This window comes from Nycticebus coucang, chromosome 9 (genome assembly GCF_027406575.1).
Source record: "Nycticebus coucang isolate mNycCou1 chromosome 9, mNycCou1.pri, whole genome shotgun sequence".
Classification (NCBI taxonomy): Eukaryota; Metazoa; Chordata; class Mammalia; order Primates; family Lorisidae; genus Nycticebus; species Nycticebus coucang.
In genome coordinates, this window is record NC_069788.1 from 46,414,302 (window position 1) to 46,485,520 (window position 71,219).

The following is a 71,219-nucleotide window of genomic DNA, read 5'->3' on the forward strand; positions in this document are numbered from 1 at the left end:
GGACTCAGGGACTTGACCCAGCAGCCCCATAGCTTCCCTGAGCCGTTGGCCACAGGCTCAGCGCTACACCATGGGCTCCCGAGTCCTGAGGCTTTGGATGTAGACTGAGCTGTTTACTGGCTCCCCTAAGTCTTGAGCTTACGGGTAACCTTTTGCGAGACTTCTCTGCCACCATAATGAGGTGAGTGAATCCTAATAATAAATCACTTCTCCCCCTAGTTCTGTATCTTTGGAAAACCCCAATACAAGCCCTCATAAAACCCCTAGTGCCGAGTCTCCTGCAGGTTTCCTGATAGACAGTATCTTATACAAGTCGGCACAACTTGTTGCTGGAGGAATTAAGCGTGTCATGTGTGGCTGCAGTGGGGAAGACCTTGGAAGGCTGCACTTGGTTTCTCCTGGACTTTCCCCAGATTCCTTTCCCCTTTGCCAATTTGCTCTGTGTCCTTTTACTATAATAAGCCCTAGCAGTAAATAAGACTATGCTCCTAGTGAATCCTCTCCCTGGGGTGGGCCTGGCGACCCCTGACAGAGCCCTTTCTTTGGCAAAAGTATCTGGTAATATATACCAGATACCAACTTATAATCATTTATGAACACATTTCATCAAAATGAATTTCTGTAGTCACATCCAAGAAGGTCAGTTAAAAAAGGAAAACTCTTTGAGCTTGGTTAAGGCTCTGCACTTTTGAAAACTGGTATCAGTCTAAGACTATTACAGCAATGAGTTTTCCTGATTGTTATTATATAACATTTGGACTTAGGTAGCACATTACACCATCAAATGATTGGAGCAAATATGATACTTGTCTTAATCTCAAACATCACTCCAAATAATTTATAAAAATTATAAATTGGCTGGGCACAGTGGCTTATGCCTGTAATCCTAGCACTCCGGGAGGCCGAGGTCGGTGAATTGCCTGAGCTCACGAGTTTAAGACCAGCCTGAGCAAAAGAGAGACCCTGTCTCTACTAAAAAAAATAGAAAAACTGAGGAAGAGGGTCGCTTGAGCCCAAGTTGGAGGTTGCTGCGAGCTATGATGCCATGATAATCTACCTAGGGTGACAGCTTGAGACTGTCTCAAAAACAAAAAATCATAATAAACTGTATCCTAAAAGAAGGTCCATGTCTGCAAAAGCTGATTTACACACATCTTTGACCCTGAAGTCCAGGATGTATTTTCCACTGTATGACTGACAAGGGAGAGGGTTGGGGTCATCTGGTGATCACGTAGATATGGGTTAAGTCAGCCTCTAGAACTTGATGGGAATAATAATATAGAAAGAACTACAATGTATTTTGCTCTTATGCCTGTTATTTAAAATTGGGCTCTTAAGTTAATTTTTACATTTATATGGTATATTCTGCATAACAGATGTGCTTTATCAGTCTCATATGACTTACAGGGCAAAAAAAGACTTAGAGTGTAAAAGAAGTTCAATGTCTATTCCATCTGGATTACCAGGAGTGATGGTTCCAATCCTTGCTGATGAGGGTACAGCATGAATTTGGGCATCTACAATGACTCAGAGGTCACCAAACCCTTCCCAGCATAGCAGTCACATGACCATCTCCTTCCTCGGAGGAAGGAAGGCAGACAGTGATATGGGATCTAGGTGGTTTATGATTTATGTTCATCAGGAAAGGACACGCTATGAACTAGAGAACTTGAGAAAGAGGAAGAACATTGAAGGGAAATGCAGAGACTCGGAGAGAGGTATCAGAGGCACATTTCAGTTGCACTGCCCTTCTAGGGGCTGGAGCTTGAATGTTGGAGGCTGCTGAAGATCAGAGTATCAGATATCCTTGCTCCAAGGGACATGTGACATTTGACATCAGTTCAGGGGCCCCATGAAGGACAAGGGAGGGAAGAAGAAGGAAGGGACTGGGAAGAGGAGAGGAAAACAGACAAAAAGAAAAAACAACGTACATTAGAAGCTAAATTCCTTTCTCTCTAGAGTCTCAGGAGAGTAAAACATTATGGAGAGGCTAAGTGTTGGCCTGATGAACAGTGGAAGAACATTTCTTGGGTTTCCTTCAGCAACGAGGCAGAGTATTGCTCACTGTGAACACCCATCCAAAAACTAAAACAGGACCAAGAGTTGGAAAAAAAGGGACAGATTCTGAGACTTTCTCCTCATCTGCAGGGCACTTCCCATAATATTGTGAACACAGCATTCTCATGAAATACTCCCCAAACTCATGACACAATGAAATCAATTGCACCCCAAGGCCAGGTGCGGTGGCTCATGCCTGTATTCCTAGCACTCTGGGATGCCGAGGATGGATTGCCTGAGCTCACAGGTTTGAGACCAGCTTGAGTAAGAGCGAGACCTCATCTCTAAAAATAGCCAGGGGTAGTGGCAGACCCCTGTAGTCCCAGCTACTTGGGAGTCTGAGGCAAGAGAATCCCTTGAGCCCAAGAGTTTGAGGTTGCTGTGAGCTATGACCTCACAGCACTCTACTGAGGGCAATAAAGTGAGACACCATCTCAAAATAAATAAATAAAAAATAAATAAATTACACCCCAAGAAGTTAGAAGGGAATAGAAATATCACCTCTGGTTGGCTGAGGTCTTTGTCATCCAGAAATGAAAACAAAAGAGATATTCAGTCTTTGCGAGAATAAACGGCAGGGTCTTAGAAAGTTATGCAAACATTTGCATCCAATTCCCCATGTCTTTGGCAATTAAAGCAGGGTCCTACCTATCTGTAGACTTTAGCTCAACCTAGGCTCAAAATAACACTCTGCAGAACAGGAAACCAGGAGTGTCAGGAACCTCATGGGGCACCTTTCTCCCTACAGGGGTTATTTTTGTCATATCATAATCTGACTTTGGTGGCCTCTTGTCCTCTGTGGTTTTGCTTTTTGGCTCCAACTTCATCACAGAAAAACAGGAAAGTAAGGCAGCAGAGTAACAATACATCTATAAATCACTTTCCACAACTTTTCTTATTTGGCTGGCTCTTGAAACAGAATTAAGAAGCTCCCTGCCAGGCATAAAGGCCTTGGCTCCTGTCAGCATCTCTCTGGGCTGAATGGGACTGGGCCTCTGGGAATAGCAGACCCAAATAAGTTCCATCTCAATTCCCCCCCCCCATACCCCTTGGGTGCAGTCTAACATCCCAGAGCCTGATCCAGTAAAAGGAAGAGGCTAACGTTGAGCCTGGACCCACCGTGGGGGGAGGAGTAGATGTGGAATGTGCCCCGAGGTCAGCCCATTAAGTCCAAGCTCATGGGCGGAAGGGAGAGGCCAGGTCTCATGGCTGACAACCAGGTGTGAAAATCATTGCCTTTCTGAAATTTTGTGACAAGGAGAGATGCCTCAGGTCAGGGTAAACACATGCGCCAGAATCACCAGATGTCACCTGCTCCCAGCCCAGACCATAGTCGGGGTTGATTCAGAGAAACAACCCCTGGGTGGTGTGGTGTCGTGTGGTGTGACCCCAATATGCAGAGACACAAGGCAAAATGAGTAGGCCCCAGAACCTGGAGTCTAGAGGGTTGCGGGAGAGTAACTCAGTCCACTCCATGGAGACAGGACTGTCCAAGCTGGGGTGCTCCATGTGGCAGGTGTAAGCATCTCTCTGTGTGGGGTCATCTCCAACATCACCAGGATCTGAAAGGTCCAGTCTCTGTCACGGATCAGATTGGTGGACACGACCTCCGCTCTTTCCTCCTGCCCATTGAGGAACCATTGGACTCAAATATTTCCTAGATAGAAAGAAATCTGTCACATGGCAGACAAGCAGGTTGTGGTGCTTGAGGGGCCCCTTCTCGGAAGGGAGACATTCACTTTAGGATGGACTAGGAGCGAGGAAAAGAATTTCGTTATGACTTTTGAGACAGGTAAAACTGTGCATCTAGGTATTTTCCTACCAAACAATTTCTATATATTTATTTATTTATTTATTTATTTATTTTTGAGGCAGAGTCTCATTCTGTTGCTCTGGCCAAAGTGCCACGGAGTCATAGTTCACAGCAACCTCAAACTCCTGGGTTCGAGCTATCCTCTTTCCTTAGCCTCCCAAGTAGCTGGACTACGGGTGCCCGCCACAACACCCAGCTAGTTTTTCCATTTTTAGTAGAGACTGGGTCTTGCTCTTGCTCAGGCTGGTCTCAAACCCCTAAGCTTAGGCGACCAGCAGCCTCAGCCTCCCAGAGTGCTAGGATTACAGGGATTTCTAGATCTTTAAAATGAAAATGTCATCTCTTAAACCATTTGGAGAGAGAAAATGGGAACAGGGTAGGGAAATAGAATAAGACATTGAAATGTTACAAGAACGACTTTGGCATGCATACTAAAGAGCAGAAAAGACTAGAGAGAGGGTGAAAGTCAGCACCCCAAGACCACTCGCCAGAACCGGATATGCCAGTAACCCATGCTCTGGAACAGAAATGTTCAGACAGCTGTGAAGCTATCCAACTCTGAAACTTTCTGTCTTGTTTAAAAGGATGCATAATTCTTCCAAATATTATCTTGGAATCAGTATATTCGGTTGATAATATTCCTTTGCTCTATCAGTTTGATTCTTTTTTTCTTTTTTGAGACAATCTTACTATGTCTCCCTGGGTAGAGTGCTGTGGCATCACAGCTCACAGCAATCTCAAACTCTTGGGCTTAAGTGATTCTCTTGCCTCAGCTCCCAAGTAGCTGGGATTACAGGTACCCGCCACAACGCCCGGCTATTTTTTTTGTTGTTGCAGTTGTCATTGTTGTTTATCTGGCCCGGGCCGGGTTTGAACTCGCCAGCCTGGGCATATGTGGGTGGCATCAGAACCACTGTGCTACGGGTGCCGAGCCTCATATTCTTATTGTAGAAAAGAGAAAAGGAAATGAAGTAGCCTGAATCATTCATTTAACTTACATGTCTCCTGTCCCCTAGCGAAAACAAAACAAAAACAAACAGGTAAACAACACAACGCTTATGGCAAGATCCACACACCCGTGGTCTTAGCTCCCTCCTGTTGGATTTAGGCGGGAGTCTGGCCCGTCCCTACTGGTTTGGCCACCATTGCACCACGAGGCTTCTCTGTGCAGGACACCGAGCCTGGGACACAGCCTCCCCGGTCCTCTGCTGCCTCAGTCCGCCCCTTCGGGGTCTTCTCTCTCCCGCGCAGGCCCTCACCTTCGCGCTTCGGGGTGAAACCCTCACTTAACTCCTAGTGGTGTCACACACCGCGTCCACGGCGCGCTCTCAGTTCCGCCCCAGCTCAGTCACGGCCCTAAGAGACCCCGGGCACAGCTGGATCGGAGGAACTGCTCTGGGTTGTGAACGTATCGCTCTGAGTCGCGGGGCGTCCCATTGAATTGGCAGCCTTGGCTCCCGCTCTGGTGCACACGCAGCTCTGAGCGCAGGGAGAGCCGGCGGGGCGGAGCCGGGAGGCGGCGGCGGCCACGTCCCCAGCGCCACCCCTCACCGCTCTCCGGTGCCCGCCCTCAGGCGGAGTCCAGTGGCCACGGGCAGAGCTGCGTATTTCTGTCCTTACCCGCCTCTCTCCCAGGTATCCACCTCTGTCCCAGCAGAGCGCCCAGTTACAGGTCAGAGGTGCCACTGACCGGGCTCTGTTCAGGGAGCGCTGACCCAGGCCCCACACAGGGACACAGCATGTCCGAAATAAAACCTGTGTTCACTAGGTCCTGAGTATTTTCTTTCTCTGTGTCCCTTCCGCATCTCCAGGCTCTTTGTCGCTCTCAATGAATAAACAAATCAATAAAATATCGTTGATTACTGTCTATATATTTTACTAACTGCCCCTTAATCTGTCTCAAAATATACATTATTTTTCTATCCCAACTGCTTTGAGTCTAATCAGGTGTCCTCAAAGGCTGTTGCAGGAGTCTTTAAATTGAAAGCTTAAAGGACTTCAAATAGATCATAAGGGGAAACTGCAGGTCTCAGTGGCTGCACCAGTAGCCTGGCCAGTTGCCTGACCGGCCGGCAGGCCCTACCCCAGTCCCACGGAGCAGGGCTGGGCACCGGGAGCCCAAAGCATCATGGAGCCAAATCCTGTCTCTGCTTGCTCCTCCTTTCCATCAGGAGCCTTGGGTGGGAGTCAAGAGGCCTTGAGGATCAGCAGCAGGAAGGGGAGGCTGTGAGGGCATCTGGCCACTGCCTCTGTGAAAGTTGATCATATTAATTGGGTCATTCTTGTCATACCCAACTAAATCAGAATCCAGAGGTCAGGAGGAAAGCACTGGGCACACAGCATTGCTCCAGGAATTAAATTCTCTGCAAGCCCAGCTGCTGAAACTACCTGCCCCAACCTGACGACCACTTTTACCTAGTAGCTGAAGTGACTTGCCCTGATTCAAACTAGTTTTAGCCATCAGTCAGAGTTTGCCAGCTCCCCAAAGCTTCCTTTGTGCCAATGAGCTTTCTTCGAAAAACAATACATAATGTTTCTCTTTCTAATAAAACCTCCAACCTTTTCTTTGTTTTTTTCAGACATACCAAAGACTGCCCAGTCTGTTATGTCCAAAATTGTGATTCTGCGCTTCTCAAATAAAATGTTAAATTTAGGAATTAGCCCCTATGTTTTGTATTTTGACTTCGACACCTCTGTCACTACAGAGATGGGTACACTTGATATGGGTGGACTGGACAGTGCCCTTGGCCTTCCTTGGTACTTTAGGTACCTCAAGTAGAAGCCGCACAACTGGCAGCTAGGAGAGGGGGTGCGGAGCTGCCCTAGGAATATTTCTCTCAGATCCCACTGAGTTTCTCTCAGCCGCTGAATTTGGCCCCATCCAGCTCGGAGTCTGTGGACATTGCCTCTGTCTGCCATCCGTGTTCTACTCCCTCACGTCTAATTCCACTTCAGTTCCGTGAATACATTTTCCCCACCTGCTTTTCACTCAAAACACATTTCTGTTGACCATGAAAATGGTTAAAATTTTTCCTTTTTAAAGCAAATGTCTTTTTCCTCTAGTTGCATTTACAAAGCATACGTATTTCACACAGGAGTCCCTCAAGCTGGTTTTTCTCTGTGGATATGAAAATACTACAGAGTGTGAAACTCTTAAAAATTGCCTGAACATTCTAGAATAGAATTGGAAAGCCACTGGTGTAAATAAATCATCTTCTTTCCAGAACAGGTCATGTTAAGGGTGTGTAAGCACCAGTTTGAGCCAGAGTGAGACCCTGTCTCTAAAAATAGCCAGGTGCTATGGCGGGCATCTGTAGTTCCAGCTACTTGGGAGGCTGAGGCAAGAGGATCACTTAATCCCAGGAGTTTGAGGTTGCTGTGAGCTGTGACGCCATGGCACTCTACCTAGGGCTATGGAGTGAGACTAAGTCTCCAAAAAAAAAAAAAAGAGAGAGAGAGAGAGTGCGTGTGTGTGTGTGTGTGTGTGTGTGTAAACACTATCAGGTGCAAGGAAGGCGGTGTGGGGCAGCCCAGGAAGGATGTCCACTGGTTGGCTGTGTGACCTGGGGAAAGTACAGCAAACTCTCAGAATCTCATCCTGTCCACCTATAAAAAGAAACACTGTTGTTATTACATACTGTCATATGTATTTTACCTTGAAGGACTACTGAGGAAATGAAATAAGATGTGTCTGGTGCTGTTCAATGGAGGTTAGAGCCCTTCCCCTTGTCAGGCTGTGGTGGATTAGGACACCTGGAAACAGAGCCAGGAAAAGGATAGAGTCCCTAGCTGACTCAAAGGAGCTGCCCTTGGGGCAAGGCCTAAATGCTTACAAAGAAGCTTTTGTTAAGTTAATGACAATCTAGTTCTTTCTGTCTCTTTTTTCTTTGGGAAGGAGAGCTGGAAGGCAAGGAGTAAACAACAGTGTAAGTCCTCAGGCCCCCTCTGCTGCTTCCCAGCTGGTGTGATGAATAGCAGCCTGGTGAGTGTCAGAACAGGGGATTTTCCCAGAGACTGTGAGCTACAGACCTGTTGCATCCATGATGTTACCTTTAGCCACAGCTTTCTTCCTGATTCAACAGTTGCTAGTGTTTTCTCAACAATTTCAGCTTCACTTTGATCCTTTTAGCTAAATGTGATGAAACATTTCCCTATTCTCCTGCCCTCCCCTGTTGCTCCTTTCTTTCTTAGTGTTGCAAGTTGAGGAAACCCGGAGATGGAGGCATAAGGACAAAATGGAGCAAAGTGTTGAACCTGTTTGACCCCAGTTCCCGGCTCCACATTTCACAGGGCAAGGAGCTTCTCATCACCTAGACTGTAGGGAGCTCTGGGCCCTTGGTCTTCCTCCCCATCCACATTTCTCACATGCTCAAGAACACTAATCTCATTCCTCTTATGGATCTGGACCCATCAGCCTCCACACCTCACTTCACCCTACCCTGCCCTGTCAGTTTTCACCCCAGAGAAGCCCCAAGCCCTGATTTCCAGTCTGTTCAGGTCAACTGCCACCCACTTCACTCCCCAGGACAGCTTCTCCTGTGCTCACTCTGCACTGGCTCTACCTCACCTCCTGGGGACATCACCCTGTCTTACCAGCTGTTTCCACAGCCCCCTCCTGCCAGCAGGAAGGTTGCAAACTCTTCAGCAGCAAGAAACTCCTTTAACCCATAATGGCTAGCATAGCTCCTGGCACACAGCAGGCACCCAATAAGTGTCTCTTGCATAAGTATTTTATTATTTATTTAATATGTACTTACCAAATACTTTCAACCTCCAAGAGTCCAACTTGTTTGAAGTTAGATGTAGCCATGTGATTTCCCTTGGACAATGAGACGAGAGAAGTGTGTTCTGTCTACTAGGAATCACTGGAAGCCAGTGGGTAATTTACTAAGTTCTCTTCATGCTACTGGGGAGATTACAGGAGCAGATGTGGATGTGAAGGTCTGTCAGTCTGGCTCCCCGAGTAGCATGATGAGCAGCGCTTGCCTGGTAAGTTACTTTGGACACATAGCACAAGCGAAAACTAGATACTGGGGTATTTGATACTCCAGCACAGCCTATCCTACTCTCACTATACAAAAGGCACAGAAGGGAACATACTCAAAGAGATTTCAAAAAAACAGAGAGGCAGGAAAATTGGGGAAATGTTTTATCATGTAAGGCAAAGGAGCAGAAATTTCAATATAAGGAAATACTTAATAGTGGTAGAGTTCAAAAAGCATCACTTAAGATAAGTGATCACTGTCCTGGTATTAAATGGTTATTGGGGCCCTTTAAAGTACAGGGCTGGGGTTGGTGGCTCATCCTGTAATCTTGGGAGCTTAGGGAGGCTGAGCCCCAGAATTCAGGCTGCAGTGAACTATGATCTTACATTTGCACTCCAGCCTGGGTGACAGAAGGAGATACATCATTTCTTAAAAAAGAAAAATTAAAAAAGGAAAAGAAGAAAAGAAAAGAGCAGCTTCATACCTTGTGCCCAACCCCTACCTCCTTCAAATTTCACAATCTCATGGCTGGGCCTCCCTGTTTCTTGAGGCTCAGAGTACGTGCACAGGTGGGGAGTCAGACAGGGTGAAATGATGTCTCCCTAGGGTACCCTTTGACTTCTCACTGCTGGCCTTCTTGGACAGCAGCATCTGCTGTGTGCTACCTTCTCCTTAGGCCTGCAAGGGATGTAACATGAAGAGACCAGGAGGAAAGGGACGAGGCTGCAACACTGAGCTGGGAGACCTAACCCCACTGTGTTTGTTATTCTGTAGATGACAAACTTTCTGAGTCAGAAGCCAACATGGGGGTGTCACCAGCTTCAGGCCCACTTTAAAGCTCCAGCCCTGGCTTTCTTTTCTTCCACACTGATGACTGATGTACCCATGACCCCTCCAGCTCCGGCTGTCTATGGTCCTGCTGCATTTAACAGTCAGCAAAGGGCCCCACACTTAGAAAGTACTCAGTAAACCTTGAAAATGTGAAGTATGATGACAAGGTGGTCCCATACTGGATGGTCTCTCTGCCTCAGTTTCCTTTCCCTCTTTCTACACTTCATCCTTCTTGAGAAATCCCAGAGATCAACACATACCTGTGTCTGTCAGAGCTAGATGTGTCTGATGCTTTCTCTCTGTGACTCCAGGGCCTTTACCCATCTCCTTGTACCCTCAGCTCCCCAGAGGCACATATCCTGGACCTGTAATGTGGGTGCAGACACAGTGGTTTCTGATCTGCCAGGAGTTAGGTCCAGAGAATGTTCTCTCTGCCCTGGGCACCGCCCCAGCCTATAGCTTGGGTACAGGGCTAGGATAGTTGAGGATGACTGATTGGATATGGTCTGTAATACTTAGTGCTTAGAGGCTCTGAGGATGGGATTTATGGGCTCTGGGCTTGGGAATTTAATAGTGATCTTGATTTTAAGACTTTTCAGAATTCTCATGACCCCTTTCTGTCTTTGAATGGCTGGATAATAATTATGTTAATTTCCTGCTGATGATTTTCTCATGTGTGGAGTGTGAAGCCAAAGGGAAAGCGAGACAGATAAAAGGTCCTCATTTATTTATTTACTGTCTCCTCACCTCACCATGTGACAGATGAATTACTGCACAAAACAGGGATAATGACGCTGTAACTGGGCAAGGACCATGTCTCTCTATAGCTTCTTTAAGGCTGAGTAATGGAAAGAGCATGGGCATTGGAAACAGGTCCAAATTTTCCATATTTATGGCTCTGCTATGATGTCATAGCTGTGGGACCTCAGGATCTCACCAAGCCTTACTTCCCACATTTTAAAAAGAAAATAAAACTGTGGTCTATGGCCATACCACCCTGAACATACCCGATCTCATCTGATCTCGGAAGCTAAGCAGGATCGGGCCTGGTTAGTACTTGGATGGGAGAAAATAAAACTGTGTCCTATTCCCTATCTTAAGAGGACTAAACAAAGCACTTAGCAGATACGAGACATGGTTGATTGTTCTTGCCTGTGGCTTCTCTTTCCTGACTCCCTCACTTAGTAAGTCCATCCTTTCTGTAGACTCCAGCTGTATTTACTTCTGTGTCTGTACCTTCAGCCCCCACCTCTTTTGGAAATGGGGGAAGCTGGTCCCCAGATGAGGGTGGACTTGGGAGGGGAGCTGGGTGAGAGAAACACAGTAGGTCATGGGAACTGACCAGGGACAGGTTCACAGGGGGCACAAAAGGCCTGGAAGCTGCTTGTAAGAAGACGGGGTGGTGTGGGGGAGGGAGAATCCACCAAGCAGCTGTGTCAGGGAGCTGCTGTGCTCATGATGTGCACCAGGAGGTGAGCATCTACCGTCTACACAAAAAGGAAAGCTGGGACCAAACATGTCCTCTAGCTTGACTTAAAGATAACTTCATACGAAACCCCAAACCAATAATTTTGGATTGCGAAACAAAGACTTGTGTTTGAAAAAGAGTGCTACATATATGGCTTTGTTCTTTGTGAGGAAGATGACCTGATTGGGCTCTCTGCCTGAAGGCCAGCAGGGGCCATGTTATTTTAAGTAAGTATGACTAAGCAATACGATGTCATTCTTATGTAATTAGTGTTTGACTAGGAGCCACTGTCTTTCTGGCTGCTGTATAAGGATCCCAGGCTTTCTACCTGTGAAGACTTCACAGGGCAGACTTAGGTCAGTGTGCTGGCCGCCATAAGCTGATAAAAGGGCATGTCACAGCTACCTTCAGCACCTTGGTTTTTCTCATGCCTGTCCAAATCCAGTGCAAACCTCCCTGGCCTTAGCCTCTTTCACTCCAATTGGTGTGGTTGTCAGCAGGATTCGTCACAGACTTGTATGGAGCCTTTTGCACCCTAGGAGGGTGGGATGGAGGGGTGGCCCACCCTAAGTATGTGGTACTCTGTGGGTCACCTATTGTCTGCCTGGCCCCCCACCTGGAATGGCCTGATGTGGATGGGACACCACTGTGGATGGAGAGGGCCCTCTACACCATGGGAGAGGCTTTGGGCTTACAGCTTTGTGAGCAGAGACCGAGGCAATGCTCCAGGAGGCAGCATGTGTCTGGGAACTCCAGAATGAGCTGCAGGCGGAGTGACTGAAACGGCTCAGCAGGCGGTGCGACTCATGGGATCAGTTGAACTCTGATGGCGGTAATAGTAGACTCCTCAGAAGAAAAGGAAGGTGAACCCTGCTTTGGGGCATGGCCACTGGTAATAGAAAATGTAAGAATGCAACAACCAACAGTCCCAGGAGAGCAGGCAGCTACACCCCCACGAGTAACTGAATACTCCACTTTTTGTCTGTTTATTTAAATGGAGTTTGTAGAGTTGGGGCAACAATTTAGGCAGAAAACTAACAAGTCCCTGTCTGCTTGGATGTTGTGTTCCTGGGATCTAGGGGTGATGGCATTGCCCCGGATGTCCCAGAGTAGGAGAAATCAGCCTCCATCACAATACACCTGTCCTTGTGGCAGCACTTGCAGAATTGGTACTGCTATGGTCAAGGTACCCGCTCCTTGCTGGATTGGGTCACGGGCATGGTTTGTACCATGTGGGGCTAATGTTGGGGATCTGCCAGGTCCTGTTAGTTGCTGACGGTTCTATTCAGACCTGCAACAGTTTCTCTGGGAACTGGGTATGCAAAATGTTATAAATGTCTGAGGACCTGATGATGAATGGTTTGTGGCAGGGAAGGGGGACACAGTGGTGCGAAGTGCCCTGGCCTCCCTGTTTAGGTCCTTAGTAACAATCCTGGTGCTTTATGTAGGCAGATTACAAATGATGTTACCAGCACTATGGCTGATTTGGAGGACGCTGAAACTATTAAGCAAAGGAATGGTGTGAAGGCTGGGAAAAAAGAAGATAGAAGGTTGTAGGCAATGGCAAACTTCTAAGAGTTTATGTGTACAGAGATGTGGGCAGGCCTCCTTGGCAGCAGGAGTCTGATGCCCTGCTATTAAAACTGTGGGAACAGCTAATACCAGAGAGCAGTGATTCTGACCTGTGAAACAATAGAGTAAGAGGAGAGAGGCAGAAGCAAAGGAGAGGCCAGACAAGTAAGCCATTTACCTACAAGATTTCCTGCTGGAAGAGGAAAAGGCAGACAGGGTCCCCAGTCAAGCCAAAATGGCAGAGAGAACACCAACCAAGGGCAAAAAGGTGGAAAGGTCCCCCAATCAGGGGGATGTGGCTGCTACTCAGGGTAAAAAGACAGAGTCAGTTCCAACCCAGGGCCAAAATACAGATATGGGCCAGATCCAGGAGCACCAAAGCAAGAGGCTTCTGCAAAGATGTCTGGTTCAAAGGACAAAGGCGAGCCTGGGCTCCCAGGGAAGCCTTTTTATCTCCCCTATAAGGCACTGGTTTCCATGGTTGGGAACATGGTGTTCAACAAGGGAGAGGTTCAGCTGCTTATCGAAATCCTATCCAGGAAGGCTGGCATTATTTAAGATACCTGGCATAAGGTTGCTCAAAAGGGCGACCCTTAGCAATTCTGTAATGCCAGCTGGAAGAGGAGGTAAAGCTTCTGGCCACTGAGCAGGGAGACACAGCTATAGCCAAAAGCAAGCTCAGGGAGCTCAGTAAGGAGATGGTAGTGCAAAAGGCCAAGGCAGCGGCTGGGGAGGCCAAGGTGAAGCAGCAGCTTGTGGGGAGGGAGCAGGAGATCACAGTTGTGCAGGCACGTATGCAGGCCAGCTACTGGCAGCACGTGAAGGAGGTGCCCCAGCTGCAGGGCGAGATTCGGACTCTTGAGAAGCAGCTGGAGAATGGCCCAACACTCAGCTGGCCTGTCTGCAGTGGGAAAACTCCATCCTGAAGAAAACCTTGAGCCAAGACATGAGCCAGGCAGAGGGCTGGCCAAGCACTTGCAGGAACGCAGCAAGGAGCTGATGGAGAAGTCAGAGGCTGCATGGCAGGAAGAGCAGCAGCAGAAAGTTCTGGAAGCCAAGGCAGCCCCCTCAGAGGAGCAGGTCCTGCTTCTGCAGGTGATTCACAGGAGAGTGAGGAGGCCATGGATGAAGTCAGCTAGGAGCTCTGGTGCTCACAGACCAGCCGTGCCAGCTTCTGGGCAGACGAGAAGGCCCAAGAGCAGCAGCAGCAGATGACCGAGCTGCACAGCAAGTGACAGTCCTCTGAAATGGAGGTGAGGAGTAAATGTGAGAAGCTGAGTGGTCTCCATGGGCAGCTTGAGGCCAGGGTGGAGAACTCCCAGCTCACGGAGGGAATCTGAGCGAGGCCCTGCTGGAGGCAGGCCAGGCCCAGGACACCAAGATCAGCCAAGCAGAAGCCGACCAGCAGCAGACCCACCTCAAGGAGCTAGAGTTCCAGGTGTCAGGTCTGGAGAAAGAGGCTGCCAAGCTCAGAGAGGCTGTGGAGCAGAAGTGAAGAACCATGAGCTCCAGGAGAAGTGGAAGGCTGTGGAATGTTGGCTGCAGCTAAGCGGGCCTGCGAGGAGAAACTGTGCTCCCTGACCGAGGCCAAGGAGGACCTGGAGAAGCAGCTTCACCTGAGTGAGGCGCAGACCTGGGAGGCACTGCTGGCTCTGCGCCCAGAGCTCTCTGTGGCCCTCCTCGGAATGGAGAGTATTACTACCACAGGCCCTGTGACTGTCTGTACCACATACCCTATTGTAGGTTGGGTACACACTGAACCACCAAGCTGCACAGGGGCACTGATGCTGACCCTGGTGAAGCAGGGGCGTATTTACAGCAGCGTAGTGCCCTCAGTCTCAGCACATTATGAGCCAAGTTACAGGAAGTATTGGGTCCCCTGACCTACACAGACGCCAGGGCAAAACTGGCCCCTTTAAGAAGGGGCATACCCCAGTTCCTGAGGTTGCTTGGTACACTGATGGCTCAAGTCAGGCAGTCTGTGGGGTGGACGGCTGTAGCTTTCCACCCACCAACAGAAATTATTTGGTATGGCACAGGAACCGGACGAAGCAGCTGATGGGCTGAGTGGTGAGCAGTATGGTTAGTGGTCGCTAATGAGCCATTGCTGCTAGTGACAGAGAGCTGGACTGTCTTCAGGGTGCTGACCCTATGGATAGCCATGTGGTACCTAAGCCACTAGTTGGTTATGGATAGGCTGTTGTGAGGCCAGGCCATGTGGCAAGAGTTATGGGAAATGGGACACCAGAAACAGGTGACAGTGTATCATGTCACTGGGCATGCTGTCAGCCCATCCAGGTAATATTGAAACAGATACCCTAGCCAAAGTCCAATGGCTAGAGGCTGCACCTTTGGGAGACGTCTCCCAGAGGCTACATCGCCATCTCCTACATGCTGGACAGAAAATTATGTGGGCCACTAATCTTGTTTGCTATCACTTGTGCTATTGTTGTTTGCTGTCATAGTGAATATTGTTGTGGTATATGGATGCAAAGCTCTACACTCCTTACACAGGAACCCTTGTGGAAGACTTTCTCACATAGATTGTGAAGTGAGAAACCCTAAAGCAGTGGAGTGTGGGGAAGATGAGTTGATTAGACTGTCTCGCCTGAGAGAGCAGGTGCCATGTTATCTAAAGTAACCATGATTAAGCAATATGATGTCATTCTTATGTAATTAGTGCTTGTCTTGGAGCCGCTGTTGTTTTGGCCACTATATAAGGCTCTCAGGCTTTCTGCCTGTGTGGACTTCCCAGGGTGGACTTCTTATGCTAGCTTGCTGGCTGCTACAATCTGAAAAAAAGGGTATGTTACAGTTCACCTTCAGCTCCTTGGTTTTTCTTTCCAACCAGTGCAAACCTCCTTGGCTTAAACCTCTTGCACTTCAGTCTTCTAACAAAGGGGATGAAGGTCTGAGTAGATAGATGAGTGCAGATTCAGAGGATAAGTGTCTTCTATTTTATTCATTCAAAATACAAAGCCATGTTTGGTCCATGCTCTTAATAAATTACACTTTGAGTTAGTGAGATGTAAATATGGGTCATATAACCCAGATACACAATCTGCTTACCATTAAATAACTAAGCATAATGGCCCTAGACCAAATGGTTGAAAGTACCAGACATGATTGCGGGGCAGCCCACTGAGATGCAGTAAATTCAGAAAAGGCCCATGTCCTCCTGTTGGCTACCTTACACAGTAATTATGATATCCCCATTTTTAGGTTTTCCTTCTTTTTTTTTTTTTTTTTGTAGAGACAGAGTTTCACTTTATTGCCCTCAGTAGAGTGCCGTGGCGTCACACAGCTCACAGCAACCTCCAACTCCTGGGCTTAGGCGATTCTCCTGCCTCAGTCTCCCGAGTAGCTGGGACTACAGGCGCCCGCCACAACGCCCGGCTATTTTTTTGTTGCAGTTTGGCCGGGGCTGGGTTTGAACCCGCCACCCTCGGTATTATGGGGCCGGCGCCCTGCTCACTGAGCCACAGGTGCTGCCCAGGTTTTCCTTCTTGATTATGTGTAAACAATAGTGAACTTCTTCATAACTCCTACTGTTTACCAAAATCCTCAAAAATGGCAGAGATGACTTTGTGCGAAAGAAAACAGACAATAATGTTTAGTTTTTATTGTTTATGGAGCTAAGGAGAGGGAACTGGGTTGGAAGCCGCATGAGATACACGGTGCATTGACTGGAAGAGCAGAACAGAAGGAACTGGCTTCAGAGCAATTACTCTGGTAGCAGAGTACTTGGTAGCAACTTCCTCTGGGGTAGCTGGCGGTCTGTCCCAGAGCCAGCCTCTGGGACTAAAGAAACATAGAAAAATGCTTGTTCCAAGGCACATGTAGTTTCTTACATTACATTAGGGACCCTGTAGAGGTAAAAGAAAATATTATCCAGGTTGCTGACCTGTCTTCCTCTAAATCACAGGAGAGAAAAATTATGGTGAAAGAGTGAGTCTCGGCCTGATTAAGAACAGAATTTATCTCAGCTTCCTTCACCAGTGGAGCAGAGAGATGCTCCTTCCCCACACTCACCCCAGGGCTGAGGCTGAAAGAGACAGTCAGGCCTGAGACTCCCTTCCCAGGAGGTACCTCAGCATTTCAATGCCCAGAAAGGACTTACATCCTTCTGCAGTCCACCCTCTCAAGAGAACCAAAGTAGGAATATTACCTGTTTAGAGAGATCCTCGCTGAACTGAAATAAAAGGAGGAAAAGGGAATTATTAAGCCATTAAAACCACCTGAGACAATTAGAGAACCTTTCCCATCTCATCTTCCATCTTCCACGGAGGCCCTGAGAAGCCAGTATAACTGGGACCTTGTGCATCTGGTCGCATTAAGATTCCAGCTTGGGATTCCTTTCTCCCAGTAGGCCAGTGATTTTCAATCCCTGTGCCACAGCACACTGATGTGCCCCGACAGGATCTTAGATGTGCCTCAAAAAATTCTAAATATCACTAATCAAATTATTTTTGAAAGAAGCTCAAAGCATAATAAGTGTATTTCTGATTTTTACTCTTCTTTTGATCAACATAATTTAACTGTGCTGTGGAATTTTAACTATAGTTTAAGTGTGCCCTGAGATAAAAAAAGGTTGAAAAACCCTGCTATCCACCATCTCTGCTCCACAAGTATCTGAACTTCACAAGTATCAGAACTCTCCACCACTGCTTTTCTGTCCTAGCCCCTTAGCATAGGAGATGGGTAAGTCAGGTGAGGGCAGGTCTCAGGCGCCTCACAGGCTTTCTTACCTTTCTTGCTCCTCCTGTACATGAAGAGGCCCACTCCGAAGGTGATGAGCCCCAGCACAAAGGCCCCAGCTCCTGCCAGTGTCTTGCTCCGGGCAGAATCAGATTGTGCCTCTGGGAAGAAGAGACCCTGGTCATTCTCAACTCCACCTGCCCCACCCCTGCTCAGGTCCTGTCTGAGGACCAGGAGCCCAATGTGGAATATCAGCCCAAGGACAGTGAGAGGATACACCTTGGATAAGGAGGAAATTATTTATTTATTTATTTATTTATTGACAGAGTCACACTCAGTTGCCCACGCTAGAGTGCTTGGTATCAGCCTAGCTCACAGCAACCTCAAACTCCTGGGCTCAAGTGATCCCCCTTCCCCGCAACCCCCCACCTCAGTCTCCCGAGTAGCTGAGACTACAGGTGCTTATCGCAATGCCCAGCAAGTTTTAGTAGAGACAAAGTCTTTCTCTTATTCAGGCTGGTCTTGAACTCCTGAGCTCAAGTGATCCTACCCCCCTTTGCCTCCCAGAGTGCTAGGATTATAGGCATGAGCCACTACCACCTGACCAAGGAGGAAAGTTAGAGAGACCCATCCCCTCAATTCTGAAACTTAGGGTGTGACCTCAGCAAGCGGGCAGATTCTGATTCTTCCAGTTGCCTCTGTGAATAGGGCCAGATGCAGTGGCTCATGCCTGTAATTCCAGCACTTAGGAGGCTGAGGTGGGTGGATTTTCTGAGCTCATGGGTTCAAGACCAGCCTGAGCCAGAGCAAGACCCTGTCTCTAAAAATAGCCAGGCATAGGGCGGCACCTGTGGCTCAGTGAGTAGGGCGCCGGCCCCATATGCCGAGGGTGGCGGGTTCAAACCTAGCCCCGGCCAAACTGCAACAAAAAATAGCCGGGCGTTGTGGCGGGCGCCTGTAGTCCCAGCTGCTCGGGAGGCTGAGGCAAGAGAATTGCGTAAGCCCAAGAGTTAGAGGTTGCTGTGAGCCGTGTGACGCCACGGCACTCTACCCGAGGGCGGTACAGTGAGACTCTGTCTCTACAAAAAAAAAAAAAATAGACAGGCATTGTGGCAGGTGCCTGTGGTCTCAGCTACTTGGGAGGCTGAGGCAAAAGAATCGCTTAAGCCCAAGAGTTTGAGGTTACTGTGAGCTGTGACCACCATGGCACTCTACTGAGGGTGACATAATGAGACTCTGTCTAAAAAAAAAAAAAAACCCACCCAAACTGTGAATAGGCTAAAAGGCTGAAGGAAGGGAACAATTCCCACGATGAGAGAAATTCAGGAAGTTGTCTGATTTTCTAGATTCTCTGACAAGGAGAGAGAACTATGAATCCTCAAGACCCCCTAGACCCGGGACAGCCATGTTTCCATTGTGACAAGCCTAAAACTACACCCAGGGGGCTTAGGGTGTAACAGAAGGGTGGGGTGGTATGGCCACAGGGTATAGGCACACAGCCAAGGTGAGTGGATTCCAGGGTCACAGAATCCCTGCTTTTCAGAGGTGGGGTCTAGATGGGTTATCAGAGAGCAACTCACTCCACTCCACAGTGACAGGACTGTCCAGGCTGGGGTGCTCCACTTGGCAAGTGTAAACATCTCCCTGCTGGGGGGTCATTTCCAGCATCACCAGGATCTGGAAGGTCCAATCTCCATTACGAATCGGGTTGGTGGACACAACCCCAGCTGTTTCCTCCTGTCCATTGAGGAACCATCGGACTTGGATGTTGCCTGGATAGAAATCTGTCACGTGGCAGACAAGCAGGTTGTGGTGCTGCAGGGACCCTTTCTTGGAGGGGGAGACGTTCACTTTAGGCTGGACTAGCAGGGGGGAAGGAGAAAACCAGAATAGCATTTGAGATTATTACTATTTCTTACAAATGTTCATTATAAAATCCATTGGTAGAAGCTTAAAATATGAGTGATGTGATTAGGCTAAAAGATAGGATGATATGGAATGATTGAAATAGACCTTCAAATAGAATATACATGAATTTGAATAAAATAAGTATTGAATAGAACTGGAAAGAGAAAGGCAGCACCTTGTCTCACATTTAGGAGAAATTTTTAACTACAAGCAACTGATTAATAGTCTTGGAACAAAGAATAGTTAATTAGCCGTGAACCTAAACTTTTCAAAGTTCTGTCTTCATACAAAGGATGCAAAATTTGATCAAATAATTTCTTGAAATTAAGATATACAGGCAGAAGCATTCAATAAAGTTATCCAATAACTTTATTTTATAAAAATATAAGGAAATACTAGGAATATGAAGCAAGCTTGATATAATGTATTCTGCAAATAACCTATGTATTTTCTGGTCTCTCCTACAAAAACTCAAAGTCTTCATATTGACAACAATATGTGCAGACTGTGTTTTGATCCCCTACGTGCTTGATTAGTGCCAAATCTCATCCTTTCCCAAGTTCCTTTTCAAGGAAATATCTTTTGGGTCCCTGAGGGACTTCATCAGTCAATCTCCATACTGCCACCAGCAGTTTTTCTTTTGGACTTCTGCCAGTACCCTTTTCCTCTACACCAGTGTTTTCCAACCTTCTTTATCTCATGGCACACTTGAACCTATACTTAAACTTTCCCAGCACACTTAAATTATGTTGATCAAAAGAAAGAGTGAAAAAAAGAATTACTATGGTTTGAGCTTCTTTTGAAAATAATTTAATTAATGATATTTAAAAATTTTCATGGCACACCCAAGATCCTCTCATGGCACACCAGTGAGCTGCGTAATACCAGTTGAAGGTCACTGCTCTATGCCAAGGCAGAAAAGATCCAACTGCCCTAGTGAACAGCTCGTTCCAGAGAAGTTTCCCAAAGCAGAGCTTCTAGGTTGTTAACCACTGAGTTTTTTCCTTTCTACTTTCTTCTTTCCAGAGAACACAAATTCCCCAAGGTGGGGCTGGGCCAGGTAAAAATACAATCTTGGGCTAACCCACCACCTTTCCTCCCTATAATAGTTTTGCTTTATGTCCAGACTTAACCAAATTGCCAGCCCTTTCCACTCCGTGTGATTTTATTTTAGAGGTGCCTTGTGTTTTCACACTACTACAGTGATTTTTTTTGAGATGTAGTCTCACTTTGTCACCCTCTGCAGAGTGCCATGGTGTCATAGCTCACAGCAATCTCAAACTCTTGGGTTCCAGTGATTCTCTTGCCTCAGCCTCCCAAGTACCTGGGACTACAGGCTCCTGGGACTACAGGCACCCACCATAATACCCGGCTATTTTTAGAGATGAGATCTCACTCTAGCTCAGGTTGGTCTTGGAACTTGTAAGCTCAGGCAATCTACCCACCTCGGCCTCCCAGAGTGCTAGGATTATAGGCTTGAGCCACTGCGCCTGGCCTATTACAGTGATTTTCAACACACACTGGTGTTCCATGAGAGGTTCTTAAGTGTGCTGCGAAAAATTATAAAGATCATTAACTTTTGAAAGAACTTCAAAACACAGTGTTTTCTTACTCTTTTTTTTTGTTTTGATTAACATACTTTAACTGTGCTGTGGAAGTTTTAAGCACAGGTTCAAGTGTGCTGTCAGATAAAAAAGATTGAAAAACACTGCTCTATTTCAATCACCTCTATAAACTCAAAGTCCTTCAGACTATTCAACTCCTGTCTGAATCTCAATTGTGAATTATACTTAATTTCTTCGCCATAGGCAACCCTAGGAATCAGGGCATATACTTGATGTTTATTTTAAGGTCCCAGAATATTCCATGAGAGGTACAAACCTGGGCAGCCAGGAATAAGAGACCTCCAGGGGCTGCTGGAGCTAAGGCTGGATACCAAATGGTCTCCTTTCTGATCCAGTTTAAATACTTCTCACAAAGGCAAGAATTCCTGTTTGTTTCCGTTTATTAGTTGCCTAGTCCAATTCCCACAAAACATTTGTTGAATTAGTTCTAGATTTAGGTGGGTATCCACATCAGAATTGCCGCACTCCTATCCTCTCCCCTTTACTCTTGTCCTTGGCCCTGTGTTTTTCCCTATTCTGTTTCATGACCTCATTACTATTTCTCTGGAGAACAGAAACTGTTTCTTACTTGGTCTCAGCACTTCAGTTCCGCCTCTCCCCAACCCACTTCACACTCTTCTGAAAAAATACACCTCCTATCTTGTAATGTTCATTAAGAAAAAAAATCTTCAGTGGACTGATCACACTTATCTGGCTACATGGGAATCACTAGGGAACTAATTAAAAATACAGATTTCCAGATTTCACCATTCACAGAATATGAGTCTGTGAGCAATGAAAATCTCCAGGAGAGCCTTATGAACAGTTCAGCTTGGGACATGCTGGCCTAGAAGATAACCCCCAACTCTTTAGGGTGGTATCCAGGGCGCTCTGCAATCTAGCAGCTGATTAGCATTAGAACAAATGATGCCACGTGGCTGATGTGGTCCTACAAAGTCTTATTTACAATTTTTACCAGTATTATCACATTTTTCTTTTTGGAGATAGCGTTTTTCTCTGTGGTTAAGGCTCAAGTGCAGTAGTATAATCACTGCTCACTACAGCCTCAGATTCCTGGGCTTAAGCAATCCTCTTGCCTCAGCCTCCTGAGTGGCTGGGACTATGGTCATGTGCCATGATGTGCAGCTAATTCTTAAACATGTTTTGTAGAGATGGGGTCTTGCTATGTTCCCCAGGCTGGTCTTGAACTCCTGTTCTCAAGCCTCACAAAGCCTGGGATTACAGTTCTCTGGGGCAGCAGGGTGGCGGTTAGCAGGTGCGAGGGCCCCACCTCTCTCTCTCTGTGTCAATGGTCTCTATTCTCCCCCAAATCCTCCCACTCAGGATAAGATTTTTGGGATTTTACACTGTTTTTCCTAATACTGAGTTATGCCATCTTAGGTGGATCACAGAACCTTCCAGGCCTCTGTTTTTTGCTCCACAAAATGAAAGGATTTACTGAGTCTCAGCTAACCCACTGCTCAGGGGTGATTCAGTGTCATTAGAGAGGGGTGGGCATACCGAGGAGAAAGTGGTCACTTCTGCTGGCATCTGGAGAAGAAGAGGGGTGATGTCTCATGTGAGTGGCAGGAGGGGCAGAATCTCATAGATGAGAAGCCCCCTTAGGCACTTTGTTTTGACCACATCTCATGACCCTCACCTCATGGTGCTATTCCCTTAGGCAGGCATCCTCAAACTTTTTAAACAGAGGGCCAATTCACTGTCCCTCAGACCGTTGGAGGGCCGGACTATAGTTAAAAAAACAAACAAACTATGAACAAATTCCTATGCGCACTGCACATATCTTATTTTGAAGTAAAAACCAAAATGGGAACAAATAACAATTCACACGGCTTCATGTGGCCCGCAGGCCGCAGTTTGAGGACGCCTGCCCTTAGGGATCCTCAGGGCAGTGCACCAGGCTCCCCCACCCTATAATTTGGGGAAGCCAATGCTCTTCTCTCCCATCCTTGAAACATCCTCCTGACTGCACACACCTCACCTCTCTTTCTCCCCTTTTACACTCAGACTTCCTCCCGTTTTACACCCAGACTTCCAGTTCAGCTCAGACACTACTCTGGATCAGCAATGGTGAATCCAGGACAAATAAAATGCCATCCCCATCCAGGGGAACCCTTCTCAGTTCCCTGCTTCAACCAGCCTGCTCTCCGCAGGTTTCCCTGGTTTCCAAACCCTCATTCTGACTTCTGTGTGCTTGGCCTCCCTAAGTCGTTGGCACCACTGTCCACTGTGCAGCTGAGGTCACCTTCCCTGCCCCCGACTTCTCACACGGGCCTGTACTTCCTGGTCTCCTTCACAGGTTTTCTCTCTCAGCCAACATCACTGGCGTCCAGCCCCAGGATCTAGTCCTTTGCCCTGTTTCCGGTAACGCCTCTCCCCAGAGCGTGTCAATGGGCCCAGGTCTCCTCCATGGTCGTTCACCCTCCACTGTACCGTCCATCAGGCTGTGCCAGGTCCCTACAGGCACAGCAGATCTGCTGTCCCGCCTTCCCCCACTAAGTCTCTTCCCTGTAGGGCCACGACAGCCCTGCACATGACCCTGCCCCAGGATTCCCCTCAGCCCGCAACACACGGGTGACCAGGCCTGAGGGACTGTCTGCCTTGTCTCCCTCATCCCGAGCTCCGCCCAGCTCAGGCTTCACTCCGCCCAGCTCAGGCTTCACTCCCGGGACAAGTCTCCAGCCTGGCTCCTTGTCCCTATGAAACCCCAGCCCCTAAGCCCCTAAGGACCCCAGCCCCTAAGGTCCCAGCCCCTCGCAAGGGCTCCTTAGGCCACCGAGTTGCCCCTGCTGCCCTGCTGTCTGCACCTTGGGCCCCGCTGCTGCCCCGGAGCCCCAGCCCAGGCGCTCACCTTGGCGCTTCAGGGTGACAGCCTCGTCCAGCTCGTAGTTGTGTCTGCACACCCTGTCCACCTCGGCCCGCTTTTGCTCCAGGATGTCCTTCTGGTTGTTCCAGTACGCGGCTTCCGGCCGCCCCAGCTCCGTCACCGCCTGGAACTCCCCCACGTCGCTGTCGAAGCGCAGGAACTCCTGCCTGTTGTAGATGTGTCTCTCCACCAAGCGCTGTGTCCCCTTAAGCGCGTAGCACTCATCCCGCACCTGTAACACGTAGTTCTCTGGGGGAGCAGGGTGGCGGTGAGCAGGCGCCACGGCCCCAACTCTCTCTCTCAATGGTCTCTATTCTCCCCCAAATCCTCCCACTCAGCACGAGATTTGGGGGGTTTACCGTACTGTTTTTCCTAATACTGAGTTCTGCCATCTTAGGTGCATCACAGAACCTTCTAGGCCTCTGTTCTCTGCTCCATAAAATGAAAGGATTTACTGAGTCCCAGTTAACTGACTGCTCAGGGGAGATTCAGTGTCATTCAGTGGGCATACGGAGGAGAAAGTGGTCACTTCTGCTGGCACCTGGGGAAAGGGGGGAGACACTTCTCTGGTGGCAGGAGGGGCAGAATCTCACCAGAGGGGACGGCCCCCCAGGCAGAGCACAGCGGGGTGGGAGGAGCTGGGGACTCAGGGGGCAGCTGCTGTTCTCTCTGTCACACCCCTGCCTGAAGTTCCCATCCTGGTGACAACTGGGCTCAACTGTCACCTCCACCAGCAAGTCTTCCCTTATTTTTTCCCCTTCTCTTTTCCACAGCTGGGTGCTCTTTTCCCTGCCAATATCTTGAATAGATCTCAACTTGCTCTTGTTTTGCACACTGGAGAGGTAGAAATAAATTTCTTGAAACTTTCTTAAAGGTTAGTGTAAGAAAGGCTTTCTAGCCTGAGAGTGAATGTATCTTTTCACTTTTCAAATGTGACTGTAGAAAGAATTGATCTCGAAAGGTGTGTAAAGTATCTCACTCAACAAAAATCACAAGCAGAGACCAGTGAGGGTGGACTCCTTCATGTTTAGTGAATTGATGACGAACTTTTATACAGAGGAGCGTGGCAGTGCCTACCACATGCTGCTCTGCCCAGGGATCCCACCAACAATGCCTGGCAGGTGCACATCTACACAGGAGTAGCAGTGAGGCAGCACATTTCTGTTTAGGCCTGCGTGGTTCTGGTTACACCCGGGAAAGCAAAGTGGTGTGACGGCTTTGCGTACCCATTTCATCCTCCACACATTGACATCTCAAGGCAAGATGTTGGTATCTTCTTTTTATGTCCAGTATCTAACGTAGCTCTCAGAAAAATTTCCATATCAGCAAACAAATGAACCAATAAATAAAATGAATGCTGTGCTTGGAACATAAGAGGGAACTCCAAAAAGTTTATGAGGTGTGTTTTTTCTTTTCTTTTCTTTTGTTTTTGAGACAGAGTCTCACTCTATAACCCTGGGTAGAGGGCCGTGGTGTCATAGCTCATGCAACCTCAAACTCTTGGGCTCAGGCAATACCCTTTCCTCAGCCTCCTGAGTAGCTGGAACCATAGATGCCTGCCACAATGCCCGACTAGCTTTTCTGTTTTTTAGTAGAGGCAGGATCCCCCTCTTGCTCAGGCTGGTTTCCAATACCTGAGCTCAGGCAATCCACCTGCCTCAGCCTCTCAGAGTGTCAGGATTACAGGCATGAGCCGCCATGCCCAGCCCCTATGAGGCATATTTTAAAACAGCAGTCTTTGAGTTATTAAACAGAATATCTGAAATTTAAACTAGATACAGTGTAGATACACTGAATATTTAAGTCTAGATAACACTAAGACCACATTTAATGTTTGAGTGTGCTGGGGCGACACATGAGTTTATTTATATAGGATGCTCACCTGTTCTTAGTGTCAGGGAGACACTAAGAGGAAGTGGGAAAGGTGAAAGTCTAAGATGAGAAGCCCCCCACCCTAGATGAAGATGTACTGCTTGCTCTAGCTTCAAATACTGGGGAGCATTCCTGGGGATTTCTAGGAGCAAGGAGGGGGCCATTGCAGGGTTCCTGCTACTTCTGTCACCATGGTCTGAAAAACATGGGTTCATCTGGGAGTTCTGTCCAACCTCACTCCTTAGCGGAAGCTGCACAAGTAGCAGAGGACAGCGGAGAAGGGATGTGTCTAGCCTCAGGGGCACCATAGTCTTCCCATGGTTTACAGTGTCATTGCTAAGGCAAGATCCCAGATCTTTGACCCTGACCTGCCTCTTCTCCTGGTGCCTTGGGCCCCTGGCTCTGACACTCCCGGGCTCATCACCCCAGCCCCTTCAGTCCAGGCTCCTTTTCCTCTGCCCTTCCTATTCAACTTCCCCACTCAGAGTGTGTGTCCTGTGATCTTCAGACCACAGTACTTGTTCCTCCTCCTCCTTTACCAGTAAGAGAACATCTGTCAGTCAAGAATAATATTATTTTTGGCAATATTTAACTTCTTTAATGGAAACATCTGCAAAGCAGACATAAGCCATAAGTGTTTTTATTGTGTAATTTGAAACCTCCATTTCTTTTTTTTTTTTTTTTTATTAAATCATAACTGTATACATCTCCATTTCTTTGTGTTTGAGAAACTATCCCTTTTGTGGAACTCTTTTTTTTTTTATTTTTTTTGAGACAGAGTCTCACTATGTCAACTTTGGTAGAGTGCTGTGGCGTCACAGCTCACAGCAACCTCAAACTCTAGGGTTTAAATGATTCTCTTGCCTCAGCCTCCCAAGTAGCTGGGACTACAGGTGCCCACCACAACTCTCGGCTATTTTTTGTTGTAGTTGTCATTGTTGTTTGGCAGGCCCAGGCTAGGTTTGAACATGCTAGCTCTGGTGTATGTGGCTGGCACCCTAGCTGCTGAGCTATAGGTGCCAGGCCCTTTTTGTGGAACTCTTGATAGTTGGATTACCCAAAGCACAGTTTGAAAACCACTGATGTGAATTCATCTCTCATTCAGAACAAAATATATTTTTAAAAATTGCAGGAGGACATAATGGATGCATTGTGATAATGTGTTCCAGCACATGGGAAGCCGAGACAGGTGGATTGCCTGAGCTCACAGGTGCGAGACCAGCCTGAGCAAGAGCAAGACCCCATCTCAAAAAATAGCCGGGCATTGTGGCAGGTACCTATAGTCCCAGCTACTCAGGAGGCTGAGGCAAGAGAATTGCTTAAGCCCGAGAGTTTGAGCTTGCTGTGAGCTGTGATGCCATCCCACTCTATCAAGGGCAACAACAAAGTGAGACTCTGTCTCAAAAAAAAAAAAAAGAAAGAAAGAAAAAGAACGTGTTATAGTTATGGTTCCATTCCTGTGCTATGACTTGAAACTATGTGATCTTGGACAAGAAATTATCTCGTAATAAAGTCTCCATTTCTTGAAAAGTAAACATTATTTACCTTGTAAAACTGGTGTAAGAATTAAATGAATTAACATACATAAAATATGTAGCATTACATCTGGCACCTCTCAATACATGCCCCTTTACAATGTGTGGTGTCTTTCAATGTCCATGTGTAAAGGAGGGAGGAACTAGTTCAGCTCTTGGGCTACTGGAAAGTCTCAAGGAGAGCTGCCAGGTAGACCAGACCTTAAGAGTTGAAAAGCTTTTTTGACTGTTTGCTGACTGCATCTTCTCCCTTCTCTGTTGTCCTAGCAATTTTACTTGGAGGATAAAAATGACAGAAGAGTAATAACATGAAGACTCCGATGCACAAGGATCTTCTACAAGGCTCAGCTGGTGTGACAGGAAAACTTGGGAGTGTGGCCCTGAAGCCTGGGGTAGTGGGTGTGGAGATGGGGCAAACTCAGCCCTGAAAATGCTGTGATAAACCAATGGATGTTGCCACCATGATTCTGGTTTCTTCCAGCCCATCTGCTTCATCTCCTACTGCTGCCTGGACTCCCCCATCCCCTTCAGGCCAACACCTGGTTCCTCAGGCCTTTTCTCTCCTGTCCTGTTTGAGGTTGGGGATCTGTCTGGAGTACAAAGGGAAGTGTGGAACCTGCCTTGCCCACACACTGCCCTGTGCAGGGTGCTCTGGCCACCCACCCTCCGCCCCTGTCAGACGCCTGCACATCCTCATCTCATCCTTCCTATAAATCTTGAACCACCCTTTCCCCCTCCACCTGCTCCCGGCCCACATCACATGCACACTCCTGCTCTGTGTTTGCCCTGCATCTGGGTTTCTGTGATGGCTCCCAACACTGCCCCTTATCCCTTAGAACGTCACTTCCTATGGGATGCTGGCACTGCCTCCTCTCACATCCTGTTAGACACTATTTAGTGTCATCAACCACTGCTCAGGTCTCTCCTCTTCCCAGACACATCCCCTTCAATGCCCAGGATTTTGAAGGCTTCGTTCCCACAGTTGAGCCTCTTGCTAGTTCTCAGCACCCCTCTGTGAGTACAAGTGTAAGTTCTCTCCCTTCTCAGCCGAGGGACCTGAGGTAATAAGCAAGGAGCCTTGAGGCTTGATGGTTAGGAGATTTAAATATTGTCTCTGGAAAATGGGGAAATGAAATGAGGACAGTGCCTCCTACATCTATCCCAGGAGGGCTGTGAAGGGGTCGAAGGGAGGGAGGATCTCTGCAGGAAATGTGGAAAACTGAGACACCTACTTCTTTGGACTAGAAAGTTAAGCACCTAGAGATTGCAGGATTGTAGAAGCCATAATCTTACACCAGCCAGAGGGAGGTAACATGAGGAAGAGGTTTTTTTCTTTTTTCTGCCTCCTTGGCTGTCTGATAACCTATATTCAACCCCTTTCACATGCTACACATCCTCTTCTCCTTCCTACAAGTCTCAACCCACACTAAGACTCTAACCAAGTTCTAAGGAGATTGGGAGAAATATCTTCCATAAGAGTGCTCTCTGGAAACCTTGTCCCTTCAATGTTATCCCCAACCTCTTGGCCCTATTTTCCACAACAGACAAATACACCAACCACTTTGCTCCTCTCCTCAGCTCACAGAGCCTGTGTCCCTGGGAGAGAGAATGGTTGGCTGGACAGTAACTGTCCTATGGCAGTGAGTCTGCTTTTCTAGACAGGCAGGAAGGACACTGGCCTGTCTCAATGTCTGGTCCCTTAAAGCAAAAATCTCTCAAGTATTTTCCCTTGGAGACAGAACTCCGGGAATAAGCACTCTGCTCTTACCTGGAGTAGTCCTGCCCTGGACCACAGGGTCGAGCAGTACCATCAGTAACATCATCAGAGCTGCTGTCCGGGGGGTCTCAGACACCTGCAGGACCAACATGAAGCCTGAAAAGGATGGAAACATGGAGAGAGTGGCAGTCAAGAAAAGAAGGACTCACTAAATGTAGCTCCTATCTGAAATATTGGAGACTTGAACCAAAGTAGTCTCCTGTGGCCTTGGGACTGGACAGAATTTGAGAAAAGAACCAATAGACACTGAGCTTTATATGAGTCATCTGTCACGGGGCAGATGGTTAGTGTGAAAGGTCTGACAGATTAAAGTGCATGATGCACATCAGATGACAGATGGAGGACAGTGATACTCATTTAAACCAGTTGGAAAGTCATGTGATTTTGGGAGAACAGGTGTATTCTTGACTCTGAAGGTGATTTCAAGTATTCTGCTGGCCCATCTATGGGGATTGTCACTCCCCCAACCTTGCCCCACCTCACACACCCACAGGACACGGGGTGGGGTGGCATAAGTGTTATCCTAGAGTGTAAAGGGTCATTCAGTGGCATGATTTAAAGACATCAGAGTGCCCATGCCAGAACTCAAAATGAGACCCGGAGTCTGTCTGTCTTGCCTTTGCTCAGGGCTTGTTTACCATCAGCATCCATCCTTGTTTTCTTTCTTCCAGAGGTATGTTAGTTCTGAGATATGCAAAGAACACAGGGTCCCTCCATAGGACTGTCATTAGGGTTGGCAGGGTTCAGTCTAGGGACCTTTCACCTGAGAGTATGGACATGCTAGTTACACTACCAAGTAAGAACGCACCTTTAAGGACACTGCTTCTTAATGGCCTTTAATTCTGAGTCTTCAATTTGGGGATGATATAACCGGCACACTGCTACTGCAGTGTGCTTTAGATCAAATGAAGTAAGGAGACCTGAAATTGCTTTGGAAAAGCCAAGTATATAGAGAACGTAAATAGATCAGTAAATGAGGAAGGCAATGAAAAAAATTATCAAGGACCCTACCTCTTCCAAAGCATCTGATTCTGTTGTGTTCATAGTGAATATTTTTACAAACTTTCAAAGAATATTACACACTTAAAATTTGATTCTGTTGGACCACCAATTCCAATAAAGAAAATGTCAAACTGCTATTATTTCTTCATGTAGACATGTATGTTAAAATGTCAATAAAATGTTAACACATAAAATGCCAGCGTTCAAGAGATTAGAACTGAGGAATCAGTATGGAATAGTGGGGAAAAGCTCAGGTTCTTTCTCAGGTTCAGTATCTTTCAGATACTGAAAGTATCTGGGTTCGACTCTTCTCTTTGTCAAATACACAAATAGATAAATACTTAACTCCACAAGTATCAGGTAACTTATTTTTATTTATTCATTATTTTTATTTTTCAGAGACCGGTTCTCCCTCAACTACTCAGGTTGGAGTGCAGTGACCCAATCACAGCTCACTGTAATCTCAAACTCCCAGGCTCAAGTGATCCTCCCACCTCAGCCAGGTGAGTATCTGGGACTACAGGCAGTGTCACCATGCCTGGCTAATGTTTTGAACTTTTTGTAGAGATGAGGGTCTTGCTATGTTGTCGAGTCTGGTCTGGAATTTCTGACCTCAAAAAAATCCTGCCACTTTGGCCTCCCAAAGCACTGAGATTACAGATTATGAGTCACTGTGTTTGGCCTGTAATTTATCTTTACAATGGATATTAATAATACCTCCCTCTTAGGTTTGAAGTGAGTATCAAATGAGGTAATATTTGTAAAACACTGAGAATAGCATCTTTCATGTATCACTCTGTTAATAATTATTATTTATGCAAGGCAAGGCTACCAGAAAATAATAAAAATATTAATATAATATACATACTTTATTACCACATTAAATGTTTTGTGATATCATTGAAGAATACTGAAGAAATATTTCAAAATAAATATCTTTAAAATAAGACAAGGAGAGTAATTTCTTAAATACGATGGAAAGAATATAGATCAAAAAATGAACATTACCTGTAATAGTAAAGCATTAGAGAAATTCCTCTTACAAGTAAGATAAAAATAAATGTGCCCATTGTTACCATATGTAATGTTGTACTGGGTATTTTTATATGAAAATGAAATCAATTGACTTATTTATTTATATTTAGAGACAAAGTCTTAATCTGTTGTCCATGCTGGAGTGCAGTTGTACAATAATAGGTCACTGCAGCTTCAATAGGTCACTCAGCTCCTGAGGCATCTTCCTGCTGTAGCCTCCTGAGTAGCTTGGGCTATAGGTGTGTGCCACTACTCTGGGCTAATTTAAAAAACAATTTTTTTTTTGAGTCAGCGTCTAGCAGTTTTTCCTTAGCTGGTCTTGAACTCCTGGTCTCCAGTGAGCATCCTGCCTCAGCCTCCCAAGTAGCTGGGACAACTAGCAAGAGCCACCACATCTAGCTATAACTAGTAACTTTAGGAGAATAAATATTATTTCCAACAGCTTATGTACCACCAAGAAAACTCAAATAATAGGAAACCTGGATAATAAGAATTATCTAGAAATTTCACTAATAAAGGCGTCCAGGCATAGAAAAAGATTTAAATATCGTCTTCATTCAAGTTAATAATATCTGCAAGTGGAAACTATAAAACTTCTACATAAAAGAGTAAATAAAAAGTAGATATCTCAGGCAGGTGGGCCTAGAAAAAAGATCAATTATATTTTCAATTAGATAGTACATTTATCCCTAAATACCAACAGAATATTTTTGTAAACTTGATGAAATATCTTAAAAAATCATTTCGAAAAAAATAATGGAGAGAAACGTCAGAGATCATCTGAATGTCGGGAATAGGGGTGAATGTGAGGAATAAAGGCAATTATTTAAAACATTTGCCACTAGAAGAATGTATGACTTGTCTTTTCATGTCTCTTTCTCTGACTCTGGAAACTGAACTGTGAATCAGTGTTCCCTGGGCCATGCTGGTCCCTGAAAATCCTCCCATTTAGTCCTGAGCCCTACCAATGTTCGCTTTACCTAACAACAGAGGATGTCAGTTCTCTTACTTCTCTGATTGGTTAAACCTGGCCATGCTGTTTCCTCTCCACCCATTTTGGCCATTTTTAGGTATAGAAGAGCACAATTTCAGAACTCTTGTCTACCCCCAGCCTGCCTCTGCTCACAATTGTCAACTCCAGACTCCCTGTCTTCCCTGAAGACAGAATGTTCCAGACCAGAGCTCTGATCCTGAAAGCCCTCTGCTTGGCTTTCCTGCTGAGTCTCCAAGGAGCTGGGGCCATCAAGGGTGAGTGCTGGGAGGATGGGACAGATGGGGGAGGCTACTGTGAATTGTATCAGGAATTAGACATTTTAGGGACTCATTGATCTATTTTCCTCTTTGTCCATTTTCTCTCTTCTTTCCCTAGTGTGGGGGCTCACTGTTGTTCCTTCTCACTCCAATGAGAATAATAGCAATAGTAGCCATAGTTTACTAGACACCTATTTAATTTTTTTGCAATTGCATCTCACAAGCACCTTCAATGAAGATAGTATTATGTCTAATTCAGAGGTGTAAAAATGGAAACTCAAAAAGATTAATATATTTTCTAAAGTATGCACCAAGTCTAGAGCCATGTTTTAAGTCCAGACCTATTTTGACGATCATACTCTGCACTCCCAGGTTTCTGCACACAGTGACTTCAAGAGAATAAATGTTATTTCCGACAGCTTATGCACCACCAAGAAAACTCAAATAATAGGAAATCTGGATAATAAGAATTATCTAGAAATTTCACTAATAAAGGTGTCCTTTACCGAGCAGCCCTGCAGGGCCCCTGCCCCCTCTGTCTCTCCTGGATCTGCAGCTTCTGCTCTGTGTGGCAGCTTCTCCTCCTCTTCCTCCTGCTCCTTCTTCTTCTTTTGAGACAGAGTCTCACTTTTGTCACTTTGGTAGACTGCTGTGGCATCGTAGCTCACAGCAACTTCAAACTCTTGGGTTCAAGCAATCCTCTGACCTCAGTTTTTCTATTTTTCAGTAGAGACAGGGTCTCACTTTGGCTCAGGCTGGTCTGGAACTCATGAGCTCAAGTAATTCATCTGCCTGAGCTTCCCAGAGTGCTAGTATTACAGGTGTGAGCCACCGCACCCAGCCTATGTGGCTGCTTCTAAGGAGACCCGGAAGTGTGGGCTCTGTGTGTTGGAACCTAGGAGAGCAGGTGCTAAGAGTGTTCCTGTGTCCCTCCTGTCTCCCAGGAACCTAGGACCCTTCCTGGGTCTTCGTGGGTTGTTTACAAGCTTTCTTTCTTAAGACAGCAGGATTGCCTGTTTTTGTTATCACTGTAATTCAGGTCTTGAGAGACCCAGGAGGATCATTGGGCAGCCTAGAGTTTTGATAACCACAAGGACTCAGCCAAGTATTATATATACATCCTGTGGCTGACATCCAGGAGCATCAAGCCTGTGAATGATATTGTCATTCACAAATCCAGTGATGTGAAGGATTAGAATTCAAAACATAAAAGATGCACTCTTCCCCCCAGACAGTTTTATTTAAGGTGTGGTGTCTAAATGGCTTAGTAGTAAAGAGGAGGCAAGGCCAGGGAGAACCAGAAATACCCATTGCCCCAATGATGGTCCCTTTGCGTTATAATATGCATATATACCACGATGAACGTATCTACATAGATACACATCTAAATACTTCTTAGGATTCTTGGCAGATACTACTAATTAACTCAGCTGTATCTGTAATGCCTCCCTCCACACTGGCTCCTTCTCTCTTAACCTATAAACATATTCTTTACCTTAAAAACATAATATGAATCAATGAATAAAAAACAACTTTGCCTTCACTCTGTATCCTACCCTAGAAATACTCTCTTTGTGTCCTTACCCTCGTAGCTAAGCTTCTGATTTTTGTCTCCAATACAGCACTGAGGATACCCTTGTCTTCGCTGTCAGGAACCTCTACGTAAGATCAAATCCCCTGGGTACTTTACAGTGTCTCTCAGACTTGAGTTCTTGATAATATTTGCATTCTAACCCAGTTTATTCTGTTTCTTATTGGAACTTTTTAAAAAAGATCCTTTTTTAACTTACTCTGTCCTTACTTTACCAGCACTTTCTGGATCCTCCTGTTCTCCTTTGAAAATGCCTCTTAATTCTCATGTTTCCCTGAGTATACCCTCAGCTCTCTGCAATTCTTATTTCTTGCTCTCTTCCTGGAAAATCTTACCTAGTCTTCACCCTCCACTTATGACTCTCAGTTCTCTGGGCCAAACCCCTGTCCTGAGATCAATCATCGTATACTACTGTCTATATGTGACTTTTGGGTATTCTGAATGCAATATGTCCCACACTGCACTCAGGATTTTCTCCCAAACAGACTGTCTTCCACTAATGGAACCAAGATGATTGCTTTTGGTTGGGGAGATGTTGGTCAAAGGATACAAAATTTCATTTCAATAGGATTAAGTTCAATAGTTCTATTGTAGGCACAGTTAATAACAATGTATTGTATTCTAGAAAATTGCTAAGAGAGTGGATTTTAAATGTTCTCGCCACAAAAAATAACTGAGGTAATGCATGTGTTAATTAGCTTGACTTAGCCATTCAGCGAGGTATATATATTTCAAAGCAACATGTTGTACACAATAAATATGAATTATTTAGAGAGGGGAAGATATGAGAGGGGGGAGAAGAGAGAGAGAGAGATATGATTGCACTGGCCAGTCTAGGAATAAGAAAGTTATTTGGGAGTTTTCCACCTTTCTTACTGCCTCCATCACTCACCAGTTCCTAAAAGGTCCCTCTTTAATTTCAATCGGATTCCTCGTCTCTCTTCCTTCTGCTGCTGTGCCCACTTCTCTCTCTCAGTGTCAGGTACTATTGGTCTTGCCTCTTGAACTAGCTTCTCCCATTTGTGCTGCACACCGTGGCCACAGCAATCTTCCCAACTTGCAAATCTGCTGCCACTCTCCTGCTTAAAATCCTTCAATAATTCTCTGTGACTTCCAGGATAGTGTTTAAACTCCTCAGCTTTGCATGTAAGGCCTGTCATGATCTAGCCCAGGTGCCCTCAAACTTTTTAAACAGGGGGCCAATTCACTGTCCCTCAGACCATTGGAGGGCTGGACTATAGTTTAAAACAAACAAAAAAAACAACTATGAACAAATTCCTATGCACACTGCACATATCTTATTTTGAAGTAAAAAAACAAAACGGGAACAAATACAATCACACCGCCGCATGTGGCCTGAGGACCCCTGCGTTCTAGCCTCTGCCTGTTTCTTCTCATCCCCTGCTGCCGTTCCACATCTGCAGCCAGCTCTGGTCCTACTGAAGTATCCGTGATTCTCCAAATATGTCATGTGTTTTAAACATTCTTCCCCCATGTGAGAAATGGCTTTTCCTCTGTTTTCTGACTACCTAACTTCAAGCCATCTGTTCTGCAGGGAGTCTTCCCTAACGCCTCATCTCACAGCATCTCGTGCGTAACAGCCTTTCTGCACTTATCAATTGTGCCGCCATTGTCCTGTCACTTGCATGTCTCCCGTGGCTTATAAGCATCTTGAGGACAAGAACCATGTCTTATTTTTATTTGAATATTTAACATCTGACTGACATATAGTAGGCTTTTAATATACTTTTTTTGTCCGAATTAAAATGATATTTGAAGGAAAATAATATTTCATACTTGGCTGATCTTTACACCCCAGAATTTGTAAACCTGTTTTGAAACTTCAAAAAAAAGTGCTAACTACATTCATGTAGTAAGAACATGAGTTCTCAATAATTCTTAGAGGGTATTGTTGCTTCTTATTTTACTCTCTTTTCTGAAGATGATTCCTGTAAACCAAGGACCCTAAGTATCCTTGTGAAAAAATATTCTTTCTCTCACTATAAATGGCCAAGCACAGAGTGGGGCCCCACATGTCAGGGCTGCAAACTCACAGGGAAATCCATGAGTTAGCTGGTTAGGCTAGAGAAGCCCTCATTTTCCTTTTCACTCTTGTTCATCTATTATTCTAAACCAGAAGCTCTCACATATTCATTGCTTCATTTAATGATGATATTTGCTTTTATCCTTTTTGCTTCTTCTTTCAAACTAAAACATACTAGGAAACAAAATAAATTAAAGCCCACAGGTGTTTCAAACTCAGCAACAATTCGTAGTTCCATCAGAAACAAAAATAAAAACACAAATTAAAAAAAAGTACGGAACCAATGATGAAATGATTGTACTATACTCTTCACTTTAGTATGCCTAAAATGAAAATTATTATTAACAAAGCTGCACATTCTGGCTCGGCGTCTGTGGCTCAAGCAGCTAGGGTGCCAGCCACATACACTGGAGCTAGTGGGTTTGAATCCAGCCCGGGCCTGCCAAACAACGACAACTACAACCAAAAAATAGCCGGGCACTGTGGCAGGTGCCTGTAGTCCCAGCTACTTGGGAGGCTGAGGCAAGAGAATCACTTAAGCCCAAGAGTTTGAGGTTGCTGTGAGCTGTGACGTTACAGCACTCTACTGAGGGCGGCATACTGGGACTCTATCAAACAACAACAACAACAAAAAAAACAACAACAAGAAAACAAAGCTACATATTCTACAGTTTCATGTTCAAAGAGCACTTAAATTTGAAGGGTATTTTCTCCTCCCTTGCAATTTCCTACTTTTTTTCTCCCTTTTCTGTAACAAGAAAAATGAAATTTCTGCTCCCCTGTTCCTATATCTTTAAAAATAATTTTACACCTGTGGTCCTAGAAGAATTGAGAGTTTTTAGGAAGACAAAAATTTCTCTACTAGTTCCACAAATAGCTGTCTAAACTTAAGCAAGTTACTTAACTTCTTTGCATTTCCTATCTGTAAAACAGTATGTTACATATTTGCTTTACAGAGTCATAGAGACAATTAAATGAATGAAATATGTCAAGTATTTAGAACAATGCCTGGCACACACTAAGTATTCAACAAATGTTACTTGTTATTGATATTATTACTATTTCTGTAGAGTCAGTATGCCTAGACTTCTGAAGACCAGAAAGCACCTTGACTTCTCAATGATAATATTCTTGTTTTGTTCCTCCCTTGTTTTCCTTTTATAACTGCTCTTGTCTGCTCTGCCTTACCTCCTTTTCGGTGTTACTCCTTCTTCCCCCATCTGTCCTTCCTTTGACTGCATTCCTTTTGCCTTTTTATGTTCATTAATCTTTATTCGTTCACTGGCCTCCACCACGTACATAGACTTATATTTTGCCATGGTTTTCTTTATTTTCTCTATGCAGCGGACCACGTGTCAACTTACTTCGCGTTTGCACAGACGCACAGACCATCAGGGGAGTATATGTTTGAGTTTGATGAGGATGAGCAGTTCTACGTGGATCTGGACAAGAAGGAGACGGTCTGGCATCTGCCGGAGTTTGCCCAAGCCTTTTCCTTCGAGGCTCAGGGTGGGCTGGCTAACATCGCTATATTGAACAGCAACCTGAATATCATGATCCAGCGTTCCAACCACAGCCAGGACACCAATGGTACTGCCCGTCTTTGCTTCTTCCTCTGCAGCCCAGCTGGGAAGGGAAGGGAAGGGAGGGGAAGGGAGGGCCCCTGCATACCCAGAGTGGGAGAACCAGAGGCCCTCTGCTGGGCGACCTTCCCCTGAGTGGTCACGGGCTCATTCTGGTACAGCCGAGGGCTTTGTCATCTCTTTTCACACACGAGAAAGGCCGAGCTGAGTGAGGGTGGTCAGTGGGATGAGACTCCTGGCTCTGTTTCTGGAACTCAGAGGTATCATAAAGTCTGAGCCTAAGGTAGACGACACTCCAAAGGTGATGCGTCTGTGCTTCCTCCCAGAACAGGGGACTCACTGGGTCCTGTTTCCTCCCAGAGCCCCCTGAGGTGATTGTGTTTCCCAAGGAGCCTGTGGAGCTGGGCCAGCCCAACACCCTCATCTGCCACATCGACAAGTTCTTCCCACCCGTGCTTAACGTCACGTGGCTGCGCAATGGCCAGCCGGTGACCCAGGGCGTCGCGGAGAGCCTCTTCCTGCCCAGAACAGATTACAACTTCTATAAGTTCCACTACCTGACCTTCGTGCCCTCGGCCGATGACGTCTATGACTGCAAGGTGGAGCACTGGGGCCTGGACAAGCCATTCCTGAGGCACTGGGGTATGGAGCCTAACCTCTGCAAAATCTCCCTGGCACCCTATGCTCCCAGGACCGGGTGCCCTCTGCACCAGCTTTCCCCATTCACTGGGTCTCTGCTTCCCTTGTGTGAACGTGCTGTCAACTGTTCCATAACCTTCAACCCCCACACACACCCCATGCCAGCCCCATCCTCACTGCTCCTTCTCACCCCAACTCTTCATTCTTCTGGTAGAGGCCCAGGAACCCGTCCAGATGCCTGAGATGACAGAGACTGTGCTCTGTGCCCTGGGCCTGGTGCTGGGCCTGGCTGGTATCATCGCTGGCACCATCCTCATCGTAAAGGCTCTGCGTTCTGGTCGTGACCCCCGCGCCCACGGTTCCCTGTGAGTCATTGTGAAGCTGGATGGGGGGTGATCTTAGGATACTGTCAGAGGAAAAGAGGAGGGTGCCTAGGATCTGTGCTGTATAAGGAAGGACAGAAACAGTCAATTTGATAACTGTACATTTATCTCACTGAGTTAAAAGCATTGAGCTGCACAACAACTACATCAATAATTTACTGAGTACTTAACATGTTCAGGCACTATTCTGAGAACTTACACTTATTAACTCATTTTATCCTCACAAATATTCTATGAGGTAGGTACTATTATTGTCATCATTTTACATGAATGATACTTAATCTTTGTACATAAACAGAGACATTAAGCAACTTGACCAAGGTTACACAACTAGGAACAGTGGAGTTAGTGTTCCAATCTGGAAAGTCTGGATTCAAGATTGTTTGCTTAACTACTGATCTAAACACTTGGTCTTCTATGAAGAAAAAGAAAAAGACAAGTCCAGACTCTTCAAGAGCCCAGAGTCTAGTAGTGAAGCCAGATCCACATTTCTATACATAATACATGCGTATATTTCTTTTTCTTTTTTCTCTTTTTGAGACAGAGCCTCAAGCTGTCACCCTGGGTAGAGTGCTGTGGCATCACAGCTCACAGCAACCTCCAACTCTTGGGCTCAAGCGATTGTCCTGCCTCCACCTCCCAAGTAGCTGAGACTACAGGTGCCAACCACAACGCCTGGCTATTTTTTGGTTGCAGCCGTCATTGTTTGGCGGGCCCAGGCTGGATTCAAACCCGCCAGCTCAGGTGTATGTGGCTGGCGCCTTAGCCACTTGAGCCACAGGTGCCGAGCCAACATGTATATATTTCTATACATAATTATAGCACAGTGTGATAAGGGCCTATAAGCTGTTTGCTTTCTCTGCTTGGACTCATTGAATGATAGTTATACAAAAATTGCCCTTCTGGGATCCCATAGTTTTCTATCCATGAACACATCTAATTTATCATTATTATTATTTGTGCTGGCCCTCACGTGGAAAGGATGAAGTCAATCATGCTTTTCAGTTCATGCCTCCCATCATCATTGGTTCCTCCAGGCTTTATTTGTTCCCTTTAGCTTTAGTCTTTATTCTCATATTTAACCTTTTATGCCTACCTCCTGGTTAAATATTCTAATAGATATGATGAGTTTCCTTTTATTTGCATATATCCTATATAACACGTACTATTGTTTAACATACACGTATTTTTAATGAACCAAAATGGAATTATATTATAGACCCAATTTTGTACATCTAGTTCATTGCTTCCAACTATTCTATAGTACTCTATACATCCGTGTGTCTGTCTCCCCCCTGGGATTCCTGGGTCATCTCTGGTTTTCCACTATTGCAAGCAATACTTGTGTTCTCTGGAATGTATGTGCCTAGAAAGGGGTTGCAGGGTCACTGAGAATGCACATCCTTAAGTTGACTAAGTATTGCTCATCTGTACACCAGAATGGCTGTATTTTCTTTAGTAGCACCTGAAATTTTCTGCAACCCTTAAATTCACAGTAATCAAAATAAATCACATTTTAATGAAATATCTTAAAAATCAAAATTGATGCAAAAATACATGATTAACGAAATATTAAAAGAGAAGTATTCAAAGGAAATGTAGAAAAAGTAGAGAGGCAGAAGAATTAGGAGAATATGTTATTAGATAAGCCAAGGAGGTAAAGAATTTCAGGAAAGAGGGAGTACTGAGTAGGTTCATGTTAATCTGAGGTCTTATGAGAAAATGTACCTTGTTTTTGGGATCCTTCCAAAGCAGTTTTATACAATGTGAGCAATTATCCTTTCTTCATTGCCGTTGTTCTGGAGCTGAGCTTCTTCCTTGGCTTCAGTAATGTGGTTCTTCCCCTTCTCAGGATATTTTGGAGACTTGAAGCATGTGGAATGCCCCCGAAGTCAACTGGGGTTTGAGAATGAAATATGATCCCTTTAGAGTATGACTTCTAACTGTTGTTCACCTGGAAGGCCAGGGCACGTGCAGGGATGACCACCTTCTCCCTGGGACCTGAACAGGGTAGAGAAATGGGGGGTCAGGTATAAAGGGAGTGGGGAAGGTAGGTTTGAGTTTCAAGTCCTGAATGCAGGGGTGAAAGGGATGAAAGTAATTGTGTGTGTCTTGCTGCAGGTGACAAAATTCCTGAAAAGAAGAGGACATGGGAGAGATTTGAATTCCAGCTGCCCTACAAACTCCCGGTCTCAGCTTCCCTTCTCAGGGCATGTGCTCTCTACCCCAATGGCTGATGGCTGACTTAATTGCTGATCTTCAAGTTCTATCCTTGGTTTTTTGTTTCTTCCTTTTTTTTTTTTTTTTTTGACAGAGTTTTGCTTTATTGCCCTGGCCAGAATTCCGTGGCATTTTCACAGCTCACTACAACCTCAAACTCCTGGACTGAATCCATCCTCCTGTCTCAGCCTCCTGAGTAGCTGGAACTAAAGGTGTCCACCACAACACCCAGCTAATTCTTACTTCCTTTCTTTCTTCCTCTCCTCTACTCTCCTCTGCTCTGCTCTCCTCTGCTCTGCTCTCCTCTCCTCTCCTCTCCTCCCGTCCCCTCCCCTCTTCTCTCTCTTTCTTTCTTTCGTAGAGACAGAGTATTACTCTTGCTCTTGAGCTTAAAGGGATCCCAGCCTTTATCCTTATTTTTTACCTTAAAGCACTCAGCCCTTAGTATAGTTCCTGACAAATAGAAAGTAATAAATAAATGCTGATGCTTTTGTAGCACTGGTGTAGAGTTACACCTTCACTGGGCTTCAACCTCTGGTCTTCTTCAAAAAACACTTTACTTCCCCTTCCCTGAGACCAATAAATTTTTCAATATTTCAAAACTGGGAGAGTCTGAGTTTTTCTTGCTAAAAGTCTAGGACCAGGTCACATATAACTACTTAAAAAAAAATAAAGGTCCCACATCACAAAATCTCAAAACTGCAGATGCTGGCGTGGATGTGGAGAGAAGGGAACACTTTTACACTGCTGGTGGGACTGCAAACTCATACAACCTTTTTGAAAGGAAGTATGGAGAACCCTTAAAGAACTCGGGCTAGACTTCCCATTTGATCCTGCAATCCCATTACTAGGCATCTACCCAGAAGGAAAAAAATCCTTTTATCATAAGGACACTTGTACTAGACTGTTTGTTGCAGCTCAATTTACAATTACCAAAACGTGGAAACAGCCTAAATGCTCACCAACCCAGGAATGGATTAACAAGCTGTGGTATATGTACACTATGGAATCTATTCAGCCATTAAAAAAATGGAGACTTTATATCCTTTGTATTAACCTGGATGGAAGTGGAACACATTTAAATCACAGCTGTGTACATTAGTGCAATCAAGGGGCACAATGTGCTGGTTTCATATACAATCTGAAATATTCTCATCAAACTGTTCAACATAGCCTACATGGAATTTTCTTAGTTATTGTATGTAGACATTTGTATTCTGCCTTTAGTAAGTTTCGCCTGTACCCATTCTAAGATGCACCATAGATGTGGCCCCACCCATTGCCCTCCCTCCACCCTAAACCCCCCCTTCCCCTTCCTTGGCCCTTTCCCCATAGTCTTGTGCTATAGTTGGGTTATAGCCTTCATGTGAAAGCTATAATTTAACTTCATAGTAGGGCTGAGTACATTGGATATTTTTCTTCCATTTCTGAGATACTTTGCCAAGAAGAATATGTTCTAGCTCCATCCATGTAAACATGAAAAAGGTAAAGTCTCCATCTTTCTTTAAGGCTGCATAATATTCCATGGTATACTTGCTAGTCCATTTGTGGGTCGATGGGCACTTGGGCTTCTTCCATGACTTAGCAATTATGAATTGGGCTGCAATAAACATTCTGGTACAGATGTCTTTGTTATATTGTGATTTTTGGTCTTCTGGGTATAAACCTAGTAAAGGAATTATAGAATCAAATGGCAGGTCTACTTTTAGGTCACTAAGTATTCTCCAAACATCCTTCCAGAAGGAACATATTAGTGTGCATTCCCACCAGCAGTGTAGAAGTGTGCCCTTTTCTCCACATCCACGCCAACATCTCTGGTTTTGGGATTTTGTTATGTGGGCTACTCTTACCGGAGTTACGTGATATCTCAAAGCAGTTTTGATTTGCATTTCTCTGATGATTAAGGATGATGAGCTTGTTTTCATGTGTCTGTAGATCATGCGTCTGTCTTTTTTAGAGAAGTTTCTCTTCAAGTCCCTTGCCCACCCTGAGATGGGATCACGTGTTCTTTTCTTGCTAATACGTTTGAGTTCTCTGTAGATTCTGGTTAATAGACCTTTATCAGAGGTATAACCTGCAAATATTTTCTCCCATTCTGAGGGCTGTCTGCTTGCTTTACTTACTATGTTCTTGGCTGTGCAGAAGCTTTTTAGTTTGATCAGGTCCCATTAGTGTATTTTTGATATTGCTTCAATTGCCAGGGGGGTCCTCCTCATAAAATATTTACCCAGGCCAATTCCTTCAAGGGTTTTCCCTGCACTTTCTTCAAGTATTTTTATAGTTTCATGTCTTAAGTTTAAATCTTTAATCCAGTGAGAGTCTACCTTAGTTAATGGTGAAAGGTGTGGGTCTAGTTTCAGTCTTCTACAGGTTGTCAGCCAGTTCACCCAGCAATGTCTCAGGCTACAAAATCAACACCCATAAATCTGTAGCCTTTTGTTAACCCAGCACCATTTGTTAAATAGGGAATCTGCTCCCCACTGAATGTTTTTAATTGGCTTTTCAAAGATCAAATAAGGGTAAGTAGCTGGATTCATCTCTTGGCTCTCTATTCTGTCCCAGACATCTACTTCTCTGTTTTTGTGCTGATACCATGCTGTTTTGATCACTATCGATTTACAGTACAGTCTCAGGTCTGGTAGCGTGATTCCTCCTGCTTTGTTTTTATTGCTGAGTAATGTTTTGGCTATTCGAGGTTTTTTCTGGTTTCATATAAAATGAAGTATTATTTTTTCAAGATCTTTAAAATATGACAATGGAGCTTTAATAGAAATTGCATTAAAATTATATATTGCTTTGGGTAGTATAGACATTTTAACAATGTTGATTCTTCCTAGCCAAGAGCATGGTATGTTTTGCCATTTGTTAACATCTTCAGCTATTTCTCTTTCTAAAGTTTCATAGTTCTCTTTGTAGAGATATTTCACATCCTTTGTTAGGTATACTCCTAAATATTTCATCTTCTTTGGCACTACTATGAAAGGAATAGAGTCCTTGACTGTTTGTTCAGCTTGGTTATTGTTGGTATATATAAAGGCTACAGATTTATGGGTGTTGATTTTGTAGCCTGAGACATTGCTGTATTCCTTGATAACTTCTAAAACTTTTGTAGTAGAATCCCTAGTGTTTTCCAGATACACGATCATATCATCTGCGAAGAGTGAAAGTTTGATCTCTTCTGATCCTATGTGGATACCCTTGATCGCCTTTTCTTCCCTAATTGCAGTGGCTAAAACTTCCATTACAATGTTAAAGAGCACTGGAGACAATGGGCAGCCTTGTCTGGTTCCTGAGCTGAGTGGAAATGATTTCAATTTAACTCCATTCAGTACAATATTGGCTGTGGGTTTGCTGTAGATGGCCTCTATCAGTTTGAGAAATGTCCCTTCTATACCAATTTCTTAAGTGTTCTGATCATGAAGGGATGCTGGATATTATCAAAAGCTTTTTCTCCATCAATTGAAAGAATCATATGGTCCTTATTTTTTAGTTTGTTTATGTGCTGAATTACATTTATAGATTTACATATATTGAACCAGCCTTGAGACTCTGGGATAAATCCCACTTGGTTGTGGTGTATAATTTTTTTGATGTGTTGGATTCTGTTTGTTAGGATCTTATTGAGTATTTTAGCATCAATATTCATTAGTGATATTGGTCTATAATTTTCTTTTCTTGTTGGGTCTTTCCCTGGTTTTGGGATCAGGGTGATGTTTGCTTTATAGAGTTGAACTTAACAACAACAGGAACCTGCATACCCATACAAAAACATGGAAGCTAAACAACCTTATGCTGAAGGAAATATGGGTTATAGACAAGATTAAGAAGGAAATCACCAAATTTTTGGAACAAAACAATAATCAAGACACAAATTATCAGAACCTCTGGGATACTGCAAAGGCAGTCATAAGAGGGAAATTTATAGCACTGCAAGCCTTCCTCAAGAAAATGGAAAGAGAGGGAGTTAATAACTTAATGGGACATCTCAAGCAACTGGAGAAGGAAGAACACTCCAACCCCAAACCCAGCAGAAGAAAAGCAATAACCAAAATCAGAGCATAATTAAATGAAATTGAAAACAAAAGAATTATACAACAGATCAATAAATCCAAAAGTTGGTTTTTGAAAAGATCAATAAAATAGATAAACCTTTGGCCAACCTAACCAGGAAAAAAAGAGTAAAATCCCTAATTTCATCAATCAGAAATGGTAATGATGAAATAAGAACAGACCCCTCAGAAATTCAAAAAATCCTTAATGAATACTACAAGAAACTCTACTCTCAGAAATATGAAAATCTAAAAGAAATCGACCAATACCTGGAAGTACACCACCTACCAAGACTTAGCCAGAATGAAGTGGAAATGTTGAACAGGCCTATATCAAGTTCTGAAATAGCCTCAACGATACAAAATCTCCCTTAAAAGAAAAGCCCAGGACCAGATGGCTTTACGTCAGAATTCTACCAAACCTTTAAAGAAGAACTAGTACCTATATTGCTAAACCTCTTCCAAAATATAGAAAAAGAAGGAATATTACCCAACACATTCTATGAAGCAAACATCACCCTGATCCCCAAACCAGGGAAAGACCCAACAAGAAAAGAAAATTATAGACCAGTATCCCTAATGAATATTGGTGCTAAAACACTCAATAAGATCCTAACAAACAGAATCCAACAACACATCAAAAAAATTATACACCATGACCAAGTGGGATTTATCCCAGAGTCTCAAGGCTGGTTCAATATACGTAAATCTATAAATGTAATTCAGCACATAAACAAACTAAAAAATAAGGACCATATGATTCTTTCAATTGATGCAGAAAAAGCTTTTGATAATATCCAGCATCCTTCATGATCAGAACACTTAAGAAAATTGGTATAGAAGGGACATTTCTTAAACTAATAGAGGCCATCTACAGCAAACCCACAGCCAATATCGTATTGAATGGAGTTAAATTGAAGTCATTTCAATTTCAAGAGGGATTCTACTGTATTTTTCAGATCTTCGAGGGCTGCAAATTCTTGCTTCAGTGTGTCAAAATCTTTGGTGGTTTTGTCTTTAAATTCATTGAATTCTTGAGACAAGTTTTTGATTTCTCCTCAAATTTCTCATTCCAACTTTTGAGTTGCTCCTTGAATTTCTAATTTCTGAAGAATGGGATCTTCATTTACATCTGCCATATCTTTTCTTGGGGGAGGGGTTGATTTACTCTGGTTGTTCATGTTACCAGAGTTTTTTCACTGATTTCACCCTATGATTATTTTACACCGTTTCACTTTCCCCCTGGAGCTTTGCTGAGGACCTGTACAGTGCTATGGCCTGAGAAACTGGGGACCTGTTTGGTGTGGTGGGGCTAAGTGTTTTTGTCTTGTTTTCATCTGGTCTCTGTCCGACCCTGGGGAAACAGTTACTCTGTGTTGAAGTCTCGGCTGTGGAGAAACACCAGCAGTTAAGTCACCCTACCCCCCACAGTTAACACTTGGAAAAGGAAAATCAAACCTTCCTACAACCACACACCCAGGGCACCACTTGGATAGTCCTTGGGTGATTGGCTCAGTTCAAAAGGTCCAAATCAATTGTCTCAGTCAGAACCTGTCTCAGGTGGTAGAGTTTAAAAGGTCTCTGGCAAGTGGATTACAGGAGTCTGGTGACTACTCTGATATGGCTTGCTCCAATGCTGCATGGAGTCAGGAGGAGCCACCCAGCAAATAGATCAGTCTGGGGAGGTTGATGCCCCCTTCCCCACCTTGCACCTCTGTCACACTCAGTCACGATAACCCTGCAGGGCTGTGACCCAGTTGCCTCTAATGAGCAGATAATCCAGGGGTTTGCATCTGCCTGAATCACAAGGAAATCTATGTCTGCTCAGCCAGGCCACTGCTCTCTGTCTCTATCCAGCAGGGGGAGGTGAGGCCTGACAACCTTGGGCACTTGATGGAGTCTGGAGGATATTCACTCAGTTCCAACTCTGCCCCTGGTTGATGTTACTGACAGAACAGAATAACATTGCAGGAATTTGTTTCTGTTCCTGCTAAATTCCCCTGCAGAAGAGAAGCTGTTTTGAGTTCCCAGAACCTGTGCCTCAGGCCCTGTCTGTTTTGCAGTAGGGTCTCAGCTGTTTGTATTTGCAGCACAGTTACCTGTCAGATCCAGCCTCTGCCTGCCCTCCTTAGTTTAAGCTGAGAGTCCCCTGGGGGGTGGGTGTGTCTTAGGCTCAGTAAAGCGGTCTTCTGGGTCAGCCCCACCCTGGAAATCTCCAGGCTCTGCGTGTGGGTTTTCTAGTCCCCGTGCTCCATCCAGGCCAGTACTGCCTCAGGCAAACCCTTTACTCATGGGGTCTGCGTTTCCGTCCCAGATCTGTTCCACAGTGGTTGCCACCTGAGAAGATGCCCGGACTCCTCTGGTTGCCCAGAGAGACAAGGGGTGTGACTTCAGAACATCTGGAGGTGAGCCCTATTTTTGCCAAAAACAGCAGCTGCTCTGCACCTCGGGGCACTGTGGCTCTGGCATGGTTCCCTCTCAGCCAACCATCCTCTCCTCACTCCCATGCCGCAGAATTAGCACTGACCAGCTGCAGTCCAGGCCCTGTCCACACCCCTTGAGAAATCACCCAAGAATCTGGACTCGTTGGGGACAGGCCTCCAGACCTCAGAGTGAGAGTGGAGCGGAGCGCTGGGAGCTCAGAATTGTAGGTAGAGAATATATACAGTTTTATGCCTGGCAGGAGAGTGCCATGGCACCCTAGTAGGGGAGGTAGGTCCAGTTTTTAGAGGGTCTCTCACGTGGAGTATAGTGGGAGGACCTTTGAACTCTGTTCGTTTGTTTGTGGAGCACTCTGAGCCATTCTCATGGGGGAGGGAACTCCCGTTCGTTTGGTGATGGATTTTGTACCTTTTGTTTGTATCCTTGGGGTCCCAGCTTGCCTCAGCGGGGTTGATGTACATTCTTCAACCTTCTCTCTTGGTGCAGCTCTAATCCACTGGGTTACTTGCTAAATTTCTGTCCTTTAACTCTCCTTCTGGATGGAAGCCTCTGTGGAAAGCTGGCTTCAGTTAGCCATCTTTTCTCTGCCCCCTCCACAATCTACTCCACCTTTTAGAAACCTCTCCTTATTTGGTTTTCAAGACATCATGCTCCTGTGGTTTTCTTTTCTTTTCTCCTTTCCTTTTTTTTAGGCAGAGTCTTACTCTGTCACCCTGGATAGAGTTCCATGGTGTCAGCATAGCTCATAGCAACCTCAAACTCTTGGGCTTGAGCAATCCTTCTGCATCAGCCTCCCACGTAGCTGGGACTATGGGCACTTGCCTCTATGTCTGGCTAGTTTTTCTATTTTAGTAGAGACAGGGTCTCGCTCTTGCTGACGCTGATCTCAATCTCCTGAGCTCAAAAGATCCACTTGCCTCGCCCTCCTGGACTGCTAGGATGACAGGTGTGAGCCATTGCACTCAGCCTACTCTTTTGGTTTTCTTGGTACCATTCAGATAATTTATTCTGGGTTTTCTGCTCCTCTGAGAATTCATAAGTGCAAATTTTCTCCAGAGTTCTGTCCCCAGTTAACAATATTTCCGTGGTCAGATGCTCTCCCTAAGAGCTTCAATTCTCAGCCATCTAATTATACTTAACATAGTGTAGCACAATACATGGAATCCCCTTGGTGCTTAATAGCTGTCACTTCCTTTCTTCTCCCCCAATCAGCACAAAGCCCAGGCCCTTTGAACACAGTTGACCTGGTCTGCTAACTATTAATGGGAGCAAAACCTAACCATTCCACCCCCCCATCTCCTTAGGGGATGTTATTCTTCTTGGTAGCTCATCTTTCTCTAACATTTATCCTCATTTTATTTTCCCATTTCTATACACTCACTTTCCTGCTTTGGCTCTCCTCATCTGATCAAAATTAAAATATAAAAGAGGCTGGGCATAGTGGCTGTACCCCGTAATCCTAGCACTCTGGGAGGCTCAGGCAGAAGGATGGCTTCAGGTCAGGAGTTTGAGGTTGCAGTGAGCAAGAGGAAGACCCCGTCTCTATCAAAAATAGAAAATATTGGTTAAGCATAGTGACTCCCGCCTGTACTCAGCTGCTCAGGATGCTGAGGCAGGAGGATAGCTTAAGCCCAGGAGTCTGAGGTTGTTGTGAGCTATAATGACTCTGCTACACTCTACCTGGGGCAACAAAATGAGACTCTCTTTTGAAAAAAAACTTTAAAGACGTTTCAATGTCTTTGTGTAACAGCTAACCTATTTCAAAATATTAATATCCTTAGCCTATGAAGTTTTAGTATACAGTCACATATGTTTGACATATGTGACCTCTCTCAAAACCAAAAATCAGTTTTAAACATTGCTTTTTACCTATATGTGGTGCTTGCTTAATGAAAACAAGCAACCAGAAAAAAAGTCTACTTCCACCCAGTATTCCCGAAACCTGCCCTGCTACCAGCCTCTTCTTGAGAACTAGTCTGCCAGACACAGTGACACTCCTGGGTTCTCACTGCCCATTGGCCCATAGGAAAGAGAAATATTTCTCTGTGGAAAGTACATGCTTACCCCCAGAAATACCCTTTTGTGAAGTTGTTTCTGTTCTGCTTTCTCTTTCCCATCACATGCAAAGTGGCCCAGAAAATAGCAGCCCCTCCCTAGAGCTATTTTTTCCCTTTCTCCTGCTCCCTTGGAATGTTTTGCAAGAAAATGAATCTTCTCCTTTCTTGGTAGAAATTATGTCTATTATTGTTCATAAGTTTTTAATGTAGCTCTAATTCTAAGAGACAGCTTCTCGGAGGGGGTTAGAAAGTTGTATGTTTATAAACAGTCAGAGATAGACCAAGGAAAAAGACAGAGCTGGCAACCAAGCCCAGAAGTCTTCATTATGGTTTAAATCCCACAGCAATTCATTACTAGTCTCCTATAAAAGAAATGTGACTGTCCACAGGTGACCCTCAGAAACAAGGAAAGAGAAATTACATATGGGGCTGCATATCTTCCCTCTCACAGGCTGCAGCTCAGTGTAGGCTGGGCAGCCTTCCGGGAAGCCATCCCAGGCTGTGAGGTCCCTAGAGAATCTCAAAGGCCTCACCTAAGGGACAAGCCAATCTTAGCAACTGAGGGGAAAAACATTGTTGCCAACAAAATGAATGAATCTAAGAAACTCAGGTCAGGAGGGAAGGGAGGGCTTCAGGACTTAGAGTTAAGCAGACTGCTGCCCAGGCAGGTGATGGCGAGGACCAGCAGAATCCAAAGAGTTCTTTGAGACAGCAGCAACATCAAGGGTATAGTGATAGTCCAAGAACAAAGTAGAACTTCAGGGGACAAATCCATAAGGCTTTTAAGAGAAAAAGGACATACATGTCAGCATGGGCTAGCCTAAAATCTAAGGGGAAGTTCAACAGGGTTGAGATATCTTCATGTGGGTAGCCACAAAGTTAACCCGGGGTGGAATGACCCTCATTTCCAGAGGACTTAGGAAGTAAGTTTTGGCAGAGAGTCAGGCTGGGACCAACTAGAAAGGCTTTGCCAATCTGACTTAACTTTGTGCTACAGGAAAATGAGGGCAAAAAGCTGACACTAACTGGCACTGTGCCCCATGCTCTCCGCCCCAAACTGAGAGCCCTGGGGTTGAGGAGGGAATCATACATAGCAGGGCCTGTGAAAGGTCTGAGAAATGTAAAGTGGGAAGTGTGCAAAATTTTTTCATACGTCATTTCCAAGTGTGGTGTGTCTGGAGTAGAGTGTGTCTGTAAGGACAGAGGGGGAGGGTAGGCTGAGAAAAGGCTGTACAAGTCCTGCAGTGCCGGGAATAGGATTTGGGACTTTGCAGGCAATGGGAGACAGTGAAGGTTTTTTTTTTTTTTTTAATTTGGCCGGGGCTGGGTTTGAACCCGCCACCTCCGGCATATGGGACCGGCGCCCTACCCGCTGAGCCACGGGCGCCGCCCGACAGTGAAGGTTTTTGAGGAAGAGACGAAATGGTCATGGTTGTGTTCTGGGACCATTAACCTGGAACTAATATACTAAATGAGAGAGGCAGCATGGTTGAGGAAAAAGTAAGAACAGCCTTAGCCAACAGCTGTAGAGAACAATATGGTAAGTTCAGAAATGCCCAGTTGTTACCATAATTATCACACAAGTCTTTTGCATTTGTAATAGACTTATGCTTTTCAATGTGCTTTCCATCCATTATGTCATATGGTTTGTCCAGCTTTCCTTTCCAAGTCCATCCTCTGCCTGACCCTGTCCACCTCAACACTCAGCCCCTGGGAATGTGCCCACTGCTCCAGCAATGCCCCTGCACCTGATCTTGTGTCCCAGAGAAGACACAAAGAGATGACAAAGTGCTAGAAACAACTAAAACAATCTAGGGAATAGGGTGATTACTGAGAAAGGAATGAAAAATATCTACTGTAGATAGCAGATACGATGCAAGTCTATAAACATGGAAAAATTCAAACTACTTGAGCATCATTCACCAAATCCTGAAACACACAACAGAGAGAGTCCTTTATGTTTGGGGTAAGTAAAAAGCACTCTTTCATGCCAAGGCTAATAAACTTTTGGGATCTTATTAACCCCCACAGTGAAATGTGTAAATTTTCAAAGTAAATTTATATCTATAACAAGGCTGGCAAAACCTTGAAAGATTACAAAGGGAGCTCAAGGACATTTGAAACCTGTTTAAACTTGTAAGTTATTGTAGGGAAATCATCTGCCCTCCTGCTCTTTTTTTTTTCTGCTTAAAGAAAGAAACTCTGGGCTGGGTGCCTGTAGCCAGTGCCAGCTACATACACCGAGGGTGGTAGGTTTGAACCCAGCCCGGGCCAGCTAAACAACTGCAACAAAAAATGGTCGGGTGTTGTGGCAGGTGCCTGTAGTCCCAGCTATTTGGGAGGCTGCGGCCAGAGAATCGCTTAAGCCCAAGAGTCTGAGGTTGCTGAGAGCTGTGACACCACAGCACTCTACCCAGGGCGACATAGTGAGAATCTGTCTAAAAAAAAAAAAAAAAAAAAAAAAAAGAAAGAAAAAGAAAAGAAAAGAAACTCTGCTTAGAGCAAAATCTATGGTAATGATTTGCCCCCACAGGGTGTATTTGCCAATGTCTACAAACATTTTTGATTGTCACACTGGGAAGGGGTAATTGCTGGGATCTGAGGGGTGGAGGCCTGTGATGCTGTTAAACACCTACTATGCACAGGACGACCCCTGCCACAAAGAATTATTCACCCCCAAATTTCAGTAGTGCGAAGGCTGAGAAGCCCTGGCTTAGGGTCCTGCTCCTCCTCCGAAGTGCTTGCAAAAGTAACTATTCCAGGACCTATCCCTCTGTTAAGAACTGAATTGTGTCCCTCCCCACCACCCCAAATTCATATGTTGAAGCCTTAACCCTTGAAGTGACTACATTTGGAGATATGACCTTTAAATAGATAATTAACGTGAAATATGATCATTGAGGTAGGACCCTAATCCATTTGGACTGGTGTCCTTATAAGGAAGAGACACCAGGAGTGAGAATACAGAAAGAGGTTGTGTGGGGACACAGTGAAAAGGTGGTCATGTTAAAGCCAACGAGAGAGTCCTCAGAATGAGATCTACCTTGCTGGCACCTTGATCTTGGATTTTCAACCTCCAGAACTGTGAGAAAATAAAGTGCTGTAGTTCAAGCTGCCCAGCATGTAGGTATGTTGTTATGGTGGCCCCGGCTGACTAATCCTCCCTTTCTCACTTATGTTTTAGCTTTTCCTCATTCAATAAGTTTCCATGAAAAACTAGCCGCTGATACATACATCTAGGAGCTGTGGCCTTGCTTTACTTTGTTCTGTTTTTATCTATTTGATGGCATGCCGTGAGTTTCCTTAAATATCTGCTCTGACTGGTGACTTTACTGACTGCTCCGTGATGTGCTACAGCAGCTCTTAGGCTATGTCTACCCCATTTTTCACAATTATGGAAGCCACTGCCTTCCCATTGAGCCCAGGGAGGAATACTATCAGTCCTTCAGCTCTGCCCATCTTCGTATCCACATGGAAAACACTCTATCTCTCTATAACCTTAGATTATATTTTCCCCAAATCCAAGAGATCTTTTTTCAGACTTAGATCACCCCTTCTCAAGAGCCCAGGAGTCTGAGTAACTCTTCCATTCCATCTTCTCTCTCCTGCTTTGTGAGGCTCAGGGCCAAGACTGTAAGTACAGTACATCTGTCTGCTGGAAACAAGTGATGCTGTTTTCCACTAACTTCCTATTGGCTGGAGGGAAAGCTCTCTGAAGAGGAAAATAAGGATTGCCCAATACATCCTCCATCTTTGTCCATCTTGCTCTTGGGTCCTGTTTCTATGTTCTCCTTAGACAGTTACCTATTCAACCAATTTTCCCAGGGTAGAATTGTCTGCTGGCTATATGCCCTTACCTGAATGGGTGGAACCTGGAGCAGGAAAGCACTTAGCGGAACAGAGCCAGAGAGGTGATTGTAGGGCTAATAGATGGGCTAAAGGGAACAAATTTTCACAGTTCCCAATGCTACTCTGATTGCCCAACACTGGGCAATCTCTATGGAGTTTCCTATTCCGGACACTTGATATGAATGTGATCATACAAATAAATGAAGCAAATAAATTGTATGCAATAGTTTGTGACTGACTTCTTTCACTGGCATAATGTTATCAAGACTCATTTTTTCTTTTTTAATTAATTATTTTTATTAAATCATAGCTGTGTACATTAATGTGGTCATGGGGCACCATACACTAATTTCATAGACCATTTGACATATTTTCATCACACTGGTTAACATAGCCTTCCTGGCATTTTCTTAGTTATTGTGCTAAGACATTTACATTCCACTTTTACTAAGTTTCACATATACTCTTGTAAGATGCACCGCAGGTGTAATCCCACCAATCCCCCTCCCTCCCCTCCCTTTCCCCCTTCCCCCTATTCTTAGGTTGTAACTGGGTTATAGCTTTCATGTGAAAGCCATAAATTAGCTTCATAGTAGGCTGAGTACATTGGATACTTTTTGTTCCATTCTTGAGATACTTTACTAAGAAGAATATGTTCCAGGTCCATCCATGTAAACATGAAAGAGGTAAAGTTTCCGTCTTTCTTTAAGGCTGCATAATATTCCATGGTATACATATACCACAATTTATTAATCAATTCGTGGATCGATGGGCACTTGGGCTTTTTCCATGATTTAGCAATTATGAATAGGGCTGCAATACCATTCTGGTACAAATATCTTTGTTATGATGTGATTTTTGGTCTTCTGGGTATATGCCTAACAGGGGAATTACAGGATTAAATGGCAGATCTATTTTTAGATCTCTAAGTGTTCTCCATATATCTTTCCAAAAGGAATGTATTAATTTGCATTCCCACCAGCAGTGTAGAAGTGTTCCCTTTTCTCCACATCCACGCTAACATCTCTGGTCTTGGGATTTTGTGATATAGGCTAATCTTACTGGAGTTAGATGGTATCTCAAAGTAGTTTTGATTTGCATTTCTCTGATGATTAAAGATGATGAACATTTTTTCATATGTCTGTAGGCCACGCGCCTGTCTTCTTCAGAGAAGTTTCTCTTCAAATCCCTTGCCCAGCCTGTGATGGGATCACTTGTTCTTTTCTTGCTTATACGTTTGAGTTCTCTGTGGATTCTGGTTATTAAACCTTTGTTGGAGACATAACCTACAAATATCTTCTCCCATTCTGAGGGCTGTTTGCTTGCTTTACTTACTGTGTTCTTGGCTGTGCAGAAGCCTTTTAGTTTGATCAGGTACCAGTAGTGTATTTTTGAAGCTGCTTCAATTGCCTGGGGGGGGAGGGGGGTTCTCCTCATAAAATACTCGCCCAGACAGATTTCTTCAAGGGTTTTCCCTGCACTCTCTTCTAGTATTTTTATAGTTTCATGTCTTAAGTTTAAATCTTTAATCCAGTGAGAGTCTATCTTAATTAATGGTGAAAGGTGTGGGTCCAGTTTCAGTCTTCTACAGGTTGTCAGCCAGTTCACCCAGCACCATTTGTTAAATAGGGAATCTTTTCCCCACTGAATGTTTTTAATTGGCTTGTCAAAGATTAAATAATGGTAAGTAGCTGGATTCATCTGTTGGTTCTCTATTCTGTTCCAGACATCAACTTCTCTGTTTTTGTGCCAGTACCATGCTGTTTTGATCACTATGGATTTGTAGTATAGTCTGAGGTCTGGTAGCATGATTCGTCCTGTTTTGTTTTTATTTCTGAGTAATGTCTTGGCTATTCGAGGTTTTTTCTGATTCCCTATAAAATGAAATATTGTTTTTTCAAGATCTTTAAAGTATGACAGTGGAGCTTTAATAGGGATTGCATTAAAATTATATACTGCTTTGGGTAGTATAGACATTTTAACAATGTTGATTCTTCCCAGCCATGAGCATGGTATGTTTTTCCATTTGTTAACATTTTCAGCTATTTCTTAGAGTTTCATAGTTCTCTTTATAGAGATCTTTCACGTCTTTTGTTAGATAAACTCCCAAATATTTCATCTTCTTTGGCACTACTGTGAATGGAATAGAATCCTTAACTGATTTTTCAACTTGACTATTGTTGGTATATATAAAGGCTACCAATTTATGAATGTTGATTTTGTAACCGGAGACGCTGCTGTATTCCTTGATCACTTCTAAAAGTTTTGTAGTAGAATCCCTGGTGTTTTCCAGATATACAATCATATCATCTGCGAAGAGCGACAGTTTGATCTCTTCTGACCCTATATGGATACCCTTGATTGCCTTTTCTTCCCTAATTGTGGTGGCTAAAACTTCAATTACAATGTTAAAGAGCAGTGGAGACAATCAGCAGCCTTGTCTGGTTCCTGATCTGAGCGGAAATGATTTCAATTTAACTCCATTCAATATGATATTGGCTGTGGGTTTGCTGTAGATGTTTAAGAAATGTCCATTAGTTTAAGAAATGTCCCTTCTATATCAATTTTCATAAGTGTTCTGATCATAAAGGGATGCTGGATATTATCAAAAGCTTTTTCTGCATCAATTGAGAGAATCATATGGTCTTTGTTTTTTAATTTGTTTATGTGCTGAATTATACTTATAGATTTACATATATTGAACCAGCCTTGAGACCCTGGGATAAAACTGACTTGGTCATGATGTATAATTTGTTTGATGTGTTGCCGGATTCTGTTTGTTAGGATCTTGTTGAGTATTTTAGCATCAATATTCATTAGTGATATTTGTCTATAATTTTCTTTTCTTGTTGAGTCTTTTCCTGGTTTGGGGATCAGGGTGATGTTTGTTTCATTGAACGTGTTGGGTAGTCTTCCTTCTTTTTCTACTGTTTGGAACAGGTTGAGTAATATAGGTACTAATTCCTCTTTAAAGGTTTGGTAGAATTCTGACATGAAGCCATCCAGTCCCGGGCTTTTCTTTTTAGGGAGGTTTTGTATGCTTGATGCTATTTCAGAACTTGATGTGGGCCTGTTCAACATTTCTACTTGATTCTGGCTAAGTCTTGGAAGGTGACATGCTTCCAAGTATTGGTCAATTTTCTTCATATTTTCATATTTCTGAGAACAAAGTTTCTTGTAATATTCATTAAGGATTTTTTGAATTTCTGAGGAGTCTGTTGTTATTTTGTCTTTGTCATTTCTGATTGATGAGATTAGAGACTTTAGTCTTTTTTTCCTGATTAGGTTGGCCAATGGTTTATCTATTTTATTGACCTTTTCAAAAAACCAACTTTTTGATTTATTGATCTGTTGTATAATTCTTTTGTTTTCAATTTCATTTAATTCTGCTCTAATTTTGGTTATTTCTTTTCTTCTACTGGGTTTGGGGTTGGAATGTTCTTCCTTTTCCAGTTGCTTGAGATATCCCATTAAGTTTTTAACTTCCTCTCCGTTCTCTTGAGGAAGGCTTGCAGTTCATAAATTTCCCTCTTAGGACTGCCTTTGTAGTATCCCAGAGGTTCTGATAATTTGTGTCTTCATTGTCGTTTTGTTCCAAAAATTTGGCAATTTCCTTCTTGATCGCATCTCTGACCCAGCTATCATTCAGCATAAGGTTATTTAACTTCCATTTTTTTTTATAAGTGTGCAGATTCCTGTTGTTACTGAGCTCAACTTTTATTCCATGGTGGTCTGAGAAGATGCAAGGAATTATTTCTATTCCTTTAAATTTACTGAGGTTAGACTTGTGACCTAAGATGTGATCGATTTTGGAGTAAGTTCCGTGGGCTGATGAGAAGTACATGTATTCAGTTTTGTTGGGATGAAATGTTCTGTAGATGTCTGCTAAATCCAAATGTTGGATGGTTAGGTTTAAATCTAAAATTTCTTTGCTTAGCTTCTTATTGGAGGATCTATCCAACATTGCCAAGGGAGTGTTGAAATCTCTGACTATTATGGAGCTGGAGGAAATCAAGTGGCTCATGTCTGTTAGAGTTTCTCTTATAAATTGAGGTGCATTCTGGTTGGGTGCATAGATATTAATAATTGAAATCTCATCATATTGAGTATTACCCTTAACAAATATGAAGTGACCATTCTTATCATTCCTTACTTTTGTTGGTTTAAAGCCTATTGTATCTGCAAATAAAATCGCAACACCTGCTTTTTTCTGATTAACATTTGCCTGAAATATGGATGACCATCCTTTCACCCTGAGTCTATATTTGTCTTTTAAGGTTAGATGTGACTCTTGTATGCAGCAAATATCTAGCCTGAGTGTTTGTAACCAGTCAGCCAACCTGTGCCTCTTTAGAGGACAGTTTAAGGCATTCACATTAATGGAGAATATTGATAAGTCTGATAAAATTTTGGGTATTGAGTTTTTCGAAAGTCCAGTGGACATTTTTAATCCTTTTGCCACTGTGGAAGTTGCAGTTTGATCAAAAATTTCTGAGTGAGTTCACTTTTGTGGCAGAGGATTGGCTGGTCATTATGGAGGATACGTCTGAGCATATCCTGAAGAGCTGGTTTGATTATGGCAAATTTCTTCAACATATGAATGTCATTAAAGTATTTAATTTCTCCTTCATAAATGAAACTCAGTTTAGCTGGATACAGGATCTGGGGTTGAAAGTTATTTTGCTTTAGGAGATTAAAAGTCGATGACCACCCTCTTCTGGCTTGAAAAGTTTCAGCAGAGAGATCTGCACTCATTCTAATACTCTTCCCTTTGTAGGTAATGGTTTTCTTACGTCTGGCTGCTTTGAGAATTTTCTCCTTCATATTAACTTCAGTGAAGTTAATTATGATATGCCTGGGGGATGTCTTATTGGGATTTAGTCATGCTAGGGTTCTGAAACTGTCTGCTATCTGAATTTCAGAATCTCTTGGCATGTCTGGAAAATTCTCTTTCATAATTTCATGGAGAAGGGCCTCTGTGCCTAGCGAGGCCACTTCATCAGTTTCAGGGATTCCGATGAGGTGGATATTAGCCTTCTTCGAATTATCCCAGAGGTCTCTGAGAGAATGATCCATTTTTGCTCTCCATTTCTCTTCCTCTTTGAGAGTTTCGGAGCGTTCAAAGGGTTTGTCTTCAATATCAGAAATCCTTTCTTTTGCTTGCTCCAGTGTGTTACTGAGGGATTCTACTATATTTTTCAGATCTTTGAAGGCTGCAAATTCTTGCTTCACTGTGTCAAAATCTTTGGTGGTTTTGTCTTTAAATTCCTTAAATTTTTGAGACGACTTTTGAATTTCTCCTCAAATTTCTAATTTCAACCTTGACTTGCTGCTTGAATTTCTAATTCCAAATTTTTCTTCATTTTATTAATCTTGGTTGCAATCCAAATTCTGAATTCGATTACTGACATCTCAGCCAGCTGTTTATGAATGCGATCTTCAGGTACATCTGCCATATCTTTCCTTGGGGGGGGGGTTGATCTATTCTGGTTATTCATGTTACCAGAGTTTTTCCCCTGATGCCACTCCATGATTGTTTTACACCTTTTGATTTTTCTCCTAGAGCATTGTCGAGGACCTGTACAGTGCTATGGCCTGAGAAACTGCGGCCCTGTTTGGTGTGGTGGGGCTAAGTGTTTCTGTCTTGTTTTCAGCTGGTTTCTGTTTGACCTAGTGAAACAGTTACTCTGGGTTGAAGTCTCAGTTGTGGAGAAATACCAGAATTAAGTCACCCCGCCCCCCACAGGCAACAATTGGAAAAGGAAAATCAAACCTTCCTACAACCACACACCCAGGGCACCCCCTCAATAATCCTCAGGCGATTGGCTCAGTTCAAAAGGTCCAAATCAATTGTCTCAGTCAGCACCTGTCTCAGGTGGGAGAGTTTAAAAGGTCTCTGGCAAGTGGATCACAGGGGTCTGGTGACTACTCTGATATGGCTTGCTCTAGTGCTGTGTGGAGTCAGGAGGAGCCACCCAGCAAATAGATCAGTCTGGGAAGGTTGATGCCTCCTTCCCCACCTTGCACCTCTGTCACACCCAGTCACTGATAGCTCCGCAGTTGGCTGACCCAGTTGCCTGTAATGAACAGGTACTCCAGGGGTTTGCACCTGCCTGAATCACAAGGAAATCTATTTCTGCTCAGCCAGGCTGCTGCACTCTGCCTCTATCTGGCAGGGGGAGGTGAGGCCTGACAACCTCAGGCACTTGATGGAGGCTGGGTGTTGTTCACTCAGTTCCAGCTCCTCCCCTGTTTGATGTTATTGACAGAACAGAACTGAACAACTTTGCAGGAATTTGTTTCTGTCCCTGTTAAATTCCCCTGCAGAAGAGAAGCTGTTTTGAGTTCCCAGAGCCTGTACCTCAGGCCCTGTCTTTGCTCCTGCAGGTTTGTATTCAGTTACCTGTCAGTTCTAGCCTCCTGTCTTCCTTTGTCTATAGGCTGTTGATCCCCTGAAGGCCAGGTGCATCTTAGGCTCAGTAAAGCGGTCCTCTGGGTCAGCCCTGCCCTGGGAACTTCCTGGGTCTGTGAAGAAGTTTCTAGTCCCTGTGCTCCACCCAGGTCGGTGCTGCCTCAGGCAAACCCTTTACTCACCGGGCATGCCTTTCCTTCCCAGATCTGTTCTGTGGTGGTTGCCACCTGAGTAGATGCCTGGCTTCCTCTGGTTGCCCAGGGAGACAGGGGGTGTGGCTCCAGAATATCCAGGAGTGAGCCCCATAGTTGCTAAAAGACAGCTGCTGCTCTGCGCCTCAGGGCACTGCTGCTCCGGTGTGGTTTCCTCTCAGCCGACAGTCCTCTCCTCACTCCCATGCCCCAGAGTCAGCACTGACCAGCTGAAGTTTAGGCACTGTCCACACCCCTCGAGAAATCACCCAAGAATCTGGACTTCTGTGGGACAGGTCTCCAGACCTCAGAATGAGAGTGGAGGGGGAGTGCAGGGAGCTCAGAGTTGCAGGTAGAGAATATATACAGTTTTATGCCTGGCAGGAGAATGCTGTGGCACCCTAGTAGGGGAGGTAGGTCCAGTTTTTAGAGGGTCTCTCCCATGGAGTGTAGTGGGAGGACCTTTGAACTCTTCTCGTTTGTTTGTGGGGCACTCCGAGCCATTCTCATGGGGGAGGGGACTCCCGTCCACTTGGTAATGGATTTTGTACCTTTTGTTTGCATCCTTGTGGTTGCAGCTTGCCTCAGCGGCGTTGATGTGCATTATTCAACCTTCTCTCTTGGTGCAGCTCAAATCCACCAGGTTACTTGCTAAATTTCTGTCCTTTAACTCTCGTTCTAGACAGGAGCCTCTGGCTTCAGTCAGCCATCTTGTACAATTTTTCCTTTTTTATTTTATTTTATTAGTATCATCAAGGAAAACAAATATTCCTTTTTTATTTAAATATATCTTCTTTCTCTCTAGAACTCTGCCCTGTGATTTCCAGTGTCTTTGGCTTCCCTGACTCTTCTACTCAGTGAGACCACCTTGTTCTTCTTGGGATCCCCTCCATGACCTGCCTTTCTGAATATCACTCTGGACAGAAAGCAGAGTAAACACAGAGCTCACTTCACTTGTTTGCCTTCTTTCAGGTGACACAGTTCTGTTCTGCCTTGTACAATGTTGGAAAACTGTTATTTATACATTTTTCCAGTTCTCTAATTGTTTGATAATGGGAGAATAAATCCAGGCCCCATTACTCCATATGATTAGGAGCAAAAGTCTAACAATTTTTGAAAAATGCTATAATTTTATGGCCTTGGTACATTACCTCTTCTTTCTCTCCGTCCCTCCCTCCTTCCCTTCCTTCCTTCCTTTTTCTTCTGTGATACAGCTTTATTGTGATAATAGATGACTAGTATAAGTTAGAGGTGGTCTTTTCTTGCTTTAGCCTTTTTTTTTTGGTTTGTTTTTAATTGTGCTCAAAAAACCCCACATACCATAGATTTTACTCTCTGCTATGCTCTGAATGTTTATGTTCCCCAAAATTTATATGTTGAAGCCTAACCACAAATGTGATAGTGTTAGATGGGATTACCATCCTTATTAAAAACAGAACCAGACAGTGGCCATGCCCCTTCCACTATATGAGGGCACAGTGAAGGATGCTGTCTATGAACCAGAGAGCAGGCCCTCATTGAGACACTAAATCTTCCAACATCTCGATATCAGACTTATAGTCTCCAGAACCATAAGAAATACATTTTTATTGTTTCTGTCACCCAGTTTATGGTATTTTGTTATAGCAGCCTAAACAGACCAACATAGAAATTGGTAATGAGAAGTAGGAGTGCTGATATAACAAATACCTAGAAACCAAGCATCTTTAGAACTGAGTAATGGGTAGAGGCTAGGGGAATTTTGAGGTGCATGCTGTGAAAAGCCTACATTGTCATGAATAGACCATTAAGGGTGATTCTAGTGAAAGCTCAGAAAGAAAAGAAGAGAGCTGCAGTCTTCTTAGACGTCACCTAAGTGGTCATGAATACAATGTTGGTAGAAACATGGATGCTAAAGGACATTCTGACGAGGCCTTAGGTAGGAATGAGAAACGTGTTACTGGAAACTGGAGGAAAGGCCATCTGTATCATGAAGTGGCAAAGAATTTCCCTGAATAATATTCATGTCCTAGTGTTTTATGGAAGGGAGAACTTGAAAGAAATGGTATTGGATATTTGGCTGAAGAAATTCCTAATCAAAGTGTTGAAGATGTGGCTTCACTTTTCTTGAATATCTATAGTAAAATATGAGGAGAGAAAAGAAATTAAGGATGGAATTTTTAATCTAAAGGGAAGCAGAAATTGAAGATCTGGAAAATTCTCAGTCTGTCCATATTGTAAAAAATGAGAAGGCATGTTCAGGAGGAAATACCTATGATATAATCACACTGAAAGAGGATACCAGAGAAGGGTGAGGTCTAGGAGAACAGGTCTTCTCAAGGAGACCACAAGGATACACCTGCAGGGTCCTCTCCATGGTGACTCAGCTCTTAGGAATGTGTAAACTTAACTTCCTGGAACTTGGAAATTTCCACATTCTGTGAAGTACTATAGTTCTGTAGGGGCTTGAATAGCATCTCCCGCTTGATTCAATCTGGCCAATGAGAGGGGTACCTGTGAGGTGGAACTTTTTGACTGTCCATAAAAAGGGAAAGACCAAGCCAGTCGGGGAGTGTGGCCATTTGGAATTCTTCTATGCCATAAGCTCCCAGCTGGTGAATAAAGCCCTTCCTCTTATAAATGTGGTGTTTCTTTTCATAGTCTCTTTATTCTATATATATAGTCTAGCTCCAACTGAAAGGGTAGCATGGGGTCCTTGCTCCAGCAAATACTCCACTGTTAACATTTATATCTGCTCTGGGACAGATGTCTGTCCTCTGGACACTGGGGCAGGAGGTTTAAGAATTAGTTCAAGAATGGTTAATCTGGTACAATCCAATTGATACACAGGGGTATGAAAGGAAGTCATACAGCACGAGGAAATGGGAGGATGGGAGCTTCAGAGAATTTCTGATGTAGACAATGAAGTTCCTCTTTTATTAATTTTTTCCCCTGAGATTTCCACAGGTCCAGGTGCAGTGGCTCATGCCTGTGTTCCTAGCATTCTGGGAGGCTAAGGTTGGTGGAGTGCCTGAGCTCAGAGGTTCAAGTCCAGCCTGAGCCAGAGCAAGACCTCATCTCTAAAAGTAGCTGGGTGTTGCGGTGGGCACGTGCAACCCTAGTTACTAGGGAGGCTGAGGCAAGATCCAGACTTTACCTCTTTCATGTTTACATGATGGAGCTCAAGAAGGAAGACTACCCAACACGTTCTATGAAGCAAACATCACCCTGATCCCCAAACTAGGAAAAGACCCAACAAGAAAAGAAAATTATAGACCAATATCACTAATGAATATAGATGCAAAAATATTCAACAAGATCCTAACAAACAGAATCCAGCAACATATCAAAAAAATTATACATCATGACCAAGTGGGTTTTATCCCAGGGTCTCAAGGCTGGTTCAATACACGTAAATATATAAGGATAATTCAGGGTCACAGAGCAAGGATTGGTTGGGAGCTAGTAACCTATGACTGAGCAACCTAAAGGCAGGGACTGAGCTGCCTTCCAATCTTAACCCTCAGGGGCAGAGTGAGACCATTTTTGGCACACTGGAGCCTCGAGCTTTTGTGGTGTCACAGCTTATAGCAACCTCAAACTCCTGGGCTTGGCTCCACCTGGACCTCCATAAGAGCTGCACCGCAACCCATAACCTGTGACTCGTGCCCACTGGGCCTCCACTTGCCCTGACCAGGAACTGTGAACGCCACGCAACCCCACATCCTCCCTCCTGTACCCTCCCTGCCTCCACACCAGCCTGCTCATCTGGCCAGGGATACTGGTAGCTGCATGCCCCCCGGAGCCCTCCCTGCCTCTGCGCAGAGCTGTTCTCCTGGCCAGAGATTGCTGGAGCCTTGGGTTCTCTGTGCAAAAGTCACTGGGCACCAGGCACTCCCAGAACTGTGTGCACCACCTCCTGCCCTGTTGCTGGATCCGGGCGTGTCACACTCCTGAGCTGCTTCCACAACCAGAACTTCCTGGCTGGAGCAGCCCCAGAGGCACTACACAGGGTCACTTCCTACAAAGATCCAGCAACAATAGAGTGATCCCACTGGGGTCTAATCTTGGAGGGATACCTCCCAAACTCTGAGGACAGCCAGAGGCAACAGTGAAAAACAATCATGAGGTGGAATCAACAGAAAAACTCTGACAATATGAATAATCAGAGTACATCAACTCCCCCAAGGATCAAGGGGGCAGACACAGCACAAGATGCCATGCACAAATAGCTGAGATGTCAGAAATCAAATTCAGAATCTGGATAGCAAATAAGATCGAATTAGAATTCCAAGCAGTAACCCAAAAGATATCTCAAAAATTCAATAAATTCAAAGACCAAATGACCAAAGATTTTGACACATTGAGACAAGAAGTTGCAGCCCTCAAAGATTTGAGAAATACAGTAGAATCCCTCAGTAACAGAATGGAGCAAGCAGAAGAAAGGATTTCTGACATTGAAGACAAAGCTTTTGAACACTCCTAAACTCTCAAAGAGGAAGAGAAATGGAGGGCCAAAACAGATCACTCTCTCAGAGAGCTCTGGGATAATTCAAAGAAGACTAATATTCATCTTATAGGGATCCCCCAAAGCAACGAAGTGGCTTCACAAGGCACAGAGTCTCTTCTCCATGAGATTATGAAGGAGAACTTTCCAGACATGCCAAGAGATTCTGAAATTCAGATAGCAGACAGTGTCAGAACTCCAGCACAACTCAACCCAAATAAGACATCCCCCAGACACATCATAATCAATTTCACTAAAGTTAATATGAAGGAGAAAATTCTGAAAGCAGTCAGATGAAAGAAAACCATCACCTACAAGGGGAAGAATATTAGAATAACGGTACATGTCTCTGCTGAAACCTTTCAAGCTAGAAGAGGATGTTCATCGACTTTTAATCTCCTAAAACAAAATAAGTTTCAACCCAGGATCCTGTACCCAGCTAAACTGAGTTTCATTTATCATACTTCAATGACATTCCCATGTTAAAGAAATTTGCCATAACTAAACCAGCTCTCCAGGATATTCTCAGACCTATCCTCCATAAAGACCAGTATAATCCTCCACCACAAAAGTAAACCCTCCCAGAAAATTTTGATCAAATTCCAACTTCCTCAGTTGCAAAAGGATTAAACATGTGCACTGGACTCTCGAAAGGCTTATCAATATTCTCAATTAATGTGAATGGTTTACATTGGCCTCTAAAGAGGCACAGGTTGGATGACTGGATACAAAAACTCAAGCCAGTTATCTGCTACATACAAGACTCTCATCTTACATTAAAAGACAAATATAGACTCAAGGTGAAGGGATGGTCATCTATGCGCCAGGCATATGGAAAGCAGAAAAAAGCAGGCATTGCAATCCTATTTGCAGATGCAATAGGCTTTAAACCAACCAAAATAAGGAAGTATAAGGATGGACACTTCATATTTCTTAAAGGTAATACTCAATATGATGAGATTTCAATTATTAATATTTATGCACCCAACCTGAACGCACCTCAATTTATAAGAGAAACTCTAACAGACATGAGCAACTTGATTTCCTCCAGTTCCATAGTAGTTGGAGATTTTAACACCCTTGTAGCAATGCTGGATAGATCCTCCAAAAAGATGCTAAGCAAAGAAATTTTAGATTGAAACTTAACCATTCAACATCTGGACTTAACAAACATCTACAGAACATTTCATCCCAACAAAACTGAATACACATTCTTCTCATCAGCCCATGGAACATACTCCAAATCAACTACATCCTAGGCCACAAATCTAACCTCAGCAAATTTAAAAAAAATAGAAATTATTCCTTTCATTTTCTCAGACCATCATGGAATAAAAGTTGAACTCAATAACAACAGGAACCTGTATACCCATACAAAAACATGGAAGCTAAACAACCTTACGCTGAAGGATAGATGGGTTATAGACAAGATTAAGAAGGAAATCACCAAATTTTTGGAACAAAACAATAATCAAGACATGAATTATCAGAACCTCTGGGATACTGCAAAGGCAGTCATAAGAGGGAAATTTATAGCACTGTAAGCCTTCCTCAAGAAAATGGAAAGAGAGGGAGTTAATAACTTAATGGGACATCTCAAGCAACTGGAGAAGGAAGAACACTCCAACCCCAAACCCAGCAGAAGAAAAGAAATAACCAAAATCAGAGCATAATTAAATGAAATTGAAAACAAAAGAATTATACAACAGATCAATAAATCCAAAAGTTGGTTTTTGAAAAGATCAATAAAATAGATAAACCTTTGGCCAACCTAACCAGGAAAAAAAGAGTAAAATCCCTAATTTCATCAATCAGAAATGGTAATGATGAAATAAGAACAGACCCTCGGAAATTCAAAAAATCCTTAACGAATACTATAAGAAACTCTACTCTCAGAAATATGAAAATCCAGGGGCGGCACCTGTGGCTCAGTCGGTAAGGCGCCGGCCCCATATACCGAGGGTGGCGGGTTCAAACCCGGCCCCGGCCAAACTGCAACCAAAAAATAGCCGGACGTTGTGGCGGGCGCCTGTAGTCCCAGCTGCTCGGGAGGCTGAGGCAAGAGAATCGCTTAAGCCCAGGAGTTGGAGGTTGCTGTGAGCTGTGTGAGGCCACGGCACTCTACAGAGGGCCATAAAGTGAGACTCTGTCTCTACAAAAAAAAAGAAATATGAAAATCCGAAAGAAATTGACCAATACCTGGAAGTACGCCACCTACCAAGACTTAGCCAGAATGAAGTGGAAATGTTGAACAGGCCTATATCAAGTTCTGAAATAGCCTCAACGATACAAAATCTCCCTAAAAAGAAAAGCCCAGGATCAGATGGCTTTACGTCAGAATTCTACCAAACCTTTAAAGAAGAACTAGTACCTATATTACTAAACCTCTTCCAAAATATAGAAAAAGAAGGAATATTACCCAACACATTCTACGAAGCAAACATCACCCTGATCCCCAAACCAGGGAAAGACCCAACAAGAAAAGAAAATTATAGACCAGTATCCCTAATGAATATTGGTGCTAAAATACTCAATAAGATCCTAACAAACAGAATCCAACAACACATCAAAAAAATTATACACCATGACCAAGTGGGATTCATCCCAGGGTCTCAAGGCTGGTTCAATATACGTAAATCTATAAATGTAATTCAACACATAAACAAACTAAAAAATAAGGACCATACGATTCTTTCAATTGATGCAGAAAAAGCTTTTGATAATATCCAGCATCCCTTCATGATCAGAACACTTAAGAAAATTGCTATAGAAGGGACATTTCTTAAACTAATAGAGGCCATCTACAGCAAACCCACAGCCAATATCATATTGAATGGAGTTAAATTGAAATCATTTCAACTCAGATCAGGAACCAGACAAGGCTGCCCATTGTCTCCACTGCTCTTTAACATTGTAATGGAAGTTTTAGCCATTGCAATTAGGGAAGAAAAGGCGATCAAGGGTATCCACATAGGGTCAGAAGAGATCAAACTTTTACTCTTTGCAGATGACATGATCGTATATCTGGAAAACACTAGGGATTCTACTACAAAATTTTAGAAGTGATCAAGGAATACAGCAATATCTCGGGCTACAAAATCAACACCCATAAATCTGTAGCCTTTATACCCTGTTTCCCAAAAAATGTCTTATTTTAAGGTGTGCTCCCAAAGATGTGCTAGGTCTTATTTTCAGGGGACGTCTTATCTTTCCTGTAAGTAGGTCTTATTTTCAGAGGATGTCTTATTTCCAGGGAAACAGGGTATATACCAACAATAACCAAGCCGAACAAACAGTCAAGGACTCTATTCCTTTCACAGTAATGCCAAAGAAGATGAAATACTTGGGAGTATACCTAACAAAGGATGTGAAAGATCTCTACAAAGAGAACTATAAAACTCTAAGAAAAGAAATAGCCAAAGATATTAACAAATGGAAAAACATACCATGCTTATGGCTGGGAAGAATCAACATTGTTAAAATGTCTATACTACCCAAAGCAATGTATAATTTTAATGTAATTCCTATTAAAGCTCCATTGTCATATTTTAAAGATCTTGAAAAAATAATACTTCGTTTTATATGGAATCAGAAAAAAACCTCGATTAGCCAAAACATTACTCAGCAATAAAAACGAAGCAGGAGGAATCACCCTACCAGACCTGAGACTGTACTGTAAATCCATAGCGATCAAAACAGCATGGTATCAGCACAAAAACAGAGAAGTAGATGTCTGGGACAGAATAGAGAACCAAAAGATCAATCCAACTACTTACCGTTATTTGATCTTTGACAAGCCAATTAAAAACATTCAGTGGGGAGCAGATTCCCTATTTAACAAATGGTGCTGGGTGAACTGGCTGGCGATCTGGAAAGACTGAAACTGAATCCACACCTTTCACCATTAACTAAGATAGACTCTCACTGGATAAAAGATTTAAATTTAAGACATGAAACTATAAAAATACTTCAAGAAAGTGCAGGGAAAACTCTTGAAGGAATCGGCCCAGGTGAATATTTTATGAGGAGGACTCCCCAGGCAATTGAAGCAGTAACAAAAATACACTACTCGGACCTGATCAAACTAAAAAGCTTCTGTACAGCCAAGAACATAGTAAGTAAAGCAAGCAGACAGCCCTCAGAATGGGAGAAAGTATTTGCAGGTTATACCTCAGATAAAGGTGTAATAACCAGAATTCACAGAGAACTCCAACATATTAGCAAGAAAAGAACACGTGATCCCATTGCAGGATGGGCAAGGGACTTGAAGAGAAACTTCTCTGAAGAAAACAGACGCGTGATCTACAAACACATGAATAAAAGCTCATCATCCTTAATCATCAGAGAAATGCAAATCATAACTACTTTGAGATATCACCTAACCCCAGTAAGAGTAGCCCACATAACAAAATCCCAGAACCAGAGATGTTGGCGTGGATGTGGAGAAAAGGGCACACTTCTACACTGCTGGTGGGAATGCACACTAATACGTTCCTTCTGGAAGGATGTTTGGAGAATACTTAGAAACCTAAAAATAGACCTGCCATTCGATCGTATAATTCCTTTACTAGGTTTATACCCAGAAGACCAAAAATCACAATATAACAAAGACATCTGTACCAGAATGTTTTTGTAGCCCAATTTATAGTTGCTAAGTCATGGAAGAAGCCCAAGTGCCCATTGACCCACAAATGGACTAGCAAATTGTGGTACATGTATACCATGGAATATTATGCAGCCTTAAAGAAAGATGGAGACTTTACCTCTTTCATGTTTACATGGATGGAGCTAGAACATATTCTTCTTAGCAAAGTATCTCAGGAATGGAAGAAAAAGTATCCAATGTACTCAAGCCCTACTATGAAGCTAAATTATAGCTTTCACATGAAGGCTATAACCCAACTATAGCACAAGACTATGGGGAAAGGGCCAAGGAAGGGGAAGGGAGGGGGGAGGTTAACGTGGAGGGAGGGCAATGGGTGGGGCCACACCTATGGTGCATCTTAGAATGGGTACAGGCAAAACTTACTAAAGGCAGAATACAAATGTCTACATACAATAATTAAGAAAATGCCATAAAGGCTACGTTGAACAGTTTGATGAGAATATTTCAGATTGTATATGAAACCAGCACATTGTACCCTTTGATTGCACTAATGTACACAGCTATGATTTAACAATAAAAAACAAACAAACAAACAAAAAATACACTACTGGGACCTGATCAAAATAAAAAGCTTCTGCACAGCCAAGAACATAGTAAGTAAAGCAGGCAAACAGCCCTCAGAATGTGAGAAGATATTTGCCGGTTATGTCTCTGACAAAGGTTTAATAACCAGAATCCACAGAGAACTCAAATGTATAAGCAAGAAAAGAACAGGTGATCCCATCACAGGATGGGCAAGGGACTTGAAGAGAAACTTCTCTGAAGAAGACAGGTGCACGGTCTACAGACATATGAAAAAATGCTCATCGTCCTTAATAATCAGAGAAATGCAAATCAAACTACTTTGAGATCTCATCTAACTCCAGTAAGATTAGCTCATATCACCAAATCCGAAGACCAGAGATGTTGGCGTGGATGTGGAGAAAAGGGAACACTTCTACACTGCTGGTGGGAATGCAAATTAATACATTCCTTTTGGAAAGATGTTTGGAGAACACTTAGAGATCTAAAAATAGATCTGCCATTCAATCCCATAATTCCTCTACTAGGTATATACCCAGAAGACCAAAAATCACATTATAACAAAGATATTTGTACCAGAATGTTTATTGCAGCCCAATTCATAATTGCTAAGTCATGGAAAAAGCCCAAGTGCCCATCGATCCACGAGTGGATTAATAAATTATGGTATATGTACACCATGGAATATTATGCAGCCTTAAAGAAAGATGGAGACTTTACCTCTTTCATGTTTCCACATGGATGGAGCTGGAACATATTCTTCTTAGTAAAGTATCTCAAGAATGGAGGAAAAAGTATCCAATGTACTCAGCCCTACTATGAAACTAATTTATGGCTTTCATATGAAAGCTATAACCCAGTTATAACCTAAGAATATGGGGAAGAGGGAGAGGGAGGGGAGGGAGGGGGGAAGATGGGCGGAAGAAGGGTGATTAGTGGGATTACAACTGTGGTGCATCTTAGAAGGGTACATGTGAAACTTAGTAAATGTAGAATGTAAATGTCTTAACACAATAACTAAGAAAATGCCAGGAAGACTATGTTAAACAGTGTGATGAAAATGTGTCAAACAGTCTATAAAACCAGTGTATGGTGCCCCATGATCACATTAATGTACACAGCTATGATTTAATTTTAAAAAAGTGGAGTGATCAACTGAGACAAAAGCAGCAGAGAATTCCAGCCAGATAAAGATTTGGTGATCTCAAAAATTAATATATGTTGGATTGACATATGCACTAGAATGTTTATCACAGATCAATTCACAATCACCAAGATGTGGAACCAACCCAAGTGCCCATCAACACATACACATGAATGGATTAACAAACTGTGGTATATGTATACCATGGAATACTATTCAGCCATAGAAAGATGGAAATTTTATATCTCTTGTATTAACCTGGATGGAGTTGAAGAACATTCTACTCAATATCACAAGATTGGAAAAGTATCCAATGTACTCAATACTAATATGGAACCAGTAGATGAACAAATACATGCCCACACAGGAGAAAAACGCAATCAAACCAAGTGGAGGGTGAGGGGGGAAGAGGACTGGGGATTGGTAAGCTCTCACCTAACGGGCACAATGTAAGGGCATATGGTACACTTCCTGGTGAGGGGCACAACTACAATTTGGACTTTACTTAACAAAAATAAACAATGTAACCTAATCACCTGTACCCTCATATTAATCTGAAATTTAAAGAAATGTATCCCATTGAGGTAATGGATGAGGAAGTGGAACTCTAGTGGAGTTCACAATTCATGGGAAGTGAAAGAGAAG

General features: G+C 43.9%; 2 protein-coding genes and 1 pseudogene across 4 annotated transcripts; 2 read left to right on the forward strand and 1 right to left on the reverse strand.

Moving 5' to 3' along the window:
• Positions 1 to 12,956: 12,956 nt before the first annotated feature.
• LOC128594680 (ribosome-binding protein 1-like) lies at positions 12,957 to 14,610 on the forward strand (annotated as a pseudogene).
• A 1,724-nt stretch (positions 14,611 to 16,334) lies between these two features.
• LOC128593297 (HLA class II histocompatibility antigen, DP beta 1 chain) lies at positions 16,335 to 29,204 on the reverse strand. 2 transcript variants are annotated; one of them, XM_053601193.1, is made up of 6 exons: positions 29,000 to 29,204; positions 23,810 to 24,073; positions 19,006 to 19,287; positions 17,476 to 17,586; positions 16,896 to 16,919; positions 16,335 to 16,593 (listed from the first exon to the last, which is right to left on the reverse strand). In XM_053601193.1, exons 1-5 carry the CDS (start codon positions 29,121 to 29,123, stop codon positions 16,900 to 16,902), a joined length of 801 nt encoding a protein of 266 aa, XP_053457168.1. In that variant the 5' UTR covers positions 29,124 to 29,204; the 3' UTR covers positions 16,335 to 16,593; positions 16,896 to 16,899. The 2 variants fall into 2 exon arrangements, with proteins under 2 accessions (XP_053457168.1, XP_053457169.1); XM_053601194.1 differs by having other exon boundaries at positions 19,006 to 19,209; positions 29,000 to 29,189.
• A 2,923-nt stretch (positions 29,205 to 32,127) lies between these two features.
• On the forward strand, positions 32,128 to 41,251 carry LOC128593298 (HLA class II histocompatibility antigen, DP alpha 1 chain). Of its 2 annotated transcripts, XM_053601195.1 has the most exons (5): positions 32,129 to 32,293; positions 37,276 to 37,521; positions 37,875 to 38,156; positions 38,368 to 38,518; positions 40,658 to 41,251. In XM_053601195.1, exons 1-5 carry the CDS (start codon positions 32,212 to 32,214, stop codon positions 40,659 to 40,661), a joined length of 765 nt encoding a protein of 254 aa, XP_053457170.1. In that variant the 5' UTR covers positions 32,129 to 32,211; the 3' UTR covers positions 40,662 to 41,251. The 2 variants fall into 2 exon arrangements, with proteins under 2 accessions (XP_053457171.1, XP_053457170.1); XM_053601196.1 differs by lacking the exon at positions 40,658 to 41,251 and having other exon boundaries at positions 32,128 to 32,293; positions 38,368 to 38,522.
• The last annotated feature ends 29,968 nt before the right edge of the window (positions 41,252 to 71,219 follow it).

Bases quoted from the DNA above. Each gene is read 5' to 3' on its own strand.
- LOC128593297 (XM_053601193.1), bottom strand. From the start codon at position 29,123: ATGTTTCCATCCTTTTCAGGCTTCATGTTGGTCCTGCAGGTGTCTGAG. The intron at 24,074-28,999 runs GTAAGAGCAGAG...CTGCTCCCCCAG, and splicing joins CCAGGGCAGGACTACTCCAG to AGAACTACGTGTTACAGGTG. The intron at 17,587-19,005 runs GTGAGTTGCTCT...TCTTCTTCCCAG, and splicing joins TCCTGTCACTGTGGAGTGGA to AGGCACAATCTGATTCTGCC.
- LOC128593298 (XM_053601196.1), top strand. From the start codon at position 32,212: ATGTTCCAGACCAGAGCTCTGATCCTGAAAGCCCTCTGCTTGGCTTTC. The intron at 32,294-37,275 runs GTGAGTGCTGGG...TTCTCTATGCAG, and splicing joins AGGAGCTGGGGCCATCAAGG to CGGACCACGTGTCAACTTAC. The intron at 37,522-37,874 runs GTACTGCCCGTC...GTTTCCTCCCAG, and splicing joins CCACAGCCAGGACACCAATG to AGCCCCCTGAGGTGATTGTG.